At 44.0% G+C, this 72089-nt stretch overlaps 1 protein-coding gene across 1 annotated transcript; it reads left to right on the forward strand.

The window, feature by feature from the left end:
- Positions 1–708: 708 nt before the first annotated feature.
- Positions 709–52683, forward strand: KATNAL1 (katanin catalytic subunit A1 like 1). Its single transcript, XM_032776784.2, has 11 exons — positions 709–744; positions 17998–18173; positions 22163–22323; positions 25784–25952; positions 34497–34624; positions 37749–37854; positions 40545–40703; positions 43335–43461; positions 45333–45467; positions 48671–48797; positions 50636–52683. Exons 2-11 carry the CDS (start codon positions 18012–18014, stop codon positions 50832–50834), a joined length of 1473 nt encoding a protein of 490 aa, XP_032632675.1. The 5' UTR covers positions 709–744; positions 17998–18011; the 3' UTR covers positions 50835–52683.
- The last annotated feature ends 19406 nt before the right edge of the window (positions 52684–72089 follow it).

Here is a 72089-nt window from a genome sequence, read left to right on the forward strand (position 1 = left end):
ACAGACGTCAGACAGAGTGTGAGTGTTGGGGAGGACAGGGCACATGCAGGCTGTGAAGGGGCAGGCAATGTGTGGGTGTTTGGGACAGGCAGTGTGTGGGTATGTGGGATGACTGTGGGGGAGGTCTATGGGGGCGGATAATACACATAATGCTGCCCCCAGGTGTGGCAGGCAGAGGTAGGTGGGGGGGGGTCTGTGGGGGTGGATAACACTGCCCCCAGGTGTGGCAGGCAGAGGTAGGTGGGGGGGGGTCTGCGGGGGCGGATAACGCTGCCCCTCGGCTGTTGCAGGAGGAAGTGTGGGGGGGGTCTGTGGGGGCAGATAACGCTGCCCCCCCCCCCCGTGGTGGGCGGAAATGGGTTGAGTTTGTGGGGGCGGATAACGCTGCCCCCTGGGTGTGACGGGCGGAAGTGGAGGGGGGTCTGTGGGGGCGGATAACGCTGCCCCCCGACTGTGGCAGGAGGAGGTCGGGAGGGCCGGGGGGCCCCCTCTCCAGGTGTGGTGGACAAGGGGAAGGGATCTGAGTTCCACACACCACTCACGAGAGACCAGCCCGCCCCCAGCCTCTCTCTGGGCAGGGGGCGGGGCGGAGCAGGGGGATACCCAGGCACCATGGCCGGGCGTCGCCCCTCAGCGCCATGGCAACGAGCCGCCGCCGCCGCCGCCGGAGCAGCGCGCACGCCACGGACTAACGGAGTCTGCGGGCTGCGCCCCCCGCGTCAGCGGCGGAGGTGACTCCACTAGGTAAGGGCAGGCGCTGACTAGGCGGCGCCCATCGCGGCTGCTGGGGAGGGGACGCGAAACAAACCCCAACAGGGTCAGTGGCGCGAGCAGCGTTGGCGACTGAACGTTCCTCTGTCCTGCCGGCCGCGGGGTGGGGAGGCTTCTGCCGCGAAGCAGCATGGGCGATGTAGTTCTGGGGTTCACGGGTTCTGTGATGGGTAGCAGAGGCTCGGGCGGGACCGGACTACAACTCCCAGCGCGCTGCGTGTAGCCGGGTGGGGGCACAGCCTGGCTTTGCCCCGACATCTGAGCTTAGGGGGGTCGAGGGTGATTTGTTGGGGGCCCGGAGGTGGGTGCGGCACCAGGGCCTGCGGCAGCGCAGGCTGGGCCCCAGCGTGGGGCCGCTGCAACTTACTGGGCCCGTGTAACGGTGCCGATGCTGCTTCCCCACCCCACCGTCTGTCGGGGGATTGTGGGGCCGCAGCATCTGGGGCGAGGCTCTGCGAGCGGACAAAGCAGCGCCCAGAGCCAGGCAGGGGGCTGGGGAGCCGCTCCCCTCCCTGTGGCTGAGGGGAGGGGGGGACTTGTGCGCGGAGGGAGCTGGCAGAGGGGGCGGGGGTTAATGGTGTATAACGAGGATGGAGAAGTGGGTGTGTAAGGGGGTGGGAAAATAGATTATATTTCCCCATGTTAAGTATCCTCACACCTTCTATGGGTCATCTCGATTATCACTTTAAAAGTTTTTTTTTTCTCCTGCTGATGATAGCTCATCTCAATTGGCCTCTTACAGTTGGCATGGCTAATTCCACCTTTTCATGTTCTCTGTATATATAAATATGTTCTTGCTGTATGTTCCAGTCTATGCGTCCAATGAAGTGGGCTGTAGCCCATGAAAGCTTATGCTCAAATAAGTTTGTTAGGCTCTAAAGTGCCACAAGTACTCCTGTTCCTTTTGCAAATACAGACTAATGTGGCTGCTACTCTGAAAAAATGATTTATTGTCTGTTATGCATTTCTAATGCACCTCTCAAACACTGACCCTATTGCATTAGCCACTCTACAGAGGCACACAGCCAGTTATACTTTTTCATAGTTCCTTTTGTCTTTGTAATGCACAGCTCTTCCATCCTGATTGTACAGACTGCTCTCCCAAGGTTGCAGATTTAGTGTGTTCTGCAGCTTGTCCTTTTAGAAAAGGCAGAAAACAAAGTTCCTGCTCCAAAGAGATTTAACAGACAAAGTCTACATTCAATATAGTAACTGGAGATGGAACAAAATGTTAGGTCGTGCTTTGTTCTGTAGGGACTAGTGCAGGATTCTTCCTTACAGTATATTCTTCACTGGCTTGTGTCCTCTGTTTTTAAAGTGATGGACATTTGTTTCTAGGGGGAAGGAAAAAATATTTCCAATCCTAGATGCACCCTATTTTGTGCATTTTATTTTAGTTGTAGCAGATGCACTGAGATGTTACTTGAGTATCTGCAAGTGGTTTCTAATGTATCCAAGAGGAAGGATTGGTTGGTGATTTAGGTCTCTAGGGATATATTTCCCAACCATTCCTAAGATATTTACAAATAGTAAACATTTATAATTTAATTACGTTTGAAAAATTGTTCTCTCTTGCTGTAAATACAGTGAATACGTTCAGTATGCTGCTCAGTTGGGAAAAGTTATATATTTTCAACTTATTTATTTTATAGCACTCAAATGTGTGATACATCCTTCAGAGAAGAGGAAAAATGCTGTCTCTACCCAGAAGAGTTGGCACTGGTCTACACTAGAAACTTAGATTGACCCAGCTATGTTGCTCATTGATATGAAAAATTCACACCCTAAAGCAATGTAGTTAAGTCCTGTGTAGACAGGACTAGGTTGACAGAAGAATTCTGCTGTTGACCTAGCTATTGCCTCTTGTGGAGGTGGATTACCTATGTTGGGGAGAACCCCTCCCATCGGTATAGGTAGTGTCACCCAATGGAAGAATGAGGAACTTTTTATATAGGCCATGCAGGTTCCAGGGCGGCTGAGGAGTTGGTATCTGCTACTCAGCTTCCTGGGTTCATCAGTAATCTCTCTGGAGTCCAGGGAAATTACTGAAGAACCCAGGAAGCTGAATAGCAGATACTGCCTCCTCAGTCACCCCGGAACCTGCATAGCACATAAGTAAAAACCATCAAACGGCTCCTTTGGCAGCGGCTGTGCCAGGGAAGGCCTATTATACCTGCTGTCTATGGTGTAGACATAGCCTTAGACGTAACACTATCAGTAAGGATTACAGCAGTAGGGACGGGGTTAGAGCAATAGCATAATGTAGCTATTTTCTATAAGATGTACACATCTTCGTGTTTTTCTTTTTTTATTGGGAAAATAAAACAGGTCACATTAAAACCAGTGAAAATAACTGACTCATTTATTGTAAAAGCAGCAGAGAATCCTGTGGCACCTTATAGATTAACAGATGTTTTGGAGCATGAACTTTCATGGATGAATACCCACTTCGTCAGATGCATGGGTATTCATGCATTTATTGTAGACGTTGCAATAAAAGTGAGATTTTTTTAAGCACAACTTAAATAAGGTGAGGGTAGTGCCTTGGTAGACCAGAACAGTGTAATGGACAGCATGAATAAAGGCAGAAAAGTGAATGAAAAGGGGTAAAGGCTGGTATCTTTTGCCTATGTATCTTCTCAGCTATACTGCTCTTGGTAATCAGTGTTCCACTGAAAGCAAATGAAGTGTTAGGATTCATGCTACTTGATGTTTATATACAGTCACAGGACAGACTCATTCTACCTGGAACATTTGGCATCAGTAAAGCTACTTATTTATAATCAGCTGCTAGAAAATATATATGCTAGGCTTATTCAAGTCAGGCTTTCTGAGACTGGGAACCAAATGCTGCTTCCTTTACTCATACCCATAGTTCAATTGACTTCAATGGGAATACTTAAATGAGTATGGCAAGAAAGATTTTGACCCTGGATGTACAATTTACATTTTAATCTCTGAGCACTAACTTATTTTACTTTTCCTGCTGTGGGATAAACATTTCAATTTAGATCCATCCATTATTAACAATTGTTTATCATTTCAAAAATATACATCTTGCAGTAGTAAGAAACAGAATTTATTCAGAAGATAAAAATAAGATACACATTTACTGAAGTTTCTGTGATAAAGACTGAAATTACACTGGGATTCAGATTTAAGAAATATTCCAAGTATCTGTTTAATCTTTTCTCATCCCCATAAATCTATATTTTCAATCAATGATATTGCATTGCTTCTTATTATTTAAAGTAATATTTGTTTATAGTAGTGCAAACAATGCATGCCATTTCCAAACATTCAAGAAGGAATGTCAGGTACACCAAGGAATGCACAATCTAAGGCTGGGAAGACAAGTGGACAGAAGTTAGGGCAAGGTGGATCACTAATCGGTCTTGTATGTGCAGGTCAATATGATTATACAAATATGAGGTGGTCTTCAACATAACTAATTGTCCTTCAAAAGAATCATCTTTTAAAAAATTGAAATATCCTAAGACTTGAAGCCTGCCCCACCAATAACAGAGAACTTGTCTCTGGTGTCTACTTGTTTAAACCAGGGATTCTCAAACTTAATTGCAGTGTGTTAGGGGGCTTATTCCTTCACCCTCTCACTTCCCTGGTCCTTCTTGCATGAACAGAGAGCAACAATACCCGAAGTTCAAAGGTGCAAACAATTCGATGTTCATTGGGGTGAACTTCCAGCAAGCATGATTCCAGTTTCCTTCCTTAGTGTCCCCCTTCCCAGTTCTGACACCACAGAGCCTTGCCTGTGTCCCTGTTCCTGTTCCCGTCCCCTCTTTAGCAAAACATGATCCCAATTCCCCCATCCGCAGTCCCGGTTCCCATTCCCCCCTACCCCACTTCCTGAGTGACTTCAGACTATATAGCAAAACCTGAGTTTTGCTTAGCTATTCCTTAACCAATCATTTTACTGAAATTTAACTAAGCAATCCTATCATATTGTAACATGGTTATTTAACCAATTATACCCCACTACCTTAATTGGTTTACACCCAACAAAATTAATTATACAGCAGACAGAAACAATTACAGAACCAGATAGAGACCATGCAAATAAACATACAAAACAATACAGAAGTGAGGATTTCACAACTACATCTATATAGACATAAGGGTTCTCTAGCTGTGTCTATTGATAAGTGAGTTCTTGCCAGACAGGATGCGATCAAACTAAGTTTCCTTTTACATCTTCTAGGCTCTTCCCTTTCTCTGGAGGTGATAGGAATATCAGGACAGGATTGTATTCCTAATAGCCCAGTAGCACCTTATTTCAATGTGACAAGTTTGAAATGTGAGGATGTGACCATACACTTCCCAGCTTATGGCTGCCTAACTACATCTTAGCTGAAGGCCTTAGCCTGTCACAGTAAGAGAAGGCCATTACACAGATAGTGATTTTGATTCTTTCTTTTATACCTCTATAACTAGCTAAGTGATAAGAATACACCTAAATTCTTAAAGTATAGGCCTTTGCAGACAGGCCTGAATATCTATATCCTAACACAGTGTGACCCCCTTCTAACAACAACAATTATTATATGACCCTGGGTGGTGAGGGGGACCAAAGCCTGAGCCTGCCCTAGTCCCGCCACCCCGGGTGGGGGGGCCCAAGCTCCAGCCCCACCAACCTTGGGTGGGGGTGGGGGTGGGGGCTAAAGCCAAAGCCCAAGGGCTTCAGCCTGAGGGAGGGGGCCTCCAACCTGAGCCTTGCTGTCCAGGGCTGAAGCCCTCGGACTTTGGCCCGGGGCCCAGCAAGCCTAAGCCAATCCCGGCAACTCCATTAAAACGGGATTGTGACCCACTTTGGGGTCCTGATCCACAGCCTGAGAACCGCTGGTCTGAACCATTATTATCTGAGTAGATAAATATCTTTAACTTGTTTATAATCATAAGACAATTAATTTGATTCTTAGAGAAGTATAATTTAAATGGGGAAAAGTTCTGAGGCCTAAATTAAAGTAGAAGTGTATATTCCGATCTTTATGGCCCTGCTTTACGAACAATATGTGAGTAACTTAACATTAACTTAGGGGGAACCACTCGTGCCTTAAGTTACTAATGGGCTTAAGCATCTGCTTGATTTAGCTTATAGTCAGTGAAAATCCTTTATTGAAGGTTGTACTGGAAACAACTTGGGGATTTGAAGGAGGGACTAAAACTGGCCGTCCCGTCAAGAAATAACATAGCAATCTGTAATTCCTCTTTGTCAAGTACTTCAGAAAACCATAGTACACCAGCATTAATGTGTTAAGTTAATTCTTCAGAATTTTAATTTTTCTATTCAGAAATAGCACACTCTCTAATTATAACATTGATCAACTGCTTAGTGCCTTCTTCTTTAGTTTTGACTACCATTAACTTCTGAAATTTTTTTAAGATTCTGTTTTTGTTTGCAATTCAGGCAATTCAAATTTGTCCTCAAAAAAACTGAAACAAATCTCTTTTGAGAGGCAAATGTTGATACTACAGGCCTAGTGTCTGGTGTCCCCTCTCCAAATATACTTGTAACATTTCAAAACGGATTTCACTTCAGTACAGTCTGAAGACTGAAATATAAGGAAAAAACAACTTGTTGCTTAATTTTTTGTGCTTCTCTTGTATACTTTTAGGCCTGGAGTGAGGAAGGCATCCCTGTTGAGGAGCACAATTAAGTACATGGTCAGATCCTGAAGTCAATTGAAATGTAACCACATGCTTAAAATTAAGCCTGTATTTAAGTGCCCTCTTGAAGTAGGGTCATGGGAGTCTGCAAGGTGATAGCATCGTCAACTCCCATGGAAGTCTATGGAAAGACTTGTATGGAAGTTTGGGAACTTAGTGAAAACAAAGCTAACGGAGGGAAGTGTGGGGTGTGTGTATGTATTTCAGTTTTTCCCTACTGAAACTGACCAATGCTCTTTGCATCCATCCTTCAGTTTATCTGATGAGCTTTAGTTAAGACTAAGGGTATGTCTAAATTATAACGGCACAACTAGCACATTAGTGTAGGTGCTTCCTGTGTTGACTGAAGGGGTTTTTCCACTGATGTAATTAATCCACCTCTTTGAGAAGTGGTAGCTAGGTTGATGGAAGAATTCTTCTGTCAACCTAACTGGGTCTATGGTGTGGGTTCAATCAACCTAACGCTGTCACACAGGGTGTGAAATTGTTCACAGCCCTGAGCTGTGCAGCCAGGATGACCTAATTTTTAGGTGTAGACCAGATCTCAGGGCAGCACAATTGCACCTACAGTGCTATAGTGTAGACACTTCCTACAATGATGGAAAGGATTTTTCTGTCACTATAATAAATCTACCACGTCGAGAGGCGGTAGTTAGGTTGATGGAAGAATTCTTCGGTCAACTTAGTGGTGTCTACGCCTGGGCTCGGGTTGGCTTAACTATGTCTCTCAGAGATATGAATTTTTCAGACCCCTAAATGATGTAGCTGCATCGACCTTAGAGCTGGTCTACATCACAAAGTTAGGTCGGCTTAACTACATTGCTGTGAAAAATGTCACTCCCGGTGCAATTGTGATTAATCTGACCTAAGCCCTGGTGTAGACACCGCTAGGTCAACAGAAGAATTTTATGTTAACCTAGCTACCACCTCTTGGAGAGGAGTGTTTACTACAGCAATGGAAAAACCCTTTCTGTCTAAGGCTTTGTCTACACTGACACTTTGTCACTAAAACTTTTGTCGCTTAGGGGTGTGAAAAAACACAAAAAGCACTGGTGTGGACAGCGCTTCATTGCGGGGAGCTGCATTTTCAGCGATGAAGTTACTGCCCCTCGTTGCAGGTAGTTTATTTTGTCACTGGAAGAGCTCTCTACCGGCAATAAAAAGCGGCCACACAGCACACCTTACAACGGCGCAGCTGCAACAGCATAGCCACACTGTTGTAAGGTGCGCAGCATAGACACAGCCTAAACTAGAGCACTACAGTGGTGCTGCTGCAGTGCCGTAAAGTTTCTAGTGTAGAGAGAATCTAAAATTTTAGGTGTAGACTAGGCCATAGAATCTACAATAACACACATCGCCTCTGATGTGAGTCATAGTTCCTGAGCAGGAGACAATATTCATTACAGACATCAATGCCAATTGTGCTAGGATGTAGAACCTGAAATGAAAGAAATCTATTTGTTACACACAGATAAGATTAATTGAAAATGTTTGAATAATTAAATAATTAAATATTGGATGAATAACCCAGTTCTGAAAGATTTCAATGTTTAAAAAACCCTGTGCTATTGGTATTGTGAAGAAATATAATATGAAATTAAAAGGCTATGAAATATGAACAGTCCTGCAGACTTGTAACGGGTCTCAGACTGGCTGAAAATGAAACTGGATTGGTTGCTTTTCTCTGATATTTTAATTACTATTACAATTCATGCTACTCATTCAGGTTCTGTTAACATATCTATTATGTTTATATTTTAAAGAGTTTACAACTCTGAAGGGAAAGTGAGAGAGAAGATGGTTATATAGAAAGCCTTGAAATAATAGATAAAGAAAGGGAGAGACATATTCCACGTTGATCAAAGATATATAACTAAATTGGTGGCCTTAAATTCAAGAAGGGCAAGTTTAGATTAGTTGTGAGGAAAACCTTCCAAATGATATGAGCATTTTAACAATGAAACAGCAGCCAAGAGCAATTGCTGAGGCACTATTAATGGAAAAATGCAGAGATTAGAAAACAGACTTGGAGAAATGGCCTGTGCTTAGATACAAAGAGTATGTCTACACAGCTCATGGTAGCGAGCCTCCCAGGCCAGGTCAATGGACTGAGACCTGGTCTACGCTAAAAAGTTAAATTGACCCAGCTGTGTTGCTCAGGAGTGTGAAAAATCCACACCCCTGAGATGCATAGTTAAGTCAACCTAACTCCTGGTGTAGATAGTACTAGGTCGATGGGTGGTAGCTATGTCAATAAAAATTCTTCCAAGTTCCCTCTAAGCTATGTGGCCAGGGATTCCTCTCCCCCAGCCTGGGATTCGACCCGACCCAGCCCAGCCACAGACCTGCCTCGGCCGGGGGAGAAGGGTCCCTCCCCTGGCCCCAATCCAGCCTGGCCTGGACCTGCTGCAGCCAGGGGAGACACGCCCCTCCCCTAGCCCCGGACTTGCCCCAGCTGTGGGAGAGGCGCCTATCCTGGGGCCATAAGCACCGAATTCTGCTGGTGCAGGTGGGTCCTTGATCCCCCCCACCCCCGCCCCGACTCCATCCCGGCCCTGCCCCCTCCTGCCCCCCTTCCACTGCCTTCTCAAAAGTCCCTGTGCTAAATCTGTCCCCTCCCTGCCCCTATTCCAACCCCTTCCTCAAATCTCCACCTCAGCCTCGCCTTTTCCCCGCCTCCTCCCCTGAGCGCGCTGTGTTCCCGTTCCTCCCGGAGCTTGTTACACCACAAAACAACTGTTTTACATCAGCAAGTGCTGGGAGGTAGGCGGAAAAGTGGGGACATGGTGCGCTCATGGAGGAGGTGAAGGTGAGGAGGGGCAGGGGGTGGAGAGGCCATGGGTGCTCCAGCTCCGGAGCATCCGTGGAGTCAGTGCCTATACCCGCGGCCCCAGCCCTGGAGCTGCCGTGGTGGGGAGAGACGCCCCTCCCCTCAGCCCAGCTGCTGCTATGGAGAGAGAGAGCTGCAGGGAGTTCTCTCTCCTCGTCGAAACCCTGGGCAGCTTGCACCCCAAATCCCTAGCCCCACCTCAGAGCCCTCATCCCCTGCATCCCAACTCTCTACTCCACCCCTGAGCCCCCTCCCACACTCCAAACCCCTCAACCCCACCCTGTCACATGAATTTTGTTGTGTGCACTAACATGGAGATGATGTGCCTGGATAAAATTTCAAAGTTAGTAGTTCCTTTAGGAACATAGGAATTGTTGAGTAGACCGCTGGTTTTCTCTCTCTTTTACATACAAACAATGTCATAATAACATTATTAATGTTACAAAGTCAAGCATAAAAAAGCTAGGAAATGGCAGAATGAAGGGTTGCCTGTGCAGCCATCATTTGTTTCCCTTGTCCATATGCATTATGATACAGACTTTAATTAGATTGTCACGTACTATTTTTTTCCACGGAACTCCTGCCTCATTCAGTGCAGATGATGGATGGGGTTCACTTAATGAGCAGCTCTTCAATATTTTGTTTTTTCTTCATTGCTCATTGTATGACCCCATGCCTTATTTACTGCACGCTATTTAAAACCCTGTCTGAGTGCTTCATAATACCCCTGTTAGGTAAGGGGCAGATATTACCCTCGGTTTACATAAGAACGGCCATACTGGGTCAGACCAAAGGTCCATCTAGCCCAGTATCCTGTCTACCGACAGTGGCCAATGCCAGGTGCCCCAGAGAGAGTGAACCTAACAGGTAATGATCAAATGATCTCCTGCCATCCATCCCCACCCTCTGACAAACAAAAGAAGTCTAGGGACACCATTCCTTACCCATTCTGGCTAATAGCCATTAATGGACTTAACCTCCATGAATTTATCCAGTTCTCTTTTAAACGCTGTTATAGTCCTAGCCTTCAGGCAAGGAGTTCCACAAGTTTACGTATAGGGAACTGAGGCACCGAGAGATTAAGGTTAAAAGTTTCCACCAATTTTTGGGTTCCTAATTTGAGATGCCTAAAACCTGATTTTTTTCAGAAAACGTAACATTATACAGTAGAACCTCAGAGTTACAAACACCAGAGTTACAAACTGACCAGTCAACCACACACCTCATTTGGAACTGGAAGCACACAATCAGGCAGCAGCAGAGAGACACACATAACAAAAGCACATACGGTACAGTTCTGTGTTAAACTACTAAAAAAATGAAGGGACAGTTTTTTAAAAAAAGATTTGAAAGGTAAGGAAATGGTTTCTGTGCTTGTTTTATTTAAATTAAGATGGTTAAAAGCAAAATTTTTATTCTGCATAGTAAAGTTTCAAAGCTGTGTTAAGTCAATGTCCAGTTGTAAACATTTGAAAGAACCACCATAACGTTTTGTTCAGTTACGAACATTTCACAGTTACAAACAACCTCCATTCCTGAGGTATTCATAACTCTGAGGTTCTACTGTATAGCACTTTTATATGTTCAAAGTGCAGCTCTAATTGACTTCAGTTGCAAGTGCTCAGCGCTTCTGCAAATCAGACACCAAGGTATTAAGATGGCCACACAGAAAATGAGTAACACAGTTAGTTTGAACATTTTGGTTTAAGTTTTGTGCCTATGGCAGAGACAGGGATAGAATCCAGTTATTCAGCTGTCTTAACTATAGAACCATCTTTTCTGTTTCTGCAAAAGCCTGCCTCAATCATTACATCCCTTCCAGCTTCTGCAACAAATCTTACAAATAACAGCTTCCTTTCCTATATATCCTTGTTTCTGTGCACTGAATGAGATAGGTATCTTGTGGATAAAATAGGATGCGATAATGTAATTAAAGACTGTACCATGCATATGCACAAAGGAGCTGGCATTTCCTAACATTTGAATGCTTGACTTTACAACCTTACTATTGTTTTATCTTAGGACTTCTATGTGTAATTTCCTAGTTTTTTAAAAAAGTAAACTGAAAAACAGATAATTCATCATGTTGACCCCTCCATGGTTCATCAGCAGAGTTGGAACCTTTAGCACCACTGCCCAGTTCTCTGCCGCTAGTGAAGTAACTGATAGCAGTAGTAGGTTGTCATCATTTGTATGTACCACAAGAGGGGGTGAGACACATTTTGCTAGTGGATTTCACAGGTATTTGCTGTCAGCAGAGGAATGGTGAGACTCAGGAATTAATGGGTTTTTTTCCAGGCTGTGGAGGGGAATGTTCTCTGTTGGGCACAGACTTCTGCCCATTCTATCCCTACTCCCCTCAGACTTTATGCCTTCTGCTCCATCCCCTCCAATCTGTCCTAGTCCTGTCTCTTCCCCACCCTGGCTCCTTCTCCCAGTCCCTTTCTCCTTGCCTACCCTACTTCAGTCTCTAGTCTGCAGGCCATTCCTAGTTTGCTGCTCCAGGTCTGATTAGGATGATCAGACAGCAAGTGTGAAAAATCGGGACATGGGTAGGGGGTGGCAGTAATAGAAGTCTATATAAGAAAAAGACCCAAAAGTAAGGACTGTTCCTATAAAATCAGGACATCTGGTCGCCCTAGGTCTGATCTGCCTCCCTGCTTTTTCACTTGTTCTCAGTTCTAGCTGCCCTCTCTTGGTTTCTTATCCGATCTCAGTCTATCCCCCTTTCTTGTTCCAGGCTCCAGCCTCTCCTTCTCTTCTCCTGCAGCTCCCAGTCTCCTTGCCCAGCCATTTGTTGCCCCCCCAACTCCCAGGAACACTTTGTCCTTTTCCTGCCCCTTGTTCTGGATTTAGTCCCTTCTGCGTTCTAGTCAGGCAGCATAGCCACTCTGCTGATGGGAGAGATCTCCACCATAGGCATAATTAAATCACCCCAGCGAGCAGCTGTAGCTATGTCGGCAGAAGAGCATAGTGCTGTTCACACCAGCACATCTGTTGCTGTAATTTAAGTTGGTCAGGGGTGCGGTTTTTTCACACTCTTGACAAACAAGTTTTACTGACAAAAGTGCTAACCGTAGACATAGCCTAGGCCTCTTTATTTTTGCCTTATTTTTTAAAGACCCTGGCTATGCTGCATTAGTCTTACTATAGCTCATGTTTATAGAGATTTATAGTTTTTATGTTTCCTTTTTATTTTTCAGAAGAAGGTGGATTTTTTTCTGAATTGTTTTCTTTGTTATCTCTCTGTGATCCAATTTAGTTGATTTTAGTTTATTTTGCTTTTTCCATAATTCTGAGGACCACTTATTTATTTTATAAATTTTGCTTAGTTTTATTTTCTGTATTCTACTTTAATCATTTGGGATGAAATTCTGTATGCTGGGTGTTCGGCTCAGACTGTTCTTTAAATTTCAACCAAAACAATTCAGCCATATCAGAGAACAAGGTAAGGGGAAAATGTATTTTACCCATGTTAAAAAATTTTGATGACTTTTTCTTTGAATAGTTCTAGTACCCCCAAATTTTTCAGCAGAGACTTGAAATTGGGTAGGGAGTTGACTTCTTAGAGCTTCCAGTGCAGAATTGGAGTCAGAACTGGCTTCAAGCCCTTAGCAGTTCCAGTCTTCAGGCATATCCAGTTCCGGTTCCAAGAGACGATCTGAGAAACCCAAAGGTAGCTTTGGACGCCATGCCAAATCCACTTTCCTTGGTGTCGAGAGATGGAGACAAGAGGAATGCATGGCACCATTGCTCCATGCGGTCATGTTCCTGAGGATCAGGCAGGTGGTTGGCACTGAAGATTAAGGTGGAATTATCTGGTTCTTGTTATCAGAAGCCCATCTCCTTGGTTCTAAGGATTAGGTCCATCTTATCTAGTTCTGATGAAAAGATTCTTTTCTCCCCAGTTTCAGTCCCGGAGAGGCTACAGTTTTAATTTCAGGCTCCATTATCTGTTCTGCTGAGCAGAAATCCCACAGTGCTCCACTTGGTAGAGTGATGTTAAGGATTCCCTTAGAATTGAGGATTTGAAGCTGAAGTTTCCTTATTGTTACTTTGGTGCCAATGGAGTAGAATGAGAGGTTCATTCTAGGTCATTTAGTTTCTTTTCCCTCAAACCAGACCTTTCTTGGTTTCACCATCGACACAGAGTACTTTAGTACATCCCTCTCAGTTGAGGTTTCGATCCCCACCTTCTGCACACGGGCCATTTTGCACATTTATCTGCTATGAGCCAAATGGCCTTCCTGGACATCACAGTCTTGGAGGATAGGAATGGCAGTCACTTTTTAATCTCCCTCTTGGTATACCAACCTGCCAAACCCCTGTACTACCTCCTTCACTGAGATATGATTCAGATTCCACAGCTGAGGAAGAGAGTGTAGACCATACTCCATACAACTCATGTTTCTCCAGAGGATGTTATGATAGACATCAAAAATATTATGGAAGATGTAAAATCTTCCAAGACCTGCTCATCAGGAGCATGGATGCATTGATCTTTGAGCCATCTAGTGTTCAAGAAAAGTCTCACAAATTGTTGGATATTCTGGAAATGAGTCAGTCAGACAGAGGGGTTGTATTAATAATGGCCTCATGGATTCTACCAAAAATTTCTGGATGACACCAGCATCCAACACACCAAGTTCTCAGCAACTTTTCAGAGGGCTCCAATCTTTGTGTCCACCCCAGTGATGTAGCTCTGTTTTGACAATCTTTTTGAAGACATCCAGCAGCAGGGAAGTAACCTTGTTTTATGATTCAAGTAAAAGCAGCATTCCTGGGACAAAGTATGTCCAAGCTTTCAACACCACTGTCCATGTCACGTCCTATGATTTCAGAGAAGGCTTGTGTTTCTATTGCTGTCAGTTTGGCATATTTCATGAGCATTGAAATTTATATTTGTAGAAAATGCCCAAAAGCCGACAAATATTTGCCTCGTCAGCCCTTGTTACGTACATTACACAAATTAAAAGAAATTGGATAGCATACAGAAGTACATTTGTCTTTTATAATGCGTTGGATGTAACTGAGCTCTTTAGACATAGTATAGCTGGGAACTACTGGGTTCGAGATATCTTCAGGGCAACTGCTACTAAGGAGAGAATATTTTTAAAAGAGAGAAAGGATAGTCTTGTGGTTAAGGCGCTCTCAAATCAGAGTTGAGAGCTGAGGTCAATTCTTGATTCTGTTTCTGTTCCCAAACATCTGCTTACGTGGCCTTTCCCTTTCTCCTGTCCTTTCCCTATCTTGTATATTTAAAATGTAACCTGGTTAAGATGAGGTCTTTCAAAAGTTCCTAACCCAGTGGGCTCTTAATGTTGATTGGATCTCCTAATCACTCATGTAATACAAATAATATAATACATGTAAAGCCTCGTGTGATGTGATTCATGAATGGCTGGTTGCTAATATATGTTATGGTGGTATATAAATTGAAGCCTGATTCTGTACACGAACACTTAGTTTGCAGTGAGATGGGGTGTAAATGTATCCTGCACTAGTCTGCTGTCCGTGTTCCCTCCCCACTCTGAACTCTGGGGTACAGATGTGGGGACCTACAGGAAAGACCCTCTACGCTTATTTCTACCAGCTTAGGTTAAAACTTCCCCAAAGCACAAATCCTTTTCTTGTTCTTGGATGGTATTGCTGCCACCACCAAGTGGTTTAGACCAAAATCTAGGAAAAGGTCCCACTTGGAGTCCCTGTTTCCCCAAAATATTCCCCCAAGCCGCTTCACCCCCTTTCCTGGGGAGGCTTGAGAATAATATACTCCTCCACCCCAGTATAACGCTGTTCTCGGTAGCCAAAAAATCTTAACGCGGTTTCATCTATAACACAGTATATCAAACTTGCTTTGATCCACCGGAGTGCACAGCCTCTCCCCCCCCCCCCTAGAGTGCTGCTTTTACCACGATAAAGCCGAATTCATGTTTATATCGGGTACAGGTGTACTAAACCAATTGGTTACAAAGTGAGCACAGACAAACCCCTGGGTTTTTAGGACACGAAAATCAATCAGGTTCTTAAAAGAAGAATTTATTTTAAAAAAGAGTAAGAATCAACTGCAAATCAGGATGAAAGGTAACTTTACAGAGTAAATAAAAAGATTTAAAACACAGACTCTGACTCTGCTTTCCAGTTACAAACAAGACTGAGATTATCTCTAGCATAGGGAAAATTCCAAGCTAAACAAAAATAATCTAATTCATTTCCTTGCCTCTACTTACAGTGTTCTGTAATTTTAGATGTATCATTTCAGGTATCTTTTCGGGAGATAGTTTACCTGCTTGTTCTCTCTCTGTCCAGAGAGGGAACAAACAAAGAGAGCACAACAAAACCTTTCCTTCTCCCCCCGCCCTGCCTCCGATTTGAAAGTATCTTCTTTCCTTATGATCCTTTTGTCAGGTCCAACCACGTTATTTTGAGCTTCTTTAACCCTTACAGGTAAATGATTCTTGTACGCTGGCCAGGAGGGATTTTATGTTGCTGCATACATAAAGGTTGTTCCTTCCCTACTTTCTGACAACTGCTAATGAACCAAGCGGTTATGATGTGACCTGCCCGCCATGCATTAAAATTCCTAGTGTTGCTTTTGATCACTTTGAACGAAAAGATTAAAAAGCACACAGTGAACTTTAGTGTAAGCAGCAGGTTCCACACAGGCAACTAACCTGCGCAGCCTGCCATTCACTGTGGGTTTACACCTTAGCTTGCGTAACAGGGGTCTCAACGACGTGCCCCAGAGTTATTCCTGTGGCTGCCAAATCCCTCTCCCTCTGTCCCCTTCCCCCACCCAGCGCATCTGTGTCCCCGCTCTCTGCCTACCTCCAGGCTGCTGCCTACTGCAGAAAAGCTGTTTGGTGCGCTTAGCACTGTTCCAGAGGGAGGGGAGGAGCAAGGGAGCCACGCACTCAGGGAGGAAGTGGAGAAGAGGTAGACAGCGGGTGGGATTTGGGGAGGGTTGGAATAGGGGCAGGAGGGGCAGAGTGGGGTGGGGACATTGGGGAAGAGGTTTGAATGGGGGCAGGGGAAGGGGTGGGTGGGGGCAGCGGGCCTCGGGAAGGCGGTGGAGTGGGGGCAGGCTGAGTACGGGGGGGGGGGGGGGGGGCCTTTTGTATCTTGTATGAAAGTGTCAGTGATGTGCCCTGGGTCAATGTACTGAGTCCTCATGTGGCCTTGTGGTGGATTGAGTTTGAGATCCCTGCTGTACAACTGAAAATTGCCAACCGAGAGGGCTCAGCATGGGTCTGCAGTCCACTTGCATGTAATATTAATGACAGGTTCAGAGAGCAGCCATGTTTAGTCTGTAATCCCAAAAGAACAGGATACTTGTGCACTTAGAGACTAACAAATTTTATTTTAGCATAAAGGATACAGAACAGACAACACTAACCAGGAACCTATCCTTGCAACAAAGCCCATTGGCCAACCCTCGTCCCGTCATCATTCAGTTACACCATCAATAGGAACCTAATCCACATCATCCGTACATCAGGGGCTCATTCACCTGCAACATTACACATGATATATCATCATGTGGCCAGCATGCCCTCTGCCATGTTGTTGCAAACCAGACAGTCTCTGTGCAAAGAATGGACAAAAAATGACACCAGGAATCATACATCAAAAACCAGGTAGGAGAACACTTCGCCTCTCTGGGCCATTCAGTAAGCAGATTTAAAGGTGGCATTTTGCAACAGAGAAAAGCTTCAAAAACAGAACTCACACGAGAAAACCTGCTCGAATTTCAGAGATTGGGAATGGCTGACCCATACTACAAACTGAATCTATTGTCCGACATGTTAATTCCTCACAGCTTCTTCGAAACTGCCTGAAATGGCTATCTTGATATCACTAAAAAGATTTTTTCTCTTTCCTCGGATAGACAGCTCATCTTAATTAATTAGCCTCTTAGGCCTGGCTACACTACGCTGTTTAAACCGATTTTAACCAGGTGTTAAATCGATTTAATGCTGCACCTGTCCACACTACACTGCTCTTTAGTCATTTAAAGCTCATTTTAAATCGATTCTGTACTCTACAAAATGAGAAGCAGTACGCTAAAATCGATATACTATATCGGATTAAGGGTTAGTGTGGACGCAAATCGCGTCATTGGGCCTCATTATTTACGTAGCTACCCACAGTGGCACCGCTCCAGGAAATCCGACGTCGCCTCGGACATGACGCCACCACCACCGAATTAATGTGCCTAGTGTGGACGCGCACAATCGACTTTATAATATCTGATTTATAAAATCGGTTTAAGCTAATTCGAATTTATCCTGTAGTGTAGACGTAGCCTTAGAGTTGGTTGGGCAACTCCCACCTTTTCATGTTCTCCATATGTATATACATCTCCTCACTATATGTTCCATTCTATGCATCCAATGCAGTGGGCTGTAGCCCACGAAAGCTTATGCTCAAATAAATTTGTTAATCTCTAAGGTGCCACAAGTACTCCTGTTCTTGTAATGATTTAACAGGTTCAGGGTAGAGGAGAAATACATAATCATTACCAGTCATTGTGGTTTATTGTCAATAATCAGCATAATGAGGAGACACTATAATAATCTGTACATCAAAATGGGAAAATGGATGTAAAGCAGCCATACAAGGAATAGCAAAACAAAAACTACCTAATGGTTTTCTGAATCATTATATAACCTGTACAAGTTTTCATCTTATGATTAAATGTTATGTTTTAGGTTTGTGAGAGACGATGAATTTGGCAGAGATTTGTGATAATGCCAAAAAAGGAAGAGAATATGCACTTCTTGGGAACTACGACTCCTCTATGGTATATTACCAAGGTGTCATCCAGCAGATTCAGAGACACTGTCAATCAATCAGAGACCCAGCAGTTAAGGGCAAATGGCAACAGGTATGATGAAGTGATATTGCACTGCATATGGTAGATTTGGAAAGAAATACAGCATTGCACAAGCTTTTTAAAAAGTAGCCTAAGTATATATTGTCTAAATTGAAGTTCGTGATACTTATGTGGCAATATTTCTTGTGATGTAGTTAGAAGGGGTTCTTTAGTTCTAACTGAATCAATTTTCTTGTCTTCACATAGTGTGTCTTCCTAATCAATGGACTAATTGTATGTGACTGCCTATTTTGGAAATACTATTATGTTTTCTTCTAATACTATAATGATTTCCTTTTGCTTTCTCATCTTTCATCCAACTAATAAGCAGTAAGCTATAATGTGAGATGGGCTTGCATCATTAAAAAGATCAATATAGTTGCAATTATCTAAAATGTTATCTGCAGATTTAGATAGTACTTTTAGGCCCTGATCTCACAATCACATGGGCACGTGCTCAACTTTATTTGCATGAGGAGTATTTGTGGGTCGATTTCTAGGAGCGATGGAAAGAGTGAGAATGGATCTGTAGTGTTAAATGAGAAGTAAATTGCTCCCAAGCTACTGATCTGTGATAGTGCAGAGGTGGAGGAAGCAGACTGGCATAGCAATAGAAATAGATAAGCAGCAGACAGTGTGCTGCATGACTTAATGCTATAAGCAGGTGTCATCTGAGATCCTAAGGCAGATAAATCCAACAGCAAGGAAAACATACAAAAGGGCCGAAATGCATAAATCATGGATTCAGTACTTAAACACAATATTAACAACAGATGTGAAATCTTTGAGGGATAATGTCACAGTTTTTAGGCCAAAACATTTGAGTGAGTTCAGTATTGTATCAATATTAGCGTTGGGTCCTGGAGCCCATTAACTCGCATGAGCTCACATACGTCAGTCTGGGTTTCGATAAATTCTTACAGCATAAATCTCTTGGATTCCAAATATCACTTTGAAAAAAAAAAAAACAGGCTACGTGCAGTGGTAGGGAGGGGTGGGCAGAAAAACTGCCTATTTTTGTGGAATCTAGCAAAATCAATGGGACAAATTCTGTCCTTGGATCTGGGCATGCTGGTATCGTGACTTTAGTAGGAGCCCCCTGCAGGCAACCAAGGATAAAGCTTAGTCCAGTGTTTTGTGCTGTGCAGATTTTAAACAAACACATATAATTAGTTTGATACTGATGTCAGACACATTTTGGCAAAATAAGGCACTATATAAATTAAAGTTGTTGTAGACAAAATGTTCTGTGTTAACTTCAACTCCATTCAGAATGCACACACAAAACATCTGTTTATCAAGGCAAAATGGACAAAGTAGAGGGACAATACAGGTTTATGTTTGTACGTGATACTTCTGTAGACAGGCAAAAATTTAAAATTTAAAATAAATAATTACCTGAGATTATCTTCTTAATTAAATTAAAAAAAACTTGCACAAGACATATTACATCCCATTCAAATTGTTTTATACAATAAGAATTTGTATAAGATACGTATACGAAGTGTATTCATAGTATACACTTTGTACACACATTCTCCAAAATTTAATTTGTTGATGTTAGAAAACACTTTTTGTATAACGGAGGGAATCCAGGACGAAGGCTGAAGACAAGCTGATCAGTTTTAAAAATGTTCTAAAAGGTCCAATTCTTCCATCACTGAAATAAATAGGAATTTTGCCATTGACTTTAATGTGGCCAGAATAAGTCATTAAAGCTCAAGTGCTTATGTAAGTGCTTAACTTTCAGCCCAGGATTACTCCCACTGACTTCAACAGTACTCATAAGAATGGCCATACTGGGTCAGACCAAAGGTCCATGCAGACCGGTATCCTGTCTACCGACAGTGGCCAATGCCAGGTGCCCCAGAGGGAGTGAACCTAACAGGTAATGATTAAGTGATCTCTCTCCTGCCATCCATCTCCACCCTCTGACAAACGGAGGCTAGGGACACCATTCCTTACCCATCCTGGCTAATAGCCATTAATGGACTTAACCTCCATGAATTTATCTAGTTCTTTTTTAAACCCTGTTATAGTCCTATCTTTCACAACCTTCTCAGGCAAGGAGTTCCACAGGTTGACTGTGCACTGTATGAAGAAGAACTTCCTTTTAATTTGTTTTAAATCTGCTGCCCATTGATTTTATTTGATGGCCTCTAGTTCTTATATTATGGGAACAAGTAAATACATTTTCCTTATTCACTTTCTCCACACCACTCATGATTTTATATACCTCTATCATATCCCCCCTTAGTCTCCTCTTTTCCAAGCTGAAAAGTCCTAGCCTGTTTAATTTCTCCTCATATGGGGCCCGTTTCAAACCTCTAATCATTTTAGTTGTCCTTCTCTGAACATTTTTTAATGCCAGTATATCTCTTTTGAGATGAGGAGAACACATCTGTATGCAATATTCAAGATGTGGGCATACCATGGATTTATATAAGGGCAATAAGATATTCTCCGTCTTATTCTCTATCCCTTTTTGAATGATTCCTAACATCCTGTTCACTTGTTTGACTGCTGCTGCACACTGTGTGGATGTCTTCAGAGAACTATCCATGATGACTTCAAGATCTCTTTCCTGATTAATTGTAGCTAAATTAGCCCCCATCATATTGTATGTATATTAAATATCATACTATTCATAGATCTTTACATTGGGGCCATGAAAGGTCTTGGCACTTACTAAGGTTTGTCAAACTGCTACGTTAACTTGACATTTCTAATACTTGGATTTCATTGAGAAATTAATTTAGTGCATTAAAGAAAAGGATCTCCTTGATTTCAGTGGGAGTTGGATCAGGCCATGCGTCAACAGATAATAGATTAACAAGTATGAGATACATTTTAAGGAATTATCTATTTGAATGGTGCTAGTTATCTACTATATTCTCTGACCAGTAGAAAATGAAAGTTTCAAACGTACAATGCAAGTGTATAACTTCACAGTCAGACTTCCGTTATAAAAGGAAGAAAACGTGGGTGAAGTAATACCTTTTATTGGACCAGCTTCTGTTGGTGAAAGACATAGGTGCTGACTCCATGGGTGCTCTGGGGCTGGAGCACCCACAGGAAAAAAAAATAGTGGGTGCTTATTATCCACTGGCAGCCTCGCTATCAACAGCTCTCCCTCCCCCCACTGCCTTCTTCCTGCCAGTGGGTACCACTGATCAGCGCCACCTCCTCCCTCCCAGCGCCTACCGCCTGCTGTGCATCAGCTGTTTCGCAGCATCAGGAGGCGTTGGGGGTGAGGGGAGGAGCAAAGGCACAGTGTGCTTGGGGGAGAGGGCAGAACTGGGTGGGGAAGGGGTGAGAAGAGGCAGGGTGGGAACAAGCAGGACGGGGGTGGGGCATTGGGAAAAGGGGTAGAGTAAGAGCAGAGCCGGGGGAAGCACCTTCCAGCAGATTAGAAACTGGGTGCCTATGGTGAAAGAGGCAAGCTTTTGACCCCCACAGAGTTGCTCTCCATGTCAGCTTGTCTGTTTCACCAACAGAAGTTGGTCCAGTAAAAGTTATTGCCTCACTCGCCTTGATTCTGTCATATCCTGGGGCCAACATGGCTACAATAGCACTGAAAACAAACTATAAAAGTGAGTCATGTTCCCAGTTTCTTCTGTTGCATTAGTTGTCGTCTTAACCTAGGCTACCTTTATTTCCCTCTCTCATGTCTGTGTTACTGAAAACAATTCCTGATGCTTTGAATGGATTGTGACCGTTCACCTGTACAAGTGAACATCTCTGTCAAGTTTTGAACAATATCAGGGCATGGATCTTGCAGCCCGTGCTCTCAAGGTTCCATTGAATGTAATAGGAGTAGTCACATGTCTGAGAGCTGCTGGATTGGGCCGTTAGTTCTTTGTACATGTTAATTTATTCTATTGTAGTAAACATTTTCTAAACATTTTATTCTGTTGTAAATTGAGATTGTATATATATAAAAAAAGACCTGTGCAAAAATTAAAACCCTTTTTTTCTGAAATCACTTGTTTATTTTGAAGGTCCGGCAAGAATTACTGGAGGAATATGAGCAAGTAAAGAGTATTGTCAACACATTGGAGAGTTTTAAAATAGACAAACCTCCAGATATTACTGTATCCTATCAAGATGAGCCGTTTAGGGATCCTGCTGTTTGGCCACCTCCAGTTCCCGCTGAGCACAGGTAACTGGAAAGCACTCTGGGATAGTTCAAACTTTAGCTCCACCCTTGAACATTAATCTCTCTTACCATTGGACAAATTGATTTTTCAAAGGTCTGTTGCTACCTAAAAAGAATTCTGCAGTTCAAATGTGGGGGTGATTTTTGAAGAATTGGATGTTCTTGTACAGTGGAAGAGGAAGTGTGTTTGGGTATTATGGTGTGGTAAGGCCTATGTATGGAGGTTGGGCAGGATATTAATGTTTCCATAACTGATTTTCTTGACTTTTGATGATTGTCTTGCTAAGAAATTCACTTGAGCAACTTTAACTCTAACAAAATTCTTTGTTTATTATAAATGTCTTGGAACAATAAAAATTATGGATAGAAAAGACCTATTAAGTCAGCTGATCATGTGGGATGGATTATTAGTGAACAGTGACTGTTTTTGAGGTCAATAGTGGTTCAGGTATGGCCTAAGGTACATAATATATTGCCTGAAGCCAATTGCTTTAGTACTGAAGGAAATCTGCAGACAAGGTGATGCTTTACAGAGTTAGGGCCAGATTCAAAGCCCACTGTAGTCCATGGAAATACCTCCATTGAATTCAGTGGACTTTATAACAGGCCCCTAATGTAGGTCTCTAGTCTAACTTTTTACTATATAAACGTGTTACACGTTGTAGTTAAGGGATTCTCTGAAAATAGTTGAGTTGCCCATTTTGTTGTTTGAAAGAGTGGTCAGTTGTCTGATTTTTTTTTTTTTGATTTTTTTTTTTTTTTAACTATTTTCATGAAGTCCTAAAGACTTTCTTATCAGGTCATAGGCGGCCTTTTTTTTTAGCCAGTTGGAATTGAAGGATACAATAGAAAACAGTAAAGCATCTATATTAGTTTGAAATTTCTAAAATACCTGTCATCTGGAGGATCCTGCTCAGCAGAACTGGAATACAGGCACCTGTAGGATGGACAACAACAATCTGTGGGAGTTGGAAGGGGGTGGCCTGCTCTTGGGATTTTTATTATCTTGCAAGATATTACTGAATGATGTAGAGCCGAGTTAGCAAAAATGGGAATTTGGTAGTAATTAGAAGCAGTCTGAAGGCGAGTAACCAAAAGCTATTTTGTAGCCTATATTAAATGTATTTGGTTTTCTTAGTGCATTACTTAGTGGACAGGGGCCTGATTCTTCATGACTTTGCACCATGTGTAGTCATTTACCCCCTGTTCAAAGTTGGTGTAAAACATTACTATAGCTTGCTGCTTCAGTTTCCCCCATCTCTACCCCATTACACTATTGTAAGTGTGAAGCTACTCAGTGACTCCAGAGCATGAGTACCAACCTCAGGACAGACTATTAAGAACCAGGGCACTAGTGAATTTATACTTAGATTTCACCAACCAGTTATCAAGTGTAAACTCCTCAGGCGCTATAACAGCCAAACAAGGAGTCACAGACAGTCCCCTTGGGTACTCCATTCTATCAAAATATGAAAGGAAATAAGAGTTACATACAAGGTTAAAGCAAGTAAACAGATACACACAGATGAGTTACAATCTTAAATTTAAAAAAGTAATAGAAGCTTCTATAATAAACAAGCTCTATATGTTTTATAGGACTAATCCAGGGTAAGCAGCTGTGGGTACCTCCTCCTTATGCCTAGGAAACCTGGCCCTCTAGAGTCGAAGCAGCATAGATCTTCAGTTCCTTCTTAGGGCTGGTCTACACTACGGGGAAAAATCGATCTTAGATACGCAACTTCAGCTACGTTATTCACGTAGCTGAAGTCGAATATCTAAGATCGGATTACTCACCCATCCTCACCGTGCGGGATCGATGTCCGCGGCTCCCCTTGTCGATTCCGGAACTCTGCTGGGGTTGGTGGAGTTCCGGAATCGATATAAGCGCGCTCGGGGATTGATATATCGCATCTAGATAAGACGCGATATATCGATCCCCGAGCAATCGATTGTAACCCGCCGATACGGTGAGTAGTGTAGACGTAGCCTTACTACGAGTTTTTATCTCCCTCATCTCTTGTTCTCTGAGCTGCAAACTCAGCTGATGGGAGGAATCCACTTGCATGGCCCATCTTCATTTGGGGAAGGCAAAACAAACACATTTATTTTGTCCTCTTTAATGTCTCACAATAGTCCATTTGGTATCAATGGACCTTCTGTGTTGGACAGGATGTAACATCTTCTGTGGGAGACCAGCATTTCACACTAGCTAATGTCTCTCTCTCCTGTCTGGTGATTTACAGAGGCTTACAATACAACTTCTCAAATATTACCTTACAATATGGGATACAGATGATATAAATGAGATTAATGCATGCAGCAGTTCACAAGCATTCAATAAAATCTAAACACATTCTTATAATTCTAATATCTATTTTAACAATACTAACAGCTAGACTGGCTCTAGCTATATATCTGTCTATGTTCAGTTGAGACATGTGGACCTTAGTACGAGCTGGCACCTGGTCTGCCAGTGTCACAGTGAGCTTTAAAGTTTTCAGGCGATTTTGGATGAAGGGCAGTATAAAGTGCAAAGTGGATTTATTTATTTGTTGTTTATAGATTAAACTGTTTCTTGGCTTGAGTGTAGGATCATAGATGGGAGAGGTGACTCATCCCAGCAGGTCAATACCCTTGTAAAATAAATTAAAGTCTCATGCGGCTGCAGATGAGTAAAGAAAATTACTTTAAACGGTAACAGTAGCAGCAACTCTTCTGTTTCTTTACGCATAATAAAAATTATTTGAAATAAATACTTAATAAGCACTTCCAGATTGTGAAAATATGTGTGAGAGACTTTTAAAAACTAATCTTTCAGGAAAGTAGTTGCAAGTTTTGAAACAATGGCAGCAACCATGAATAAAGGGATTTATTAGAGGTAACATTAGTTTAAATTGATTACATCTTGGCCATTTAGTTTGTTCTATATTTCAAGTCTAAACTGACCTCCCAAGCAAAATGAATACGACCTCTCAGTTTAATCTTAAAACCAAATTCTGACCCCTCATACCACTGCTCAGCTTCCTTTAAGGTCAATGGGAGGTATACAAAGGTGTACGAGTATGCAGTTTGGTTCTATCTAGTCCTAATTTGCTGAACAATTTGTAAGTGTTGACACTTTCACATGGGGGAATAAAGATTGAGAATGGGTCATTTTTTTCTCATTGTCTTGCTCTCTTAGATATTGAGCCTGTCAAGGTTCTTAGCTGGCCTACTTCACGGAATTTCTTCTATAACTGTTCTTGTAGGATCTGTGCTTTTGAATATAGTGTAATTTAGCGCCATGATTTATAGCTACGGGAAACTGAAATTCAGAGCCTGAAACTGAAATATGATTTGTTTTTTCCACATGTATTTTGGTTGGTTATTGTAGGGTTGGTCACGAGTGCTGAGCTGTTGGTATTGATCCTTTTTTTTTTTTTTTTTTTTTTAACTGTGATTGATATATTTTTTTTGTTGCCAGGGCTCCACCTCAGATAAAGCGTCCTAACCGAGAAGTTAAACCTTTGAGGAAAGAATCACCAGGATTGCAGCCGCGAGGGCCTGTGGGCAGAGCACACCCAATATCAAAAAGTGAAAAGCCTGCCAGTAGCCGAGAGAGGGAATCTAGAGCTAAAGGGAGAGAGGACAAGGTAAAAACTGGGGGCCGCCAGTGCGGGGGAGGAGTTGGAGGGTTGTGTGTGCAGGGAGGAAACATTTTTTTACACAAATAAGCAAAAACTTAAGTTTTTCTGTGCAAGGGCAACATGGAGGGTCCACATCAGATTGTGGACAAAGCACGTATTACAAAGTGAGTCAGTTGTAATGTCACCAAGCTGGGTACTGCTTTAAACTCTCAGCACTGTTTTTAATCAGGAAGGTTTTTTTATAACAGCATAGTTTACTGTAGCTTTGTTTTTGTGCATGTTTCAGCAAGGTTATGGGCCTGATTCTAATTTCTTGTATAATAGTGTAAATCACGAGTGAATTCTATTCAGTGTAAGAGATCAGAAGTGGGCCATATTATAAAGTTTTCCAAGTAAAGAATATAGAAGTGAGATCAGTGAGCTTCTTTAGATACTATGCAATTTTATTAGTATTCGGCAGGATTTAAATTAAGATTGTTCTGTGTATTCTGCAGTGGTATACAGGTATTTACAAAAGTATTTTTAAGTATGTTTTTAACTAGTATATGGAGATGTATCAAAAGCATACAGATTAAAAAGACAACCACGCTTTTTTAAGAATCTTATCATTAGGAGATTATTATTATAAATAACAAGACATTTAAAGGAAAATGTTTCTTTGAAAAGCATTAGGCGGACGACATGGTGTTCTGAATTAAAATGGGCTGGGAATTGACGTTTGTTGTAAAAAGAGAAACAATACTAGAGTGAGAGAGAAGACAGTAGGAACTGATTCACCAACATGTAACTGTAGAAGACGTTTCAAAAGGAATTCTTTTTGAGAAAGTAAGATGCGTGTGTGAAAAATTGGGTGTTTATAACTGCCTTACAACCTTAACTGTGGAGTCACTATCAGGAATCCATAGAAGCACTGTATAAATCAGTGATATGCAGACCTCAGTGGTTCAGGAGTCAAATTAACCCAAAGAGCCACAGTAGTGTGAAATCACTGTTTTATTTACTACTATTCATATTTAAACAGGATGACAGGGGAAATACTTAGTTTTTATATACATATATATTATTCTCAGAGCAAATAAGTGAATAACTTAATTGGTTAACTTACAGGGTTAATAATTAAATCACACAGTGTTTTAATATTATGTGCTGCAAAGAGCTGCAGGAGACACGTTAAAGAGCCTTTTATGGCTCATGTGTTGCAGTCTGAGTATCACTGGTATAAACAGTACAAGACTGGAGCATAATGAGATTCCTTTACTTTTGTGAGATATGGAATCTTACCTATTTGGAGCTCATGGTATATATAATACAGGTTGTGATTGGTGAGTTAAAAAATATTTTGGTAAGTTTTCATAGCTACACTAAAATACTCAAAGATGAGAAAGGACTTAAAGGGAAGAATCCAGCACTGTCAAGGGATAGACAAAAGTGACCTTTGTATCAATCATTTTTGATTCTGTAGAAGAGAAGCAACACCAATCCTCCTTGTCACTGGTTGTTCGGACATAGTTTTCTAGCAGTGCCAGTGAATAAACATCAAATAAACTTAGAAATGTGAAGTTGAATCATTTTAGAAATCTCTCACTACATACTTAGAAGAACAGCAAGATTTACAATAAAAAAGCTTTTCAAGAACTGTGAAAATTGTTTACAGTTCTGCTGGTTAAATGAGGAACTGGAATCATGTTGTGTGACCAGTTTAATACACCAGGCATGTGTGCATTCAAGTTTTGCCTCTAATGGGGGCAAAACCATGCACTCTGAAGTATCAGAGGGGTAGCCATGTTAATCTGGATCTGATGAAGTGAGCATTCACCCACGAAAGTTTATGCTCCAATACATCTATTAGTCTTTAAGGTACCACAGGACTCTTTGATGCACTCTGAAGTTTCCTGTAAGGAGCATTTTAAGGCTTTACTGTGGATGAGGCTGTGCTGGTACTGCTTCTAAGACAGTATTTATCTGTGGGCGGAATACTACTAATCTACAGCAGGGAACCAGATGGAGACGTTTCATAAATAGAAATATATTTCATATAGTATTTAACTTTTTAAAATTGATTTTATCTGAATATTTTTAAAAAACTTATCATAGTTTACATTAATATCGAATATAAGCAAGAACTTAGATTTCTCTTACCAGTTTTATCCTTATCCGCTAACAAGCATTGATGTCATGTAGTGTTTGGAATGGAGCTGAAATTAGCATACTTCTTTTTGTCAACACATCAGTTGACATGAGATCACATGCTCCTTATGTTCCATTTATTTTTAAATGTACGAGAGTAGGGCACGTGATTAAAATTCTGTTGGCTGTTGAATAGACACTTGTTGCTATAAATCATGCTGCTGTACAGCATGCAGAGAGATTTCTAAAATGACGGAATGTTGTATTTTAGAGGGAGTTTGTTTGGTTGCCTGGCCAGGTCTTGTTAGAAATTGTAAAGATAAGATTCTCATCCAGTAAGACATTGGTTGCAATGTAACTGGTTGTAGCTTGCGATGGGTATGCTAATACTGATATCTATATATAAATGCTTCTTTTTCTGGATTTGTAGCTAAAACAACCATCTCATCTTATGCGTTTGTAATCATCCCCTTCCCAAGCCTTGTAACAACTTCTTCAATCTGATTGTAAGCAGGGTCATGGACTTTGTCCTTTATTTGCCTGTATAGTAACATGCATGTTTATGATGCTACATAATTAATAATTCTACCCTGAGATCCCACTCTGGTGGTGCTTTATGTACTAGCAGCCCTTTAAAATGCTGTTTCCCAAGTGGTTTTTTTTCTTTATTTCTCTACTGCCCAGAAAGCCTCCAGGCTGATTGTTGTGGTGCCCCCCGTCCCCTGCCCCCGCTGGAATAATTGTCAGAAATTTCAGCCTTTCAACCCAGAGGCTTATTTTAAATAGGCAATGTGTGTATGTTACTAATGCCTGCAGCGCAGCAAGTTACAGCGCTGCAAAGCTGTAAATGCTGCCCCAGCGCTGGGAGCTAATCCCCACGGGGAGGTGGAGTACCTGGAGTGCTGGGAGAGCTCTCTCCCAGTGCTGCCGCTGTGACCACACTCGCACTTCAAAGCGCTGCCACGGCTGTAAGTGTAGCCATACCCTAAGGTTGTGCTCTAGGACAATGTTTGAGAGAGCTCTGAAATTTAATTAATGTCTTCTAATAGGGAATCCACCAAAGTTATGCAGAGTGGTTCTACCAACCTAATGCTACAAAAGGAGATGCTGTTATGCCTGGAAAAGTATTCAGAACCACTCACGAATGTATAACTCAACCCTTATTTGGGCAACTAATCCTTAAATCTGTGAGTAATTCCATTTACATTAATAATGGAGCTACTTGCAAGACTAGTGATTAATCATCCAAGTAAGGGCTTCAGAATTGGGCTTATTTGTAACTACTATTGATCATTTTGTTGCACGTGAAAACTGTAAATATTTTAAATCTTCTTTTATTTCAGGTGTAGATAAGTAATAAAATGTCCTGTTCTGCAGCTTGAGTGTCAATTTGGCAGAGCTTCTATTTTTGAGGGTTTATTCATTTCATTTTTCGGAGTTTCTTTTTGGCAATTTCTGAGTTTTATATAGTGTCCAAAGAATCAGAGTTTTTCAGGGTTCCCTTTATATATTCTGTAATGAGGAATGTATGTAATGTACATTAAGCATCACAATATGTTATATAATGCATAATCTCTTTGTAATGTTCCCTAGTGAACTTTAATGTAGTACTGTTTCAAACAGAACTATGGTTAAGTGCATAAGGGAACTTTTAGTGTGCACCAGCAGGTCTAAACAGACCAATTAATGTGCAACACATTCGTGTGCTTCAGAAATTACACCTCTGTTGTCCTCCTCATTGCTCCATGTAGATGAGCCCTTAAGTAACCATTTCCAGTGTCTTTCCATTGTTTATTGGATAAACACTGATTTCATTTTTATTTTGTTACACCCCCTACCACCGTCTGTTGCATGAAGGGTTTACTCCAGGGGTCAGCAACCTTTCAGAAGTGGCGTGCCGAGTCTTCGTTTATTCACTTTAATTTAAGGTTTTGTGTGCCAATAATACATTTTAAACCTTTTTAGAAGGTCTTTTTCTATAAGTCTATAATATACAACAATAGTTTAGTTATATGTAAAGTAAATAAGGTTTCAGAATGTTTAAGAAGCTTCATTTAAAATTAAATTAAAATGCAGAGCCTCCTGGACTGGTGGCCAGGACCTGGGCAGTGTGAGTGCACTGAAAATCAGCTCGCGTGCTGCCTTCGGCACCCGTGTCATAGGTTGCCTACCCCTGGTTTACTCGATACTTTCCTGCCAGTATTCAAGCCCAAATCCCCGAGGGGCCTTAATCTCACTATCTCTGCTCCCACAGAGCCGCTGGCAATGTGTTCCCTCTCCCACCTCTCCATGAAGGTGATATTCTTCGTAGCTATTACCTCAGTTTGACGTGTCAGTGAACTGGCGGCCGTGATCACAGACTTCCCTTACACTGTATTCCGCAAGGACAAAGTGCCCTTACGGCTACACTCTAAATTCCTCCCAAAAGTAGCTTCGAAGTTCCACCTAAATTAGTGCATTTACCTATCTGTTTTCTGCCCCAAACCAGATGCCTCCCATGCAGACAGGGTCTTGCACTCCCTTGATGCCTGCTGGGCATTGGCATTTTACCTCCACAGGACTTGCTCCTTTTGCACATCACCAAAACTATTTGTGGCCATTGCTCACTGATCCAAGGGCCAAACCCTCTTCTCCTAATGAATCTCCAATTTGGTCTCTGGGTGCATCTGCAAATGCTACACACAATCCAACATTCCCTCACCTGATGGAGTTACAGCGCACTCTACACAAGCGTAAGCATCCACATTGGCTTGCCTCGTGGACATCTCATGGCATGAGATCTGTAGTGCAGCTACCTGGCACTCCATCCACATGTTCACAGCCCACTAAGCCATCGCACACATGACAGGTACGGAGGCTGCTGTAGGCCAATCAGTACTGCAGACTGCATTTCCTCGCTGCTCACTAATCACATATGGCATACGTATAGGGACTTTCAGTTGAAGAGGAGGAAGTTACTTACCTGTAACTGGAGGTTCTTTGAAATACGTGGTCCGTATTTATATTCCAATACTCGCCCTCAAATCCTCTGCTGCAGACGAGACCACACAACATTAAAAGGGACCCTGGTGAGGCATCGACCCACCCAACCTTTTATATCCTTGGCTGCGAGCATGAGGGGATGCACTACACTTGTGCAGGTCAACAGACACTGCTAAGAAACACTTTCAGTCTCAGATTCACGGCGCACATGCACACCAATGTATCGATTATAAATAGGGACCACAGTCTCGAAGAACCTCCAGTTACAGGAAGTAACCTCCTTTTTCACCAGGACTAAGATTGTCAAAATATCTGCAAAGTGGCATTTGGTTTCAAACTAACTCAATGGCTGCAGGAAATTCAGATAAGTTATGTCAGAACAGTGTGTTTATAACATGACACTGTTTAAAAAATACTCTCTGCTGTGGAGGCAAATTTTCAGATGTGATTGTTTAGCATATAAAAATGATTTATCATATAAATGAATGAATACAATTGAGAAAGCTTGTTATGCTCAAAGAGTGCCAACTTGTGAAAGCTGTGCGTGAGAGTACCATGAAGTGGCAATAAGAGCCTATAGCATTCTTATATTTTATTTTTATTTTGCATAAGATTGATTTACTTATGCAGTTATTTTCAGACAGTACTTGTTAGTATCCTTACAAATCCTTTTGTTCAGGCTTTTCCTTTTATGCTGCCACCCTGTGGTTGTTTGTAGTAATTACATGGTTATGTAAAGGTCTTAGTGCAAGTGGATAAATCCAGTTGTTGGCATGCTCCCAGCACGCAGCAGCTGGGTGGATGGTTCTCTGGTGTTATCCATTTTTTGTTTTCACTATGTATGTCTCACATTATCTTATGCAGTATTTTGTTTATTTGTGTACCATCTTTTTGCATAGCAATAACCTACACTCTGGTTTGCCCAAATGTTGGAGCACGTGTCAGCTATATTGTTCAGCCCTGCTGCTTTCTGTCACCTTGCAGTGCACTAATAGCCTATTGAAACATTCCCTGGCTTATTGCTATTAAAGCTTGGCTTGATTTAGTTTCAATTTAAAAATCCTGTTAAAATCAGCAAATCCTTCCACTGTAAAAATAAAACAAAAAACCCTAGCTCATTGTAGGGGCATAAGAGAGAATTCAGTATCAGAGAGAGCCTGCAAACACCTTTTTGTTACTGTGAATGCTGTTCTTATTGTTGCCTTTATAGATAGGTAGATAACTCTGTCTTTTAAAATCTTTTCAATCCTATGGGTCCCTTCTCATTGTTCCTTTTCTTCACGACTGTGTCATTTTGACAGAAGTTTCTGGTCCCAGTGCAACTTTCAACTTGCTTGCTATTATGGATTCAGTTTTGTAATAAAAGTGAGAGTTGAAAGAAGCTAGAAGAGCACAGACTGTTCCCTGAAGAGCATGTGGGTTAATGGGCAAAGGGAAGGGCCATTGTTAACTGCCCCTTTCTCCTCTGCTAGCCCATTTGTCTCTGGTTCCCTCTTCCTATGCTGCCTCTGGCCACTTTCCCATAGGCTGCTTTTCTGAGGCAGCTGGGATACGCAGAGGCTGTGTTAGGAGTTCTAAACCAGCTACCAATTTAGCCTAGTTCAGTTAAAAGCAATGCAGCTGCTCCTCAGACTCCACTTAATCCTGCTGTGGGGCTGGGAGGGGAAGTAGTTTCCTGCTGAAGTGGCAGAGGAGGAGAATTAGAAGTGTTGCTTCAGACAGGAGATATTGCTTCACCCATAAGATCAGCAGAGCTGTGGAATTACTAACTTTGGAGTTTATAGTCAGTTTGGGGCTGAGGTTGTTTTATCCAATTGTGGAACAGTTCTGAACACACCGGATGCTCCTTTAATAAAAACAATAATGAGGCTGAAATGTAGGGTTGCCAACTTTCTAGTTTCTGAAAACTAGATACCCCGTTCCACTTCTTTCCCCTGGCTCTTCTACCCCTGTTGCTTGTTGCTTTCCCCCTCAGCCCCAGAGTGAGTTGCCCAAGAGACTTGCAAACCACAGCTCCAATAGGCCACTTGGGAATTCAGTTAGCAGAAAGCTCCGGCTGTGTGGGAACAGCCAGGCAGCCTTGCTGGCAAGCTAGGATGCAGCAGTCCTGCAAGGCAGCCTCCTGCCTCCTTCTGCATGGCTCGCCCAGCAGCCCCCTTCTCCGCTCACTTGAGCCCCTACCATCCGGAGTTGCCTTAGTGGGGCCAGGGGAAGAGCTGGCTGGTGGGGCAGCTTACTTTCCTTCCCTCATGTGGAGCATTCTTTGTCCACTGGGACCCTTTACCCCGTTTGCTATGAACCCCCACACTCTGTCTGCCGCCGCAGCCCTGCAAACCGTGCTCCTCAAAGGGGCGACAGGCTGCTACTCCTCCCCCCACCACCACCCACGGTAACTGGATTTTCCAGTCAAAAAGGGTTGCCAACTCTAACCAAAGTTGTTCCAGAAGATTTTTTTCCCCAATATGATGTAATGTCATTTTCTTAAAATATCCTATTAAAATCTCCCAGATTGCTTTCAATAGTCACTGGGAGATCTATGCCAATTTTGGGAGACTCCAGGCCAATCCTGGAGGACTGGCAACCCTAAACACTTGACAACCCTACTTTAGGGCTCCCAATGCAGCCCTTTAAATGAACTTTAAAGTGTCCCAACAGTGTGTGGGCTTGGGTTGTGAGACAGAGAAAGGGATGAGGAAATAAACTATTGTTGGAGTTGGGGGAAGAGACGCAGCTAAGCAGGGGAGACCTTTTCTTTATGTCCTGACTATATTGAAATAAATAAATAAAATCTATATCCGTTAAAAACCAGGCAGAAAAAAATCTTATTTCTCCCATCAAAGAGAACAGGTATAGGGATTTAAAAAATTTTTTTGTGGTGGTGGTGGTGGTAGGGTCTGGATGTATATTAGTATCAGCTGGCCTGGCAGATGTAGCATCATCTGGCCCAGCTAGCCAATCAGAATGCACCTTTGGACAAACTTGTCCTAAGCTAGGATCTAATATAGCATTACGTCACGACAGAGTTTGCACAGATAGGCGCGTGCTGCATCTGCCTCGTGTGTTGAACATTACAAGAAGTGTGCTGGTAATCTAAAGAGTGACTTATTGCTACTAGAGTCTAGTTCGTAAATTAAAAAACCCAACATTTTAAACTAATTTTTGGATTTTGGGATCAAGGTAACACCCCTTTAGAAAGACGTGTGACTCTATAGCACATTCTGTTGGACTGGCGATAGTGACAAGTATCTGGAGGCTGTGGAGATAAAATGTGCTTCCTTGGCTGTCGGAGGAATGAGACAGCCCACAGTTCTGTGTAAAAATCTGAAATTTCTCTTGGCTTAAACATCGTAGCAACTGAACAATTTTACTTTGATTCAAATCTTGGAGCTGTTGAAAGTAAAAATTTTGTTATAGACTCCTGTGATTTCTTATTGTTCCTAGGGAAAGAAAATTCCACAGGAAGGTGCTGGTGATGGGGAAATTCAGAAATTTGATGGAGCAGGATATGATAAAGACCTGGTTGAAGCACTGGAAAGGGACATTGTATCAAGAAATCCAAGCATTCATTGGTATGAGGATTTTCTCAGTTAATTTCTTTAACCAGGTTCGAGGGGAAAGAGCATGTCCTCTCATTAAATTGGGATGGGATCTTAACTCTTTTAAAATGGCAAACAGCCATGACTTTCCAAATAGGGGAAACAAGGGCTTCTGGTTCTAATCGCATACTAATTTGATTGCAGAGTAAGACTTTCATTCTTAACCAGGGGTGAAAGTAACTTACAGGACTTACCGGTACTACTGGAGTCCTGAGGGGGGGGCATGGCCTCATCCGGAAGAGGCGTGACCTCTCAAGATTTAAAGGCCCTGGGGAACCAGGTGTGGCTGGGAGACCCAGAGCCTTTAAATCAACCAGGGGTTCCCAGCTGCAGAGGTGGCTGGGAGCCCCCCAGGGCTCAGGGGCAAATTAAAGGGCCCGGTGCTCTGGCCGCCAGGGGGAATCCTGAGCTTTGGGGGGCTGGGGCAGGGATTTAAAGGGCCCAGAGCTCCTGCCTCTGAGAGAAGCCCGGAGCCCTTTAAATCCTGGCCCCAGCCCGGCTGCCAGAGCCATGGCTGGGATTTAAAGGGCTCTGGGCTGCCTGCAGTGGCAGGGAGCTCTGAGCCCTTTAAATCCCAGCCGCAGCCGGGATTTAAAGGGCTCTGGGCTGCCTGCAGCCGCGGTGAGCTCTGATGCCTTTAAATCCCGGCCCCAGCCTGGCTGGCAGAGCCGTGGCGGGGATTTAAAGGACTTTGGGCTGCCCACAGCTGCGGACAGCCCAGAGCCCTTTCAATCCCTGCCGCAGAAGTCGATGCAGTCCAGCACGGCGTACTGGCCCAGACCAGCTTACTTTCACCTCTGGAGCAGCAGAAATACTGTCTCCCCTCCCCATGGGCACCCTCCCCATGGGATAGTAATACATACTGTGTGTATGTGTATCAATGTGTCACAAACAATGCAGCTGCAGCCTGCCACCGACCGGCAGCGACCCCAGCAACCGGCGCCTGTGGGTTGCTACCTGCAGAGAGCCAGCAGGTGCCGCTGGGCTGGGTCTGCCAAGGAGTAAGTAACCAAGGCAAAAACCACACCCAGCCAGCCAGGGGGAGGGCGAGAGAGGGGAGTCATGGGTGAATGAAAGACAACTGGAATAGTAGCCTTCATGAAATATACAAGAGATTTAGAGAAAGTTTTGTCAATTTCAGCCTCTGCACTCTGCAGACAGGACAAAACAAAAAGAGATCTGAGATTGCACCCGATGTCCTAAGGACATTTCAGGTATTTAAATCAATATATAAAGAGGGTGGATTGGAATGAAAACTACTATTTCTTTCAAAGGAGGCACAATAATTTCCCTGAATATTCAGTTTTCCCCTCCAATCCCTTTTGTGGTTTTGTCTATGGGGTCTATTTGCTTTCCCTGTGAATCTTTAGTTGCTTTAGCAAAATTGCTTTGCCCAAAATAAACCCTAATCATCATGACACATCTTTCCACCATGTTCTTCATGTTTTTTGTGTTTGTTTTTTTTAAACAGTAACATTTCAAAGAGGATCTGCAAGCAGTTTGGACATCACAACCATGATCCTCTGCTGGGGAGGGAATGGGATAGATTTGAACTTGGAAATGGTTCCTGATTTTGATTGTGTTTAGGAGATCCCCTTATCACAGGAGCAGAAAAGAACTGCCCCTGCCATAGTCACACACACCTAACAACAACTGGAAGTGAAATTAACAAGAATGCCAGAAACGGCTCCTAACTCTGGGCACTGAACTGCACAGGGAACAGCTGAGTTTAAACTGTTCTTTGCAGGCAGCAGCAGCAGGCGTCTCAGCCAGTCTCCCTACTGCAAGCTAGAGCCTAGAGGAGAACCCCTGCTGGGGTGGGGGAGGAATGCAGATCCTTGTCTGCAGCCTGGCTGGAGGAGAGGGAGGGAGGAGATGAGAAACCAAAGTGACAATGAGGTTTTCCCCTTCCACCTGCTTTTATTAGCTCTGGATTTAAGCTGTGCAATCAAATGCTTGTATTTGTTGTGTATATTAGTATTGGAGAGATCCCCTCATCCCGGGGGCAGAAAAGCACTGCCCCTGCCATGGTCAAACATACCCTCCCCTCGACCCCCTCTCCCAAGCTACTGTGAGTGAAATTAACAAGGATGCCAGAAACCTAGCCCTGGGGGCTGAACCATCAGGGAACAGCTGAGTTTAAACTATTTTTATGCAGGGAGCAGGCTTCTCTCTTCCTCCCTCAGTCAGTCTCCTTTTCTTACCAGTTCTCCGTACCAGCTTACTTTCACCTCTGTTCTTAACCAGTGTGATATGCAAAATGTCCATTACGAGTACCTACTCCAAAGCCTAACTGCACCCCAGAGAACATTAAAAGTATTGTTTCGATGATCACCAGGGATCCTAGAAATCCATTTGCAATGGGAAAAAACAAGGAAAAACATGGATTTTGCATTTTTACAGAGAATCTTTAGTTTTTACATTTTGTGAAAAAATAAAAATATATATTAACTATTAACTAAATTTTACTGAAAGTATCAGTGTCACTTACTCAATGTGTGCAACCTCCCCCTCTTGTTATTGATTTTTGGATGCACTTTAAATTTACAGTGGAACCCTGTTTCTGATCTAATTGGGACCACGGGGCCAGATCGGATAATCAAGAGAATTGGCAAGAGCTTTCTACCCTTATTTCGATCCCAGGCTGCTGGTGGTTCGGTTAATATGGAGAGCCAGATAATGGAGGCTTGGCTAAACAGGATTCTACTGTATATCAATAAAACATTGTGTTCAACTGATACGTATATGTACTGAGGCTAATTCAGTGTTTCATTTTAATCATGGAAAAACACAGATATTTGATTCTTTATTAGAGAGTTTGGAATTATTTTAACATGGAAAAGTAGAACCCCTGATGATCACGTGAGCCCAAACCATTTTTAATTGAGTACCATAGTAACCTTAGCTGAAAGTAATTTTTTGCTGCCTTTCACAGGAGAGGTCAATATAAGGCCACAGATTGATAGCAATGTTCTCAATAGGAACATACTGGCATAATAAAAAGGATAGTGGTAAATACAATACTTTTTTCTGTTTTTCATGGCTTAAAAACAAAGTGAAATGATATGCTTTGTAAATTTGAGCTGGTCTTTTGCAGGGATGACATAGCAGATTTGGAAGAAGCCAAGAAATTATTAAGAGAAGCGGTTGTTCTGCCGATGTGGATGCCTGATTTTTTCAAAGGGATTAGAAGGCCGTGGAAGGTGAGAATGTACGACCATGTTCTGGGGACTGGTCACAGCACTTTCATGCATGCCAAGTTGCAGGGCTGTCCCTAGCTATTTTGGGTAGGGGGTGGGGGGGCAGTGTGGCGCCCCAGGTCTCCACAAGGGAGGAGTGGGGGAGAAGGGGGGCTGACCCACAGCTGTGAGCCAGGGGAGCAGAGGAGGCTGGGGCCGGGTTGCTCCACTTACCATGTGGTGAGTGCAGGCTCAGGGCTGGCTGCAATTTTCAGGGGATTCGGGACAGGGCTGGGGTGGGAAAAGGCGGGGCTGGGGTGGTGCAGGGGCGGAGGCCTGAGGAAGAGCTGGAGCAGGGGCTGGAGCCAGCACGCAGCTGCGCAGGGCACCAGGAACTTAAGCACGTACTTGTTCTAAATACCTAACCAGTTAGTAGTTAGAGTGGGATTGTGGCTTCCCTTTCATGGCTGGAGCTTTTCTTCTTCACTTTGCCCTGTGGGAGAAGCAGACAGGATGTGGCTGTTAACCCTCTCTAAACAGGCTAGTGTGCCTGAATCCCTCCACATACTAGAGACCTGTGTGGGGAGTGCACGGTCCCTCTTCCCTCCTAAACCCATTGGTGCTCATAGGCCGGCACTCTTCCTGACTAAACATAGGTGTCATGCATTTGCAGCCATCACTTTCTGAACATCCAAGAGCGGTTGTTTCCTTTCTCTGACTTGCGTTTGTGCCAAGAGGGTCCTGTCTTTAGTTGGGCATCCCACTGCTCCACTAGCAGTAGTTATAACTACAGGAAATAACCCTGCAGTGATTTCATCAAACTACTTACTCCCTGCAGTGCATATTAGCTTCTTTTTGGGAAACACTAGTATGGTGCAAGGCCTGGTCTACACTGGGAGGGAATCAATCTAACATACGCAACTCCAGCTTCAAGCATAGTGTAGCAGAAGTTGACGTATCTTAGATCGACTTAGAATCACTTACTTTGCGTCCTCACAGTGCGGGAGCGACGGCCGCCACTCCCCCGTCAACTTTGCTTCCACCTCTTGCCGAGCTAGAGTTCAGCAGTCGACGGGAGAGCAATCGGGGTTTGATTTATCGCATCTGCACTACACGCGATAAATCGATCCCTGATAGATCAATCGCTACCTGCCAATCCGGCGGGTAGTGTAGGTGTACCCTAAGGGTGCAATTCTAGCAGGGACTAACATTCCAGTGTAGACAATGCTTGGATGAACTTGTGTAACAGGAGTCCATTTATCTCTTAGTTGCTGCCTTGGAGTTTATCAGGATGCCCAAGTTATCCTAAAGGGAGGTGGGTTGTCAGCTCTCTGGAAGGAATATGATTGTTTGTAATTTTACCGATGAATGTTTGTGGGAGCTTGCAATACCTAAGTGTTAAATGACAGTAAAGGTATTAATGGTTAATGGAAAATGTAGGCACAGAGAGGCTATTGCTCTTGATGAAAACAGGGAAAACATTTTTGAATAATTGTATTCCCGGTTGATTTGTTTTTATAGGTCTCTTCCATGTCATTCTTTGTGCTCCTTGCATTAAATTTTGTGTAGAACAGACAAAATTTAATTTGCAGCATGGGTTGCATTTAACAGATATTTTATTGTTGTGGTATTTTATGTAAGATATTAATTGCAAAGCACATTGTGATGTGCAAATCTAATTCCAGCTAATTTGATTACCCTTGAAACACAGTCTGACTTTACCTTAGTACGCTCTTGTTTAGTATGAAATCAGATCTTGCATTTGTAAAAGAAAGCTGCCATATTCGTGACAGCAGAGCATTTAGCGTTTCCATATTTCTTCTTGTCCCTTGCTGGATGGGGAAAACATTGTGTCGTTCATTACCATGATGGCTGAGGGAGGCCCACAATTTGGAAAGCAGATTTTCAAAGTGTCTTGATGAATTTATTTAAAGTAATTAATTAATTATCAAGTATTACTCCCTGTCATGGGGCAGTTCTAACCTTACTACAGAAGGGGAAATGGTCATTGCCACCACTCATTTTCAGGAACTCTTGCCATGAGAGGCCATTTAAAAACTAATGCCTTTTTTCACAGTCAAGACAATTAGCAAGCCCCAGCATGGACACCTAGTTTGGCTCCTGAGAACTTTGTCTCTCCAGCCATAATGTCTTTTACACTTTGGTGAACCAAACAGGCACTGATGTAGAGGAGACTAGTTCTCTCCCACTTTGCCCTCCCTTTTACCTGGATGGGAGATGGAAGGATGGTCAGGCCTCTTACCTGGTACTTGGGAGAACTGGGTTCATTTCCCTGCTGTGGCATGGACTTCCTGTGTGACCTTGGATAAGTCACTTAGCCTCTCTGTGTTTCAGTTTCCTCTCTGTGTAGCAGGGATAATAGTCCTTCCCTACCTGATAGGGGGTGCTGTGAGCATAAATACAGTAGATATTGGGACACTCAGATGCTGTGGTAATGGGGGGCATGTAAGTACCTTAGTAAGAATAAATAACATGAGAAACCCACATATACAATTAATGGTTTTAGTGAAACAAGTGCTTGGAAACAAAAAGCAGGCCCAGGGATATGTTTTTAGGCAATTAAAATGCAGACCTTGGGTCACATTTAGACCTAGTGCATCTCAGCTGATTGCTGTGGATTAGCATTTTGCTTACATCAGGGCTGAATTTGGGGGTCTCTTGTCATTTATTTATTACTCTGTATGGAATTTTAGGGTGTTCTGATGGTTGGCCCCCCTGGGACTGGCAAAACCATGCTAGCAAAAGCCGTTGCTACAGAATGTGGGACAACATTCTTCAACGTTTCCTCCTCCACTCTGACGTCCAAATACAGGGGCGAGTCTGAGAAGCTAGTCCGCCTGTTGTTTGAAATGGTAAGTCCTCGATGCTAGGGACCTTTGTTGGTTTATCCAGCCCCTCCCAGCACATTGTTGCAGGAGTGAGTTCATTATCCCTAAAACCTCTCTAGTGAATGGGTGTGCACGTTTATATAGCAGACCCTTCTTGATGGCTATTTGAGAATTGGAAAGTAAATTACCCTTGTCTCTAGAAGCAAAATGTGTTTCATCTATTTTCTCTTTTCCAAGCTGAAGGTTGGTTTCTGAAAATCAAGGGCCAGATGCTGAACTGCAGCTGAGAAATACACACAATCTCACCCCAGGAACTGTACTATGTGTGTGTGCAAATATGCTATTTACCCTCTCCTCATCTTTATTTGCTTCTGCACTTCCAAGATGTTCCCCATTAAAACACCTTGCAATTTTTAGGTAGGCTGGGAACTCCCCTCCCAACTTTTGACTTCACGAGAAGCACAATATGTATATTACAAATAGTATATTTTGATTGCTCCCCCACCTCCTTTGCAGGATCAAGACCTAAGAAAACAAAGGTCAGATATAGAATAATCACTATCAGTCCTCATCCACAAAGGAAACCTGCACAACACTTTCAAAAATGAGCCTGGGAGCTTGTGACATACCCTGGGAGCTTGTGGCTAATGAGTATCTGTGTCAAACTCACCCTATAAACTTTATACTGATTTGTTGCTGTAGCCTCTAGTCTGGACTGCTCACAAACAGCCTCCAGCATGCAAGTCACTGCCAGCTATGTCTGTGTGTGTGCTGCAGGGTGATCTCAGCTCACTCCCTGTCTTAGATTCCTCTCCACCAGAAATGTGTCCTGTACTGCCCAGCCCTCTCCTGGACAATACAAGTATGTTAAGTCTCCTTTTTTATTTAAGATGATAATATACCAGCTTAGTATTTCAAATAGTTCTTCAGACACCTCAATTGAAATATATTGGATTAGCTAAAACAGTAAAACAAGTTTATTACTACAAGGAGATTTTAAGTGAATACAAGTAATGAGGCATAAAAGTCAGAAAAGGTTACACAAAAAATAAAGATAAAACACAATTAGCGCCTTAACTGTGTTAAATGCAAAGCGAAGTCTTTCTCACCACATGCTCTCAGTAGACTTATTGACCAAACTTCTTAGGCCAGGACCCCTTCTTCTGTTTAATGGCTGCTTCCTTTGTCTCTTCTCATGCAGTGAATTGATGGACAGAAAGAGAGGAAGGAGAGGGGGTGCCTTGGGATGTTTGTCCCCCTTTTCTATAGTGTCAGCCCCCAACTTTGGAAAACATTTCCAGCTGAGATTTGGGAGACAGTCTACAGAAAGGGATCTTCCCTGCTGCTCTTCCTTAGCTGTTGGAGCCTCCTTTTGTTTTCCTTCCTGCTTGATGACTTTGTTTACTTCTTAAATGCAGATTAAGCAGAGCACATTCTTTTTTTTGAGACAGATGTGTTTGCCACCACAGTTGGAACATGTGTTAATAACATCCTACAGGGAAATTGTCACGGGCAGCGGGTCACATAGACTGGGGGCGGCTCAGCCTCCCCAAACATTCAGGCATGATCTCGCCTCCTGCCGTGACCACTCTCTGCGTGTGGCTCCAGTTCTCCCTCTCCAGCTCCCCACAGTGCACCGCTGGTGGGACTGGGGCCATGCACTGCCCGCCTTCCCGGGCTCCTGAACTGAGGAGGCTGCAGCTGGCGCTGGGGCCACCTGCCCTCCCAGCACTCCTTTGGGACTGGGGGGCTAGCCGCAGGGGGTGGGGGAAGGGAGGGTTTGGCTCCAGTGGGGGATGGAAGGGGCAGGACCTCAGACATAAGGGACGGGGCTGGCGGTTAGCCTCTCCCAGCTGGCAGTTCACGCACCGCCCATGGAAATCTTGTAATTGCACATACAGTGTTGCTACACATTTTATCAAGAGAATTTGATGAGCAAATCGAGTCTTCAAATGTCACCTTACAAGGCATACTTTGTACAAAGATTGTTACAACAGTGTGTAGGCTGTGGACACAGGTACATTCTGTCACAGAGCTTAAATTCATTATTCTGCTAGACAATAAAAATCATGGACTGAGCAGAGACACTGGATTTATGGATTATTACAACAATCTGTAACCAACTAACCCCTCCCCCTTTTTGTCCTGTGACTGCAGAGGTGTTAATGGGCCACTCTACCATGAATGGTCCCTTAGAATACATGCTAAAGAATCTGTTCCATCTTGTACTTAGCTGTGCCATTTGGAGTACCTTTCCCAGACCCAAAGAACTCTGTGTGCTCAAAAGCTGGTCTCTCTCACCAACAGAAGTTGGTCCAGTAAAAGATAATCCCTCACCCACCTTGTCTCTCTAATGTCGTCGGACTGACACAGCTACAACTACACTGCATACAAGAAAACAAGTAACACACACAGCTGCACATGTTTAACTTTCTGCACTGTGAAAGTCACCATTGACCTCAGTGGTAGGGGGTGTGTGTGTGTAAAGTTAGGCACGTGGGGAAGTCTTTGCAGGGTCAGGATATTGGAAGATATGTCCCAGCCACAGAAAATTTCATCTATTTGTTCAGCACCGAGCACAATAGGGCCTGAAGCCTGACTGGGGCTGGTGCTTGCGACTGCAATCTAAGTCATTGTATTTTCACTTCAATAAAGGCCAGGTTTTATGCGCCAACAACAATCTTCATTGATGAAATAGATTCCATCTGCAGCCGCAGAGGCACTTCTGACGAACATGAAGCAAGTCGCAGGGTCAAGTCGGAGCTGCTCGTTCAGATGGACGGTAATTGGTGTTCAGATACCTCCGAGTTGAGCTGCTGTTTCTCTTCTGGTTATGTGACATGCTTTGTAGACACTTCATTGTTCAGAAATGAGTAAAGCTGGCAGAAAACAACCACCTCTTTTTATTGGGGGGGGGGAAGAGATCTCTCTAATTCTGAAGTGTTCAAAATGGGCCCATCTTTTGGTGAATAAGAGTCCAGAATATTTAATTTTTTTTAAAGTATATTTTTTTATAAGCATGAAATTGCTGCAAAAACTTTGTTTTATTTAAAGCCATATTCAATAAACTTTCATTTGAAAAATTTACCCTGCTCTAGGAGAAGCATATTTTGAACATTCATGCAGTTTAACACAGACATTTGTGTGAGGTGCAGTGCACAGGGGGTTTCTGGAATACAAAGTTGTGAACAAACGCCTTCCTTGACTCTCCCACTGGGGACCTCTTATGTTTGATTTGACTAGATCAGACCTTGCATTGACAACTAGTGTCTTTTTATTAATAAGATTTACCATTGGATCACTATTCTCTGTATATGGACCATTTAACACCAGCATCAAAGGAATATTTAAGGTACAGAGGTTTGACTACCTCCTACTCTGTTGTGGCTGTTAGTCATTGTAGAGTGGCACCCCCAAGTGTGTAGGCACATTCAGAGGCAGATTACGGTTTCCTGGGTTCTTGGACCTTCCTGGGGCCCACCCCTTCCACCTGCAGTCCTGCCCCAGTTTCACCCCCTCTGCCTGTGACCGCACCCATGGCCCCATCTCTTTGTGCCCCTTTTCCTAGGCCCTATCTTTGTCCCCTCCCCCCATTCTGCACCCCCACTGCAGCCCTGCAACCCATTTGCTACTTTCTCCTGCCCCCGACACCCCACTGTGTCCCTAAGACCGGAGAAGCTCTATCCCCTTCCCCACCCGCCACAGCCCCAGACTACAGCGGGGAATGAGAGCTCCCCAGTCTCGAGGCCGTGGCAGGTAGAGAGTTATCCTTCAGTCCCAGGGCCGCAGCAGGGGTTCCAGTGCGGGGCTTCCCCTGCCACCCCGTGGCTTCTGCAGGGGCCCGGGGTAAGGCCGCTGTGGCTTCTGCCTGGTTGGCACTTCTGCTGGAGAGCGTGGGGGGCTTTCCCTGCTGCCACTCTCAGCTTCTGCCTGGGACTGGGTCAGAGGGTGCTGGGGCCTTCCCCTGCTGCCCTCCAGCTTTTGTCAGGAAGCAGGGTCAGGGGGTGCAGGGGCGTCCCCCGTTCTGTGGGGGAGCGGGGTCAGGGGGCGCAGGGGCATCCTCTGACACCCCCTGCTTCTGCCAGAGAGCGGGTTTGGGGCCTGAGGGCTTCCCCCACCCCCCAGCTTCTGCCAGGGAGCCAGACTGGAGTGTGGAGGCTTCCACTGTCACAGGCACCCGGCAGTGCTATCCACCACTGGGCATACCACAGAAAATGAAGGGACAACAGCATTTTTGCCCAGAGGGAATCAGTTTCTTTTTTAATCTAACTGCTTGGGTTGGGGGGTGACGGAGAGTTTTTTTACCATCCCTTTAGTGGCCAATACAGAATAAGTTGGTAGTTACAGTTCAGTTCACAGTGGGCAAGTGTCCATGCATCACAAAACTACGTTGTCGGCAGTCTGGCAGCGGCCAAGAACTGAACTGTTAGGCAGAATGAACTGTTCTCTCCTCCCTAGAAATAGGTGCTGCCTCCAAAGCAGAGCTGCGGTATGTTGGGAGAGTGGTGTAGAGAAGCTTGCACCCATGCTCTGCCCATGTCCTGATAAATGCAGTGCCTCCTTCTCCAAGGTTTGTCAGTCCAGCACCTTTAGCAAGCATGATATTTGCTATGATCATTAAAATGACTCTTTCTTACACTGTTGGACTTGCAGGAGTAGGTGGTGCACTAGAAAACGATGACCCTTCCAAAATGGTGATGGTGCTGGCTGCTACAAACTTTCCCTGGGACATTGATGAAGCATTGCGAAGAAGATTAGAGAAACGGATTTATATACCTTTGCCAACAGGTACGATTGCTACAAGCATTTTCCTTTAAATGTTTTTTCTAGGAACTGTTCTTCAATGTATCTCTTAGGATTGTTCAGACCATTGATATTGCTGTTCTGAACATTGCATTTGTGGGGTTAATAACTTGGCTTCTGTTTTCTTAAAAAAATTGCTTGGAGCTCAGAAACAATGAGCTATGGTATTTCATTGCAGAACCATTGATGGGTTCTTATGCTTTGAAACCAAGTTAGTTTTAACGAGCCTGAAATTATTGTAAATGTTGCAGTCAATCCTTGAGTGATTATCAAAGGAAGCCTTTGGACTTTTTAAGAAATATTGCAAATGCATTTCCATGCGGTTGCAGATGAATGCAGAGAAGTGGATCCATGAATTATCACTTCCAGGCTTAGCACATTGTAAATCACTGCTTGCCGGCCTTTATGCCTAGACTTCAAGTCACTCAAAATGTAGCAGACTGATTGCGTTCCTGCCCAAGCTGCCTTGGCTTGTATTGTCATTCATTCCTGGCTGTCACTCGTATACCTTGTTAATTTCAAGTGTCGTATCACTTGAAGGTTGTATAGCTTTGTTTCTCCTTGGGACAGTGGATGTCTTGTGTCACTGCATGAGCACACAAGATAAGATGCGTGTTCATGGTGACAGCAGTTGTGATTGAGTTTAACAAGTATAAGGACATTTTAATAGGTATACAGCTTGTTCTTTGCAGCTCACAGACAGTACTAGCTCATAACAGCATGACTGGCTTTATGACCGATTAGTCTAAAATTCTAGCAGTTTGCTCTTGTTTCTAATTGAACAAGACTTACTTTTGACGTAGTGTAATACACCCTGCACTTCTTACATGAGGTGGATTTGCCACTGTAGTTGTGAGTTTACATTCTATCATCTTAGTCCGCATGTGAGGAAGTTAAATTGTTCTGTACATCTCCAGATGATGATTTACATTCATGCTTTGTAATTTGAGATTGCCAGGATTTCAGTTGGAAAATTTTTTAAACAAAATAAATAAATTGTGGGATCTGGTTTAGTGTGAATTTTATAATATGATATTTCTAAAATGACATAAGGCCGTGGGAAAACTTAGAAAAATATTCTCTTTTAGAGAAACAATTCTTCATGTGTGCCATATGTGCATCTATGGTGTTCTGTAAATAATAAATAACCCTTCCAAAGAAAATGCCATCTCTCTGTACAGACCCCCTCTCTGGATTATAGGTCATTGTGGAAGGTGCCACAGTAGTATAAATCCTTTCTATATTTTCTTTATCACTGTTCTCCATTAGTCACCAGGGACACTTATAAAACAAGAGTTGTGTTCTTAAGATTTTGTCTGCTCATCTTGCTGCTTCCTCCTCAAAGTGGTCATCCTCTGTTTTTAAGACATCAAAGCTGGTTGCTGTAGATATGAAGATGCTAATGTAATGTACATTTTCCCTTGCAATATAAAACTAAAAAGAAATCCTTTCTCTTCACCCCCACCCCTCAAAATAACATAAAGGGACAAACTTTCAAATGTGGGTTCCCAAATCACAAGCGTAGGACTTGCATACGCACATGCTTTGTGTGCAGAAAGGTTAAGTTGACTGTGTAAATGGGTACTTATTTAGTCAGTTACCATGCTGTGCACACAGCATCTGTGTTTGAAAATTGGCCAATGCAATTGTTTCTAAATATAATTTCTCTGTTTTCCGTGAGGTTTCAGCAACTCTGTTGGGCACCAGTTCAGCAAAGCACTTACGCATGTGCTTAAAGTTTAGCATATGCTTAAGTGCTTTGGTAAATGCTTTCTGCCACTTTGTAAATGAAAATATTTGTGTCATCAAGTCATGGTGTTTCTAATAAAACCATGTAAATAATATGCAGTTCAACTTCTGAACAGAAGGGTGTATCCCAGGGGTCAGGAGAAGCATCAGAGATTTGTAGGATCACGTCTCTGTGTCTTGTAAGAATAATATTCCCTGCTGGTCAGCTGTGTACAGTGAGAAAACGATGCATAACAAGATATGTGATTATCCCAGAGACAGTATCTTTTTGTCTCAGGCACATTGTGCAGAATGAGGCAAACGGCTAAGTGCTTACAATCACCTGAGAAGTGTAAGCATTTGGTAGGATTGCACTTTGAGCTCTTTGGGGGTTTTATGAAGTATCTGTGCAGGATATTTTTTAACTATATGCTCTGCCAAAAATGTGATCAGTTTTGTTTTTCTAATATGTGCGTACAAAGGAGATCACTCACCTTAGGTGCTGCCCAGTATTCAGGCAGTGTAGGCCAGGTTCTTTTCTTTCCTGGCACCCCCTGTTGAGAGCTGCTCTAGTCCTGTGGTGGTGTGCTCCTTCTGTGACGCAGCCTTCCTGCTGGGTGCCACGTTGATGTCTACCCCTTCTGGTGTATAAGAAGAGTCCAGCAATGGGATAGCTCTCTAGGTAAAGCAAAGGGCTCCCGAGTCAGGGTCTTGACTCTTCTGTCTTTAGTGCCTTCTCTCATCTAGATTGCCCATCATGGTTAGACCTCTGGCTTTGATACGCCTAGCCTAAGGGGTGGTAGAGCAAGCTCTCCACCAGCTCCAGATCCAGATCTCAGTAAGAAGCAGCTACATCCTGCACCCCAGAGTGCTACACTGCTGCTTCTCTGGGCCACTTGCTGCCTGTCTCCTCTTTTCACAACAGATGAAGTACAGTAGAACCGCAGAGTTACAAACATTGCCAAGTTACGAACAACCTCCATTCCCGAGGTGCTCATAACTCTGAGGTTCTCCTATAAATTTAGACTTTTAATAACTGGAATCAAAGATAAAGTCTCAAACCTTCAGAGAATCTCTAGGCTCTTCCCTTCTGGTGTGGCAACTTTGCCAAAGGCAGGCAGCAGGGACTCCTGCAGTGCTCCTTTCCAGGAACTCAGAATGTATGTCAGTTCACTTCCCCTCTGTATGCTGCCTTACTGAGCTGACCCGTTCCTTTTGTGCTCCTCCTCCAAGCCATGCATGCTTTGCAGATATGGCCTGGTGAGGCTACCTGGATCTGGAGCAGCTGCTTATCCCGTTCCTTATTGGTGCTAGGTTTGTATAACCCATCATAATGAGGCTTTTAATCTGTAGTTTCCATTTAAAGCCTAGACTGTGTTTGTCTTTTTGACTATTTGTGTGTCATAGTGACTTAAACAAAAGTATTGTTAAACTTTAAACAAGTGATTCTTATATCATAGCAAAAGGCAGAGCAGAGCTGCTTAAGATTAATCTTCGGGAAGTAGAGATGGATCCTGATATACACCTTGAAGAAATTGCTGAGAAGATTGAAGGCTACTCTGGTGCTGATATAACTAATGTTTGCAGGTATTTTGTTCGCTTTATTTGCAAACAAATATAAAATCAATAGTTATGTTACTCAGTAAAAGAGAGCAGCACCAGGCCCTACCCACAATAGTTGAAAGCATGCTAGCAGCAACCATGTTTAAAGCTTGAATACATTCGCTAGCGCTATTCAGCATAGTAGTATGGTTCTTAGAAAGCATGGAGTCTGTGTACAAGATGTGATGGTGTCTGCTATGGTCGTGGGAGAACAGAAAGCCTGAGCAAATGTTTTACCCCCATTGTTTGCTTTCACCAACTCACGTTTTAACCTTTTAGGCTAATATAAAGCCGGGTTGTTTGGGGTTTTTTAACCTTGTGGGTTTAGGAGCTGGAATTTCCTGCTGCAGAGAGAAACAAGATATTTTACTTATTTCTATATATTATTTTCTGTTGCAGTCATGTCCAGAAACCCAGTCAGGACTCCGATACTCTCTGTGCTAGATAGAGCTGGCTGGAAACTGGAATCTCTATTCTGCAGGATATTCCAAAATTTAAAAAATATAGTGCTTTGAACCAAAAAGGTCAATGACATTTCCTTCAGAATGGGAATTCCAAAATTTTCTGTTGAAAAAGTCAAAATGACCCCTTGTTTTGATCTTTCAAACATTTCAGTGGCTTCCTGCGTTCCCTGAAACACTGTCAACCTGCCAGGCAGGGAGATGGGCAACTTGGAGTCCCTGAGAGCTTGGCTGCCAAGGAGCCACAAGCCTGGGAGCTTGGGATCTGAGGCTTCCAGGGCCTCCAGGGTCCCCCAGGCTTTCCAGCAGACTGCCCGGTTTCTGACAGAATTTCATCAAAATCGTTGTTACTGCAAAACATTTCAATTTAGAAGAATTTGCATTTTCTACTGGAAAAACATTCTGCTGGAAAGTGTCCAACCCGTGCTAGAGCTAGGGGCTGAACATCAAGTACAAACACCTGGTCCCTGCCCAGAGGAACTTGCACTCTATGAACATGTCTCAATAATTTGCTGACCCGTATTTCTACTGATTAAGTGGCCATTAACCTGTGTTGAAATGACTCAAGTGTTTTGAAATCTTTGTGTTGAACTGTACAATAGTTAACTTAAATGTTATCCCTCGGGCCTATATTTGCCCTTGCTGGGAAAACTGCAAAAAGAGAATCCGTAACTGAAAATTCGCCATGGGCCATGCTGTGAGACATGAGCGATATTCTCTTTTCTGGTGGGCAGGGGTTAGAAAGGGCCAGGGGAAGAGCATAAAGACGAATAGAGCATAAAAATCTGCAGGCATAGCTGTCCTCAGCCCTGTGGATTAATATGTCATGTGCTTTGTGGCTGCCACTCTGCACTTTCCGGATCAAGTCACCCTGCCAAAACTGGCAGCAGGGCTGAATTACATGTCAGTCTGCCATTGCGCCCGCCCCAGGACTGCACACTACTAAGGAGGTTGAAGCCATGGGGTTGGAGTTAGGCTGCAACAGAGGGGAACGGAAGCTCCTGAGTGTTTCGAAAAGGAGGGAGCAGTTGAGCACAATTTTTTTCATGAGTTTAGTGACTGCATTGAAGTCACAAGATTCATCTCCATGAATCATTGTAAAAGGTTTCAGTTTTATTGTTTTAATTATCTCTGCGCATTTACCATATGCTTAAATGGATTTGGGTACCAATGCATTCTTTACATCAAATGAATGTAGTGATCTTGGAACATAGAAGCAAAGAAAGATGTGTTCTACATCTTAGAAGTTAATGCTTTCTTAAGTGTTCCTTCCAGTGAAGCCTGAGAATATAATCAAAATTCATATGGCTCACAGCACACACTACTGACACTTAGTTTCCATGGATTTTCCTTTGTTTCCAGGGATGCCTCTTTGATGGCAATGAGACGGCGCATTAACGGCTTAACCCCAGAAGAGATCCGTGCACTTTCTAAAGAGGAACTTCAGATGCCTGTTACCAAGGGGGACTTTGAGCTGGCTCTGAAGAAAATCTCCAAGTCTGTTTCAGCTGCAGACCTGGAGAAGTATGAAAAATGGATGGCGGAGTTTGGATCTGCTTAACCTCAGTGACATCTCTTCTGTGCTATAGTTTTTTTATCTTCTCCCGTTGTAAACTGTAAAATGGGTTAGAAATGTTTTAAAAGGTTTAATAAAAGGTTTGATATATTTTTTTTCTTCTGGTGACAAGAATCTCCCCTCCCACCTCCCCCTTTTTAAATTTTGTTATGCTTGAAAGGAACCAAAGTGGTAACCCACACGACACACAAAGATACTTTCTGACTGAATAGTAAAATGCATAAATAGCAAGGGAAAAATACACTTTTGAAGATAAGCTGCACTTTTCCAGTTAATGTCAGTGTTCCTTATTTTCACACACACTAGTCATTCATGGCCCAAATCTGTAAGTCAGACATGGGAGGGTGATGAGAGAAGCTAGCAGAGATTTGCTGCACACCTTATTTGTAGGAATCGCTGTATCTCTAGTAAGGATTAGGTTCCTTGCCCTTGTAAGTGGCACTGAAGTTACTGTTTGGCTGCTGCTTCTCCTTTCACTAGGTTATTCTGAGCAAAGTACGTGGGTAAAATTGGCCTTGTTTACAGTAAGCAGAGAGCAGTTTGCATCAAGACTCAAATTGTTAATGATATTGTTGGAAATTTTCAGCCTGATTTTCCTCTCGCTCTCACCAATTTTACACTGGTGTAACTTCAGACTTTTGTGGTGTTACTCCTGACTTTACACTAGTGGAAGTGAAAGGCAAATTGGGGCACTTGGTTTCTTTTGGTCAATCTTAGGCCACATTTGCACCAGTTTAACCAAAGCTGTGATTTTTAAACGGATTTTAGTTGACCCTCTGCTCTTGCACTATTACTCATCCCCCTATATTTTGTTTGTGTTATCTAGATATTTTTTATTTTTATTTATTAAACACAGTAGTGTGCTTGACTCAATTCAAGACTAATACCAAGCCTGTTCCTGCTCCCAGAAGACGGACACAGGACACGGAGCTCTCGTTTTCCTATCAGTCACGAACACTCTCTTTCCTAGACTTGGTACAGGACAACATTTGTTTATGCTGTGGAACTGTTTTTGCAGTTAAAACTATTTTATGCTGTTTTCTTAAATGTATAAAAATGCTTCGACTGGGAAAATGATTAATTTCAGTAGATTGTCTCTTCTATCCTCCCTCCCCCTGTGCCAATGTAGTGCTGAAAAATGCTGGATTGACAGCTTTGGAGAATGAAGGCCTCCGTCCCAGAGTGTGGCTGTCACACTGGAAGTGGCTGTGCTGGCTCCTCTCCACACTAGTTTGTCTGTGGTTCTCATATCTGACGAACCGGGGCTTCCTCCGCTCGGAACAGAGTTCAATTTCAGTGGCCATCCTGTTCTTGGCCTCTCTGCTGAGGCTGTCAATAAGGCCACCAGTTGTGACGATAGGGATTGTAACATTGACCTGTTCCTTAGGAATTAAACCGAATCCACTTTTCATATAATTGCCAAACTGCTACGGCATGGAAGCAACTTCTTGCTACAACTGACTTTGACCAGACCTAAAAGTTTCCATCCACCATTATTACTCCACTGAGCTAGCCAGTCCTTCATAGTACCTGTGGGACATGGCCAGAATTGTTTAGATGAATTGCTAGTGCAAACACAACTCTAGCGCCTCACCCATTCACTTGTTAGGGGAGAGAGATGCCTGGGATTTATTCTAAACAGTTCTACAGCATATAACTAGTTACGTGGGCTACATTTGCAATAGTTTTGCCATAGATTCATCATCTGTTGATACCTTGGATGTAGACGGCACATTGGGCTGAGCCGGTGAATGCTACAGTTTGCTCTTTTCAAACTAAGGGGCTGCTCTAACTTGAATGGAAAAAATCCTAATAAATGTCCTGATGACTCTCATTCATGTTGCGTTGTACTTTTGTTTGGATGCAGACTTTGGACTCAACTGTGGTTCTTCTGGCTCAGGCCCCTGTGGCTGACTTGGGCACAATGCCTGAGCTCTGGCAGTGCAAGGGGAGCACGGAGACCTTCCAAAGGGTGCAGCATTTGCTCCACTGGCCAGAGCTGGGGAAAGAGAATTGGGCCTTGCTGTGCTGTACCCCCGTGGGGGGAGGCTACAGGGCTCAGGGAACACATGGACTCTCATTGTCATCCCTTGCAGGATGGAGAGAGAAGGCTCCATTTGCCCTCTTTCCCCTGACCAGTTTGCTGCACTTGTGCAGGACTGGGCACATTTGGACCCCTTGCGTTTTCACATATCACCAATGAGACGTGTGACCATCAGACTACATAGAGGCAGTTTTGGAGGTTGCAAGAGGGGCAAGTGGAAACCAAGTGTAATCTGTATTATTCTAGAACAGAATTCATCCCCACTCAGATGGTCAGCACAAGCCCTGTGGGCATAAATGGGATTTAATTGGTTCATTGCCCTTTGCACAAGAATGAATGTCACCCCTAGTGAATAGCTGAGCCTTTCCTGGGGGTGGGGGAGAGAAAAGCTTTTTAAAAATTGTAAGCTTCCATAATTACTCCTTGCTCCTTCGTGGGTGGTGAAGCTGTCAGGCATTGCACTTTCCTGTAATTACTGTTGTTTATTTGATTTTAATGTTATTCTTTCATGTGGCTACTACATGGACACTGCAGAAATTAAAGGACCCAATGAGATTCTCTAATTAGTACTACTGGAGTAGTGCCTTGGTCCCCCATTGCGCTAGGCACTGTACAAACAGAGAGAGAGAGAGTCCCTGCCTGAAGAGCTTACAACCTAGGCAGACAGAAGACTGGAGGGGAGCTGGAGGCAGGAAGTGACTTGCCCAAGGCAATGCAGCAGCTCTGGGACAGAGCTGGAAACAGAAGTGCTTCTCCTGATACCCAGTCAGGTGCCCTTCCCACCAGATCATGCTGCCCTCGTCTGTAGGTCCATCTTGTACAGGGCTGCCCCGGAGGGGGAGCAAGTGGGGCACTTTTCCCCGGGCCCCACAGGGGCCTCCACGAGAATATAGTATTTTATAGTATTACAACTTTTTTTATGGAAGGAGACCCCAAAATTACTTTGCCCCAGGCCCCCTGAATCCTCTGGGCACCCCTGATCTTGTAACAAAAGTTTCCTTTGCTACCGTGATTTGCTAGGGTTGGTTGCCTCAGTAAACGGGTCACGCTTGGGGAATCATAGTCATGGACTTTTCCCTCCTACCCCTTCAAATTCTGGTCTGTGTTTTGGGCTTTGAACATTAAACTTCAGCCTCTGATCTAGTGGGTGCAGCTGTAACTCCACTGAAATCAAAGGGGTTGTACCTGCTACAAGTGACCTCAAGACTCTAACATTGCTCTCTGGGCTGCTGCACAATGCGAGTGGCCCCCGCAAGTGCATTCAGCCACCGTGATTCAGAAAGTCTCAAACATCCACATGTTCTTTTGCGTCATGTGAGGCAGTGACCCATCTGCCAGTGAGCACGCTGGGAGGATGGGGTGATCTTAGGAGAAGTTTCATTACCCTTAGCTCCTCACTCAAACTGCCACTGTAAAGTGATAAGCGACCACATCGCATCATTGGAACCATCTGTGAAACAAAATTCAGTGAGGTGGGAATTTAAATATTCAAACACCTTTTGAACCCATCCACACATGCAAGACCAAAATGTTATATCACTGAGCCCCCATAATGAGCCTTCTCTCCCCCACCTCAATCAATTTTCTTGTGTTGATGGTGCCTTTATAGAAATGTATTTCACAGCTGCAGCACAAACTTGTGAAAATGCCCCAACTCAGATTTTATTCTTTATCTGTATCATGGTAGCGCTCAGAGGGCCCAGCCAGGATCAGGGCCCCATTGTAAACCACACTGTAAGAGTCTCTTCCCCAAAGACTTTGCAAGATAAGGCCCTAATCCTGCATTGCAACTCCCTGCAGTTGGACCCTTGAACTGGCACAAAGCCCCACTGAGGTCAGTGGGGGGCTCTGCAGGAGTCTACCTCACCTACTAGCTTGCCAGATGTAAGAGTGAATGGGGAGGGAGGGCAAGGCTAACAGTGACAAGAGCTCATGGTTACCTAGATTAGCTATGGGCACAATTAGCAGGAATCAGTTGACTTTAAAAAAAAAAAAAAAAAAATCTCTTTAATTGTGACACCGTAAGTCATAGCTTTCATTTGGTGATGCCTGAACTACCATGGGCACAAAATCCAAAAGAACCACAGTATAGGACAACAATTGGATCACTTTGTGTATATATATATTTTTGTTCAATGTGTGGCCTCTCAGTATTTTGTACTAAATTACAAGAGAACTTGTTTTAAAACAGTATTAAGGTATCTCTTTCCAAATATCTGTGAACATCGCGCCTGCTGGCACCATTAATTTTGTAACCTTAATAAATTGGTTGTATTGATAAACATGGAGCGTCTTTCTCTGTTTGCTCTTGAAAATGTTTTCCTGATGTTTGATCTAGGAGTCTCCCACCCTAGATTGAGATTTTTCAGCATATGGTGTTGATATTTGAGTCACTAAAACCCTTGGCAGCCAGGGATTGATGTTCACAGAATCTGTGTTTTGGATCGAGCCATCAGTCATGCTTTCCATTCTCAGCTGGCCTTTTGTGGCCACAAGCTATAAAACAGTGTGTGCTGCATGGCTCATCCTGATGAGGGAAATGGGAAAGGCTCTCTCTGATTTTCAGCAGAGAGTTAATGCCCTGCTCAGACCTCACACAGCTGTTCAGCTCTACTTTATTACCTATTCCTGGGGCCTGAAAGTGTAATCAGGCACTCAAGAAGCTATATGATTAACAGCTTGCTAACCAGGCCTTTCAGAAGGGTAAGCTCCAGTAACTGTCAGAGGAGAGGGCACTTGGCAGAGTGTTTGTTTTCTAATTAGGTCAATTTTTTAAAAGGTGTTTTGTGGTCACAATAGTCTCCAACACTTCAAGAATGAAGCTTGCTGACCAGAGGACTGTTCTTTCCATTGCTGAACCTGTTGATCCATTCCACCAGCTGAAAGAAAGGTAATTTTACATAGAACCTGTAGTTTGCCCATTTAAAAAAACAGAATATAAAGGTGCACCATACTGCTCTGGTCACTGTGAAGGTGAAAGAATGTGCACACACCTTGTAAAGGGAGAGAGTGCACCAAACTATCTGAATAGTTAGAGAAACAATGAGATCATATGAAACCAACCGAGGAGGAAATGTGAAAAAATCTTCCATCAATTTTGGAATAAATTTTCCTGAATCAGGTCCAGGAATGTAAACTGCAATTAGATATTGTTGTTCCTATCTGCGATTACAGTGCTTTGCACATTTTGAGCACAACTGTAATGCAAATTATGTTATTGTCCATTTGTGCATAAGTGAAAACCTGGGAGAGTGCAAAGTGTGAGTGCTACTCGGTCACCAGTGTAAAGTGAGTGGGCATAATGGATGTGGCCTGATTTGACTCAGCAAAGTGTCTACACAGCAAAGGCACAAAGGGACCATTCATCAGCCAGTGGCAGGTAGGCAGCCAGGCAGTCTCTCAATGTGCCCATGAGGGAATAAAACTTGTATAAAGCCACCAGTGGTGGGGGTGAGGGTTGCTGCAGTAAACAGCTGACACTGTGGAGGAATTGTAGCCATGGGGTTGTCAGCTGAGCAGTGAACTGGCTTCAGAAGTTTTCTTTATGCTACAGTCTACTTCTGTCATGGCCAAGAGACCCAACGTTCCTATATCATCCAATGCAAACCCCGGAGGCTGAGCTGCTGTAGATAGGTTGTGCTGTATGCCATTGTTAAGCTGGAGGGGAAGTTACTTCAGATAATGAGGTAAGTGACCTCCCCCCACATCATCAGTGTCCCTGTTAGGGGGCTTATTCCTTCACCCTCTTACTTTCCTGGTTCTTTTCGCATGAACAGAGAGCAACAATACCCGAAGTCCAAAGGCGCAAACAATTCGATGTTTATTGGGGTGAACTTCCAGCAAGCATGATTCTAGTTTCCTTCCTTAGTGTCCCCCTTCTCAGCTCTGACACCACAGACCCTTGCCTGTCTCCCTGTTCCTGTTCCCATCCCCGTTCCCATTTTCCCCTTTAGCAAGACATGATCCCAATTCCCCCATCCGCAGTCCCGGTTCCCATTCCCCCCTACCCCACTTCCTGAGTGACTTCAGACTATATAGCAAAACCTGAGTTTTGCTTAGCTATTCCTTAACCAATCATTTTACTGAAATTTAACTAAGCAATCCTATCATATTGTAACATGGTTATTTAACCAATTATACCCCACTACCTTAATTGGTTTACACCCAACAAAATTAATTATACAGCAGACAGAAACAATTACAGAACCAGATAGAGACCATGCAAATAAACATACAAAACAATACAGAAGTGAGGATTTCACAACTACATCTATATAGACATAAGGGTTCTCCAGCTGTGTCTATTGATAAGTGAGTTCTTGCCAGACAGGATGCTATCAAACTAAGTTTCCTTTTACATCTTCTAGGCTCTACCCTTTCTCTGGAGGTGATAGGAATATCAGGACAGGATTGTATTCCTAATAGCCCAATAGCACCTTATTTCAATGTGACTAGTTTGGAATGTGAGGATGTGACCATACACTTCCCAGCTTATGGCTGTCTATCTACATCTTAGCTGAAGGCCTTAGCCTGTCACAGTAAGAGAAGGCCATTACACAGACAGTGATTTTGATTCTTTCTTTTATACCTCTATAACTAGCTAAGTGATAAGAATACACCTAAATTCTTAAAGTATAGGCCTTTGCAGACAGGCCTGAATAGCTATATCCTAACAGTCTCTTCAGAAGAAATTGTCCTCACTGCATCTGCATAAACCACACACTTCGTAGCCTGGATTTTACCCTAACTAAGGGAACTGGGACTAGTATGACCAGATGTCCCAATTTTATAGGGACAGTCCTGATATTTAGAACATTGTCTTATATAGGTGCCTATTACCCCCTACCCCATGTCCTGATTTTTCACACTTGCTGTCTGGTCCCCCTAACTGGGACCACAGGTAACTGAACTGCATGAGCCAGTAGCAAAAATCCCCAACACTAAATGGGGAGGGCTCTGAGTTACTACAGAGAATTCTTTCCCAGGTGTCTGGCTGCCGGGTCTTGCCTATGTGCTTAGGATCTAACTGATCACCATATTTGGGGTCAGGAAGGAATTTTCCCCCCAGGTCAGATTGGCTGAGACCATGAGGTGTTTTTCGCCTTCCTCTGCAGCATGGGCACAGGTCACCTGCAGGTGTAAACTCATGTAAATGGTGAATTCTCTTAACTTGAAGTCTTTAAATCATGATTTGAAGACTTCAGTCACTCAGCCAGAGGTTAGGGGTTTATTTCAGGAGTGGACAAGGTTATGTGGCTTGCAATGTGTAGGAGGTCAGAGATGATCATGATGGTCCCTTCTGACCTTAATGACTATGAATCTAAATCACACTTCCGTCTTGCAGACTGGAGGTGACTTTTGAATCATTGCATGACCCTTGCACAGGCAGTGAATTGAGCAGCACATGTTTTAGGCCTTCTCTACCTTACAGGCATAACCCTGTTTCTGTAACCAGTTCATGACCTGTTCCTCTGACCCAGTTACAACAAACGCGGTTGAGCTGTAACCACAGGAGCAGCTTTTTGCACAAAAGAAGTGTGGTTTTTTTCCCCATCAGCTACAAGACCTTACTACCTAACTGTGTCTGCATCAGTGCATTCTGGGAAACTCTGGGCAGCAATCCCACAGCAGCTCAATAGAGAGAAAGGAGAAGAGGGGCAAGGTACTGTGGTTTTCCCAGTTCTCATGGCTGTCCCTATAGAGTTAAGGGGGTGTGGTTGTGCAGTGTGCTAACTGCATCACCTGGTTTCTGTAACCATGGGGCTTCTTGTTCTTTCCTGTAACACCTAACACTCTTCTCAGGATTAGGTGGTGAAACTTCACTGAGTATTTCTTGCTTTTTTGAATATTTGAGTTTGGGATTTTGGAGGCCCCTGGACCAGCAGGACCTAGGGAGCAGTTGTGTGCCAGCAGCGTTAATGCTCCATCTCAGTGAAGGGTTTTGTCATGGAAGACTACTTCTGATGTGCAGCGAAAAACACTGCTGTGTTCTCTCAGGAGTGCTGTCCTCGGGCACAGCAGTATAGCTTTGTGTAAAGTGTCCCAAAATATATCTTCTTAGCTTAACAAAGACATAGACACTCTGAGACCGATCTCAGCCCCTTGCTGTTGTTAGAGAGCAGTTACTCACATGAGTAGTTCCATTGGCATGAGCGTAACCAAGGATGGGAGGCAGCCTTTCACCAACTGGCCTTTGGAAAGCAAAAGGGGTAGAACATGTTTGCCTAAAGAAACCCGAGAGTCCCTAAGTCGTGCTTTTCCACAGGGGCAATGAAAATGTCCCTGCTTTTCCACCTCTCGCTTACACAGCTGCTGTGCAGTTGTGCTGTGTTTTATGATCCCAATATACCTTGAAATGTGTGTAGATGTTTTCATGTCTCTTCACAGATGTCTTTCACACACGGATTGGTTCAACAGGCACCTATCTTGCTTAGCAATGAGTGTTCTTGTATAGGCTGTTGTGCCATTTATAATTGAGCAGGTTGATTGTATGAGATAAAGAGAAATAAAGGTCATTGGGCTGGTGAAGGTGAGAGAAAACGTGTGGCATAGCAATTGGGTGGAAAGTAACAGAAACCATAGCAACTCTGTGAAGGGTTTATAAATATAACAAAAGAAAAGTGAATAGCCTGAAGGAGCTGCTGTGCTGACAACATGCTGCAATATGCATGTTGATCAGAATAATGCTGTATTCACCTCTGTGCCAGTCAGGACGATGTACTGTAACAAAATGTGCTGCTTTGGAGACTGAAGGAAGGACCGCCCCTAGCTTCTTATCCTGCCTGGTTTCTCAGTGCTTTGCCGGTCTCCATATAGGATTGCTAAAGACGCCAAAAGGGCTCTCTCTTCTATTTAGACTGTCATGGAATCACAGGCTCAGTGCTCTGGAACTGCTCTGCATGAAGCCAGACAGTACTCTAGAGTAGCATGCCTCAGCCATTGTCGCCAGGGCATGAAGCCTTTTCGGCTATGGCCTTCCTGGGTCCAATCCCTGTTCTCACCATTCACTTCCCGCAGTGAGTCCACCTGGCTGGGACCCTTGGGGAAGCCACAGGAGCCATGCACCCCAACTTCACAGTCAGGAGTGACTCTCAGAAGGGTTTATTAGTTGGCAGGAACACAGCACAGAACAGAGCTTGTTAGCACAGAAAGCAGGACAGTTCAGTAAAGTCCATCTTGAGGAAATGGAAACCTAAGTTTTGGGGTCCTGGCCCTCTCCCTTGAGTCCCAAACAAGTGATTGAAACAGTTCCAGTTGCCTGGCCCCAGACACACCTGTTGCCCCTTTTCATTCCTTTGTCACTTTCCCTGGCCAACAGGTCACCTGGTCTGCTTCAACACCTCTGGCTGATTCTTGCAGAGGAGAGGGCTTGGTCATCAGTTGCCAGACTACAGAGTGTTGGTGGTTCTCTGTCCCGGGCAACCAGGCTGCAGTCACGCCTATCCTCTAGGGGTCACTGCAATGATCACACACTTATCCCACCACCTAAATACTTGAGTAACACATAGGGGAAACTGAGGGGCGTACACACAGTATTCAGAGAAGACATAAAGAACATTCCCAGTTTGTCACATTGGCGTATTTGATTTCCAGCTCGGATTTTCTTTAAATGGCTCATTGGTGTTTGTTGATATGATAAGGATGATGAATAAATAATAATACAGTGATGTATTATTGTAGCACCTAATAGCCCCAACTGAGATCAGGGCTGCCTGGTGCTGAGTACTGTATGGATATATAGTAAGTGATGGTCTCCTCCCGGAAGGGCTTACAAGCTACATAGATAAGACAGACAAAAGATGGGCAGGGAAACAGGTGAAGTGACTTGCTCAAGGTCATACAGCAAGTCAGAGACAGGAACACAACCCAAGTCTCCTAACTCTCAGGCTCCTGGACCACGATACATGCCAGTCTTGACAGTACTTGTTAAAGAAGATGCCGTGTGATGATACTGTTGATTATAAACATACTTTCTGCTAGTTTGATTAAACACCTGTGACCTATTGGACGTGAGGTGCTGCAGAGGAATTCATTTACAGTGTTCGTACAATGAAGATTAGCAGATTGTCAGCATACGGCACAATTGTTTAAAATAAATAGTTGATTGTGCTTAATTTATGCTTGTGCACTAAGGTCCCTGAACATTCAGATCCCTTTGTTGATCATATCTAAATAGCTATCTAGGCATTTATACCACATTGCTAGTAAATTGGGGATTTAAAACTGGGGATTGGTCCTGCTTTGAGCAGGGGGTTGGACTAGATGACTGATGTCCCTTCCAACCTTGATATTCTATAAAACCTCTATAAAACCTTCTATAAACTCTGCCCCCACTCCTAGCTGGGGATCTGAGCAGTGATTCCTGCATTTCTCCTCTCCAAACTGCATTCCTGTGTCTCACTATATGTGGGTGAGAAGGTGACAACAATGCAGAGGTCCCAGCTCATAGAAAATATGGCAGCCAAGGCTTCACTGGCCAAGGCTGCCAGGAGCACATGGCCCCTTTGTTCTCCGTTCCAGTCTGCTTCCATTACCCGTTCAATATCCTGTTCCTGATCCTAAAAGCCATCAAATGAGCCAGATCTCAACTCAGCTCAATCAGTGACTGTATCTCTGTCCACAGCCACGGAGGCAGCTGTGCTCTGCTGGGACACTGATGCTTGGAAAACCCAGAATGAAGCATGTGAGAGAAAGACAAATTGTTCTGGGTCAACTCAGAGAACAAGCTTCAAGAGAAGATCAGGCTAATCTAGCCTACTTGTTGTCAGGGCATGCTGACCCTCGTCTTTGGTAACACACTTCCACCATGTTCAAATTAACGGAGAGTGAGGGGCAGAGAAGAACAACATCCTGTGACCATTGGAGAGATACCAAGCATAGCTCCCTCTGCCAGGGAAGGGAGAAAAACAGGAAACTCCATGACATTCACTAGGGACCTTGCCATGCAGATCTAATATATCTGGGAAGTGCTTAGCTGCCATGGTGATGATGGGCCCTAGAGAAAAGCCTGTGCTAGATCTGTCACCGGAGCATCTGGGTGCCTTGAAAACTCTAAAAGCAGACACCTTAAGAAATCTCTCTCCAGGTCATTCCAGACCCTGGCTGGGGTTTGTTTTGTGCTGTTTTGCCTTTTTTTTTTTTTTTTTTTTTTGTGGCTCCTTTCTGCTCCATGCAGGAGGGAGAGAAATTGAGCATCAGCCTTAACTCTGATTTTTAAGGCAACGTCAGGCTGGACGTCTATTGTCAAGTTGTCTCTTGCTGTAGGTGAATGACTAGCCCAGGCCATGCCCATGACTGTGTCCCCTTTCACTGCCAGCAGCCCCTCCCTTTGTGCTCAGGTCATTGTGGCTGCTAAAAGAGGCACCTTTAACTGAAGGGACAGCAAAACCTAGGTTGTGCCACAGGTGCCCACTCAGTTACATTCACTACTCAGAGACAGAGGCCAGAGCATCTATCCCAGTCCACCTCCTGGCCTCTACCACAGTTCGCTGTAGCCAGGTATGTGGTTGTACCTGGATGGCAGAGCAGGTCCAATTAAAGATGAGGCCCGGCTGTGAGGGTTGGGGAATGGCTAATGAAAGAAGGACTTTGGGAGCATGGGTGTAGGGATCCTCTTCTGAGATGGGAACTATGGGAAAAGACCAGGAGAGGCACTGAGATGCTATCGGGGTGGAGCAAGTGCCTGTGGTGAGCCTGGATAAAAGGGCAGGAACCAGGCTGCCAGGGAGACCACCCTGGGATGTGTTGCTTACTACCAAGCCAGACAGAACTCTGCAAAGCCTGGAAAGGGTATAAGGGATGGGGCCAAGAGACAGGTAAAGGTAGGAAGGAGTCTGAGGAAACAGATCTTAACTGCTCACTAGAGGGTCCTTGGACACCCAGAGCAGTGGGAAGGCCTAGGTTCCCCTACCAGCTGCTGAGGGGTAAAGACTCTTGAGAGCCCTGGGAAAAAGGGTGTAAGGACCACTGGGCCCAGAGTTGAGGGCCAAGACCTGGCGCAAGGTCATTGGACTATTGACTGGGGGACTCTCCTGTCTATAACATGTGGTAATTCTGTAGGGAAGAAGAGATCTCAGTCACTCAGCTTTCAGTTGGTTGATCTCTGTGATGTCATAACGCTACTTGTTTCCCAGTTGTCTGCACAGACTTCAGAAGAAAACCAGGGTAGAAAAAGAACGTCAGTTCTACTGTTTAAATAAAAACAAAATACAGAAACACTCATTTCAAACTTACATTACACAGGATAAAGAAGGGCCTGAGCCCATTCATGTTTTTCCTTTTACCGGTCACCCGGTGAGAGAGAAATGACACAACAAGGCTGTGTAATTCCACAGCCTTCCCCCCCAATCATGCTCCTCTACTCGTCAATAAAACTTTCCATTGGGATCCCCTTGCTAACTCCTGTCCAGACAAACTCTTGCAATTGCATGTGCTTCCACAGCTTCACCGTGATCTCCCCTGCAAATACCATGCCGATAGGCCTAACATTGCTGGAGAATAGGGTGTTAGGCTCTGTCCAGTGTCAAAGGAGGATTCTTTCAGAGAGAGAAAGAATTGCTAGAGAGCTGGTTGTTTTGGGAGACTCTGGAAATGAGCCAGAAACACCCTCCTCTGTGTGGGCATGGTTCAGCTAGCAGTGAAAGCGAACAATCCAATCAGGTACACAGATGTTGTTTTATGTTTTTCCAGCCAAAAAAAAAAAAAAGGGTTTTATCTCCATGCCAAAGCACATGAGATCTAGAGATGCTGGGGAGTGCGGCATTCTCGACACTTGGCAGGATTTCAAAGGATGTCTTGCAGGGACCAGTAATAGCTATTCAGGGCCTTGCAGTCGGCAGAGAGTGGGGGAAGGTGCTGTGCATTATGCCAAATACTTAACCATTCTTTCCTGCAAGAGGCTGAGATTCAGTTCTCTGCCCCGTGTGGCTCCAGGGGAGGTAGGTGTGGCACAGAGAATGGTACAAAGCCAATATTCTGCAAATCACAGTTCTGTCCCGGCCTGAGGAGGAAATTCAGAAGTGAGCTCAATTTGTAAGATAACCAGGTCTCATAAAAGAGATGAAGACCTTCTGGGCTCCATGAGCCAGAGCCAGGGGGAGGTGGAGGCTGGTCGGGAGAAAGATAGACTCAAATAATTTGGGTTCTCAATATATTATACCAGACGTGCTGAGGGCTATTTGGGGTTGGTCCTGCCTATAGATGTTTGTACACAGGCTGCTCAGGTAGTTTGTTAATCAGTTCTTGAAAATATTTGCTCTGAATTCTCTCTTCATGTCACTTCTTTTTTGGGAGCAGAGGGGAGCATCCAAAAATCCTGATGAATGACACCGGTTCAAAACATGTTCCTGTACATTTAGCTCTTTCCTCAGTGAGCAGCATCACCAAATCCTTTCATCACCCCTTCTCGCCATCCCTGGTCTGTTGGTATATCCTCCGTGCCCTTGCTACTTTATATTCTGGTGTCCATGATTGGACTCAGTTGTCTGAGTCCTACACACTATGCTAGAATAGTATTTTCTACCATCTCCGGTGCTCCTCCTGACTGTATATCCAAGTGCTTGGTTTGTTACTTTGACAGCAGCCATACATTGTGCTGACAGTTCCATGATTCTTTCCTCTGTCTCTTTCTCGTTGTCAGTAATTATTGGCTAACTTGCCCTGTGCTACCCTGTGCCCACTTTCTCCTTGGATGTTACAGGCTTTGTCCTCTTCCACTTTCTTCTGTCTCGGAAAGAATCTCTGCGTGTTTCTCACAGCTCCCAGACAGTATGCAAGGCCACGCTGAGGCTGACTAGAGTCTGGGACTGCTTGCACATAACTGCAAAGTAAACTTGATTTATCAGAGGCAGAATCCATCATTTACCTGCTGTGCATTAAGGACGCACATTTTTCTCATTCTCTCATGCAGAATATAGTTAGCAGATGGGAGGGAGCATAGGGCCTAATGTGAGTGAATGCAATCCAAATCCAGTGGAAATGGGCCAGGGTCACAGAGATGTGCAGGAGGAGAGAGAGAGAGCACGCATATGTACATGCACATGTTGCGGGGGAGTTGGGGGAGACTCGGTAGCTCCCTGGTGTGGTTCTTCCTCTCCACCCCTGTGTCTGTGGAAGCTCCTCTTCTCTTGTTGTGGCTCCAACTCAGTAAGGCATGCAAGCTTGTTCACAGTCCCCATTAAAGTCAATGGGACTAATCTAGTTAAGACAGTACTTAATACTTTGCTAGAGCAGAGCCTCTGAAGTGATTGCACCAGGAGCCTGATGGGACAAAGCTGGCAGATGGCCGCTGTCTGGAGTATCACCCTGCAGCAAATCCATGGGGATTTCCCCTTGGGAGATGATGATTCCCCCTCCCCCCAGCCCTGCTTTCTGTCTCTGTCTCTCTTTGTCTCTCTCTCTCTCCTGTACAGTGAACCCACCCATACAAAGCCTGGTGGGAGTTAAAGACAACTACCAGCAGGAGGCCATGACACCATAGCTACACAGAGCACTGTGGGGCAGGGCTGTGTGTCTATAGGAATAACTACACCTGGTTTATGAAATAACAAATTCTTTTCACAGGCTTGACTCTTCTAATCCCTCTCTACAAGTTTACCAAGAAACCCAAAATGTCAGAGCCATTATACATAAAGCTAATCCCTAAACCTCACATATAACATAAAAAGATATAGTATAAAAGAGAAAACAATCTGCTGAATATTACACTCTCAGCATCTCTCTGCAGCCGACACAGATCTAACCCTACTATCAAATCCAATTCCAACAAAACCAAATTGGGCTGTTGGTCATGATGGTCCCTTCTACTAATCTACTAATTCCCCCTGTGTGTTCCTTCTTCATAGACCATGGGGGAGAATTGCATTGGTTCAACATGCTTGTAACACTCGCTGCTGTGTATTAAGACAATGATTATAATCAAATATCATGCTTCAGGGCTTCAGATGGTTGCCTGCAGGGGTCAGGAAGGTGTTTTTGTTGTGTGGTTTTTAACCCCAAAGGTGTCCTTAAATGATATAACACTTTGTTTTACCCATGCCTTATAACACTGATAGCAACATGCCGAATTAAGGATTACTCACCCCATAATGTGTGAATTGCCCCCAATACACAACTGGCCAGATGTATTCTGGGCCTTCCTCCTCCCTACCCCCAAACATCTGAAGCATCTGAAGATTGGCCACAGCAGGAGACAGGACACCAGAAATTCCATTGTAGGGGCCTCAGATATTGCTGGCACCTCATTCTTCTCTGTTCTCTGCCTGTGGCACGCAACGGTTTAGTCTTCAGAAAACTGAAATGTTTTAGTCTCACTAAAGTCTTTGGGCTCAATACGGGGGGTGGGGGTGGGGAGGCGAGTACTGGGTGAAATGTAATGGCCTGTGTTATGCAGAAGGTAAGATTAGACGATCACTAGTCCCTTCTGGCTAGGGACTGCCTAGAAATGCTGCCTTTGCAAGTAGCCAGATTGTCTGAGGCATTAAATAAGGCAGATGGAGGAAACTTCATGTGATGGGGTGCAAGAAATACTCAAGCTATATTCTTTGAAAGAGCGCCATTGTGATATGGCCAGAGAAGTAAAGACAAACATTCCGTTCTCGTTCTTTCAGGGAAAGGGGATCATTTCGATTTACATGTACTGCTAGTATGATCATTTATTACTGATCACGTCTGTTGCAGTAGCACCTAGAGGCCTCTTCTAGGTTGTTGCCCCATTGTGCTAGGTGCTGTACAAGCACAGAGGAAATGATAATTCCAAGACAATGTAGACAAGGCAATGTAGGGTGTGTGTTTGGCAGGGAGAGGGTGTGTGTGTGGAAGAGAGGGAGGGGTAATAAAAACAGTAGCATGTTCTAGCACAGATTTGCTATATGCCTCAATTTTAGCCTGTCACCAGCAGTAATGACTATAATAGCAACATGAACAATAACTGGCAACAAAATAACTGCAACCACATCCTGGCCAAATCTATTTCAGATATTATTGAATATATATAGATGTACCTAACTTGGTGTAAGAAGCTGTGACATGTAGCACCCCTTTGTTCACACCCTATGCAGTATTGTAATAATCTTTGCACAAAATATGCCAAGTGAGATATCATTTGAAAACTACCAACTCACTGATCATTAATATTCTGGAGTGATGTATGTCTGAGATGTGTATTGAGAGTCTGAGTTTATGTCGGAATTCTAACAAAAGGATGTGTAGACCAGGTGTGTCAGCAGGAGTTGTTAAACATGTTTATCCTAAACATAAAGAATGTATGTTTTCCTCAATTTACATATACACAGTAAACAGACTCATCCAACTAACAAGGGAAGGGGGCAAACCTCACATTAGGAAAGGGGGGAGGAGATAGTCTGGTGTCTACACCCCTGCAGGGGAGAAAAGCTTGGTCTGGCTTTTAATGTTCGTATAATAAATTGCAAAGTTTACTAGTGGGGGTGGGTGGGGGGCTGAACCTCAAGCGATAAGCAACTGAATCAACTAATTGTCTACAGTATAGAGTGAGGTATTTTCTAAAAGCTAATGACCAATTGGTGATTTACCTATCTCCGATGTAAATTAAGCATGATGGAATCAGAAACAATGGAAGCCCCATTTACATACAGGGGGTGGGAAGCCCACAGGAAGGGAAGAATAGCATGAGGCCATCCTGTGGTCATTGAACTTTGGAAGACATAAACAAGGACAGAAGCCATCTTTGGCATCCATCACTAGACAGATTCAAGAGACCAGAGCTCTTGTAAGCTGAGAAAGATGGGTCCTGCCACCAATGAGGGGATGGAGTCTGTGGAACTGAATATATGTGAGAAATTTGCTTAGGTAAAAATCTTTCAGCTAAGAAGCTAAGAGAAGACAGCACCTTGTATTCTTCCCCTCAGTCAAGATCTTCCACAAGTGGGCCATGGCTGGAAGGAAGAATGGCTAGTGAGAGAAACCATCTGGAACAAAGCCTGTATCTTTCTAGAGTGTGTTAGACATTTAGAAGAGTGTTTTGTTTTGTTTTACTTGTAACTCCTTCTATCTTCATTCCTTATACTTGAATTCGCTATAGCCTGTGTATATTCTGTTAATATTTATTTCATTTTTATCATAAACCAACCCAGTGCCATGTTTAAAGGGAAGGGCGTATTTACCGTGTTAAGTTAATAAGCTGTGATGTGTCTTAGAGGAACCAATGAACCATATTATTTCTCTGAATTGTCCAGGAGAGGGCTGGACATTGCAGAGCACGTGGTTCTGGGAAAATTTGGGACAGGGCAAATGTAACCAAGTAGTAGTAGGTTTCAGTGTGGTAGCCGTGTTAGTCTGTATCAGCAAAAACAACGAGGAGTACTTGTGGCACCTTAGACACTAACGAATTTATTTGGGCATAAGCTTTCGCAGGCTAAAATCCACTTCATCAGATGCATGGAGTGAGAAAAAAACAGTAGACAGGTGTGTATATACACAGTACGAAAGCTGGTGGAAGGCAGAGTAAGGACTGGGGGCTTAAGGCAAGCTGCTGGAGTCAGAGCTGCTGAACCAGGGCCATCTAGCACATAGATGCTCAGGGTGTGCCCTGTAGGCTGGTTGTGAGTGGCCCAGGCTGGGAGCTACAGGTACAACAGCAAAGTGCTGTAAGGCATCCAGTGTTCCAGGGCAAGTGGTGAGACTCCACACTGGTCTGATTTGCACCCCTGAACTGTGACACCCTCTGACAGAAGCCTAGACCATTTCCATCAAATATGACATTGGCTAAATGCAGTTACCCAGCCTACTGATGTCATGAGACCTCATCTGACAGCCAGACAACTCCTTCATACAGCCTAATTCTGTGGGTAGCCCAGGTAGCTTGAGAAGTGTTATGCAGAGACTTTCTGAAGAATGGGTTTCTCTCTCACATCATTGATTCCTATGGCATTTGGCAACTTTTGTTTTCTCTCAAAGAGAAGCAGTAGTACATTCCGAAGCTCCTCTTTGAGGCATTATCTGAGGCCCTTTCTGCTCCTAACATCGTTCTCTCACTGCCATTGTTGTTCACTGCATAACTAAAGCACGTGTATTGTGGGTGGAAGGCCCCATAAGAGAGATTTGGTTTTGTCTTGAGTAGCAATAGCCCATACTATGAAACATACATTTTTGTATTCTCCTCTTTCCTCCTGGAAAACTAACAGCAGGGATTAGTCTCTCAGTCTTAACATTGCATTCACTTTTTTATTTAATTTTTCAATAAAGAAAAACAAAATATAGAGAGATTCAGCTTATAAGTTCAGTCAGTGGAATTCCCTTGAGCTCACAAACTGAGCTGACCTGAAGTTACTCTGTTTGCAAAGTTTACACCGGCTTTAAGTGCCTATTCCTTAAACCAGTGGTTTCAAGCCCTGGGTCGCAACCCAGAATTGGGTCGTGGAATGGAAAGGACTGGGTCGCGGCGGCTCTGGTCAGCACTACTGACCAGGCCGTTAAAAGTCCCATTGGTGGTGCTGCTTGGCTAAGGCAGGCTAGTCCCTATCTGTTTTGACACTGCGCTGTGCCCTGGAAGCAGCTAGCAGCAGGTCTGATTCCTAGGCAGGGGAGCCATGGAGCTCTGCGTGCTGCCTCTGCCTCTAGCACTGGCTCTGCACTCCCATTGGCTGGTTCCCAGGCAATGGGAGCTGGGGGGCGCAGGGCGGGGAGCAGTGCCTGTGGGCGACAGCTGCGTGGAGCTGCTTGCACACCTCCGCCTAGGAGCCAGACCTGCTGATGGCTGCTTCCTGGGCGCCGTGTGGTCTGCGGTGCAAGGAAAAGGCAGGAAGCCAGCCTCTGCACACTGGCTGCACTGCTTACTGGGAGCTGACAGAAGTAAGCCCCTGCCCACACCCCGCGCCTCAATTCCCTGCCCCAACCCCGTGCCTCAATCCTCTACCCCAGCCCTTAGCCCTCCCAAACCCAGAGCGCCTTCCTGCACACGAAACCCCTCATCCCCAGCCCCACCTCACAGCCACCCACACCCCAGCCCAGACACCTGACTTCCTCCTGCACCCCAACCCCCTACCCCAGCCCTAAGTGCCCCCCCTCCGCCCCCACAACCCAGAGCTCCTTCCTGCAATTTTCTTCAACTAGGAAAAAAGTTTTAAAACTAGTGCCTTAAACCACAGGCCTGGCCTACATCTAAAACTTAGGGTTGACCTAGCTATCTCACTTGGGGTGTGAAAAAGTCACACCTCTGAAAGACGTAGTTAAGCTAACCTAAACCCCAGTGTAGACGCCACTAGGTTGATGGAAGAAGTCTTCCATGGGGCTAGCTACAGCCTCTCAAGGAGGTTGATGTATGGCAGCAATGGAAAACCCCTTCCGCAGGCAGCTACGCTCCAGCAGAGTAGATGCAACTGTGCCATTGTAGTGCTTGTGATGCGGACATACCTGGAGGTTGCAGCCCTGCATAGCTTAAGAGCAGAACAGGAACAGGACTGAAATCTCACAGAGCTCTGAAAGCCCTACGATTTGGCTTTTGGAGCAAACGGATACATCATGAACTCAGCCATCTGTAAAACTAGATCCTTAAGGAGTTAAGACAAACTGCTTTAACTCATTTCAGGCCCCTTAAGCACTTCAGGAAGTTTTAAGAGCTTAAGTTAGTTTAACAGTGACCTTAAGTGCTCAGCAATCTTACAGTCTGTGAAAGCAGCTGCCAAGCCAGTCTGAAGGCTGTAAACAATTAAGCTTCTCAACTCAAGGCTGAAGAGGTTTAGTACTCGCCCTTCACTTGAAACTGCTTTGAAACAAGCAGAAGTCAAATGCACCCGTAGGCACAAATCCTGGCTTTAAACATCCACAACTTTAAAAACTAGTATTGAGCCAAGTTCCTAAGAAGCTGGATTGTTTACAAACCACAAACAACTTTCAAAGCAAGCTAAATTTGAAGCTTATATCTTAACGTTCCAAAGCCCATCATCATTTTTCAAGTAAGAACATGGAAGAAAGGATTTTCCATGCTCTCATAAAGCGGTAACCATTTAAAAAGTCAGCATTTACTCCCACTTCCCACAGAAGCTGGTGGAAATGTTTGTGTTTTCAAACTGTGGGTGATGAAACATTTTCCAATAAAATGTTGATGGTAAATACTGAACCTGCTGTCGTCATCACCCTTTCCCCTCTGTACTTAGAATGGGAAATAGTTATGATACCAATGTGACAGGAAACGTATAAATCTAGGTAGAGGTATCTTGTACTCTCATCCTGAGACTCTACACATGTGAATGGTCCTACTGAAGTCAATGGGACTACTCATGCCTGAATGTCAATAGGATCAAAGCCCTAGATACTGGTCATCAGTGACAAAGTGGCACTGGCTTTTTAGTGGCCCCTGTGCAAGGCTGGCCCAAACCCCTCACCTGAGGCTTCTCCCTTACACCTCCCCCCGCGTGCAGGGCTGGTGTCTGGTGTCACTGCTTGCTGGAGCCCTGCCTGTCCCCCACCCAAGCCCTGCCTCCCCCCTGCATAGGGCTGGCATTGCTGCTCGCCCACCCCCCATGTTCCCCTATACCCCACTTTTTTGACAAAAGTGGGCATTTGTCCCATTTGCTCTTGCTAGGGCAGCAGACAGGGTGCCTTTGGCAGCTTGCCTGAGGAGAGTCCACTGGTCCTGTGGACCCTCCATGCTTGGGGCAGCAAAATGTCTAGAGCCTCCCCTGATTAGCCCTCTTTGCCACAGCAGAGGGCAAAATAGATCCCACATTTAAGAACTGCAAAACTAGATAGTGATATTAAAAAGAGAAAAAATGGAGCCAAGAAGAAAGCAGCGTAAGACACCAAAGCAGCATTAAGAGCCCAGTGTGACGCTAGCCTGAACAAATTGGTCAATATAAAATGCTGAGTAAAACAGTTTCTTCTCCTTTAGAGATGGTTACAGCCCTGTTGCGGCTATTTCTCTTTCCTTTCAGCTGTGATGACATCTTGGAGGGCAAACCATGAGAAAGAGACACGAGTGAGCAGCTGTGCCCTGATGTGAAGAAGCCGACAGGTGAGCAATGCGAAGAGGATTGGTTACTGCTGTACTGCAGGGCATACACAGCCCCTGTTAAAATTCTGTCCTCAAGCTGGAGAGCGGTTTTGGATGACTTCCCTCCCTCCCCTGGGATCACTCCTCTGCTGGATGCTGCCAATTAGTCCTGTCAAATGTGCCTTATCCTCAGGGCGCTCACAAATGCCAGCGAAGAGCACCTTTCTGT

Source organism: Chelonoidis abingdonii, chromosome 1 (assembly GCF_003597395.2).
Source record: "Chelonoidis abingdonii isolate Lonesome George chromosome 1, CheloAbing_2.0, whole genome shotgun sequence".
Taxonomy (NCBI): Eukaryota; Metazoa; Chordata; order Testudines; family Testudinidae; genus Chelonoidis; species Chelonoidis abingdonii.

Coding starts and splice junctions, on each gene's coding strand:
- KATNAL1 (XM_032776784.2), top strand. CDS start 18,012: ATGAATTTGGCAGAGATTTGTGATAATGCCAAAAAAGGAAGAGAATAT. Junction 37,855..40,544: donor GGATTAGAAGGCCGTGGAAG/GTGAGAATGTAC, acceptor ATGGAATTTTAG/GGTGTTCTGATGGTTGGCCC. Junction 45,468..48,670: donor TTATATACCTTTGCCAACAG/GTACGATTGCTA, acceptor CTTATATCATAG/CAAAAGGCAGAGCAGAGCTG.